Source organism: Mesoplodon densirostris, chromosome 2 (genome assembly GCF_025265405.1).
Source record: "Mesoplodon densirostris isolate mMesDen1 chromosome 2, mMesDen1 primary haplotype, whole genome shotgun sequence".
NCBI lineage: Eukaryota > Metazoa > Chordata > Mammalia > Artiodactyla > Ziphiidae > Mesoplodon > Mesoplodon densirostris.
In genome coordinates, this window is record NC_082662.1 from 66,711,282 (window position 1) to 66,783,370 (window position 72,089).

Genomic DNA, 72,089 nt, shown 5'->3' on the forward strand with positions numbered 1-72,089 from the left:
TAGCTTATTCTATAGATGAGGCAAATGTGAAAACAGATTAAACTGACTTTTACAGAATAATTATTCCTTTACCTTTTTGAATGGGAAGGAATCTTCCATTTTGAAATGTATATAAAATGCTAATCTCTAGATTCATAACATTTTTTAACAATTTTTTCAAACATGTTATTTTTCACTCTACAAGACTCTAACCTGTAAAAGAAATAATAAATAAACTTGGAAAATGCTAACAGTAAAAACACTTCAGCCATGGCACGTAGAGCCAGAAGCCAACGACAGCCCTCAATTATAGAAGTTAGCAGTGCTTTCTGTTCACTATGAAAGCAGGATTCCACATTCAAACAAGAAATTGTCATTCAACAGAACAAATCAGGTCAAGAGAATCAACCATATAATATAATAACAGATAGGAGGCTGTGATCACATGAAGAAAAACAAGAACAAAAAAAACAATCAAACCTCATTTCTTGGGACATAATATTGATGGCAAGATTTCTAGGTAATCATTCCTTAATTTAGTTTAGATAAAAACTTCCAACACAGAACACTGTTAGGAAGTAACAGTGATGTAAAAGTGATGTAAGGTGATGTAAGGCAAGTATTATACGTAAGACAAACTAGAAAAACAGTTTTTAATTTCCTCTATAATTTACTGTAGTTACCATGTCATAATGACAAAAGCAGATCATTCTTTTCATTGGTAATCAATCATTAACCTAGTGAATGTCATAATATATTGGGAAAACTAACAAATTTCTCTGGACATCATTTATCTTGCCCTTCTGAGAGACTTGTAGATCTAGATGAGATTAGTTTGGAAAAGGTGTCTTGTTTAGTCCAGAAAATCTTCAGAGTCCAATATAGTTCTGGGCTAATCAGAGACTAAAGAACCTTTATAAGGTTCTTTTTTTTTTTTTTTTTTAAGAGTTTTGGATGTGGACCATTTTTAAAGTTTTTACTGAATTTGTTACAATATTGTTTCTGTTTTATGTTTTGGTTTTTTTGGCCCCAAGGCATGTGGGATCCTAGCTTCCCAACCAGGGAACAAACCCACACCACCGGCACTGGTAGGCGAAGTCTCAACCACTGGACCACCAGGGAAGTCCCTATAAGGTTCTTATAAAGAAGTAGGCTTGGAAATCAAACAGTCTTACTTTGAATTAGCATGTTTTAGTCAAAGGTATGGAATCAATGCTCAAGTATCAGTTAGGAACTTCTGTAATGCCCTCCAATGCCAAGTGACCACTAATATTCTATTTCCTACTATGATGAACCCTTGATGAGAGGCAGAAGGCATAAAGAATATTGCCAGCTATAAAATAAATTGCACTCCAATGTCTATGATCGCTAAAGATATATCTTTTTTTAATATAAGAAACTCACTGAATCAAATGAATGCTAATTAAAGCAAATGTAGTGTACCTAAAACTGAGGTAAGAAACCTTTAATTACACAGGAAATCTGTGGAAGGATTAATCATTTTAAGAGAAGAATCATTTTTCCAGTAACCCCACTGCTATGAATGATATCTTCATGAGCCTGGGCCACCTTCTCCAATGGATATTGGGGACCTATTACTGGTCTCAACCAACCAATTTCCATTCCAGCTTGAAGGGCTGCTGCAAACTGCTGAAATTCCTCCTGAGGAAAAGAAAAAGTTTTTTCAGTAGAGGAACACATGACTTAATTTTCAGAAGCATTAAAATTTTTCAGAATCTAAGAGAACATTAAGAATTTCTCACAAATATGTAGCTTTTGTCAGCTTGTCCAGAACTACAAAAAAAGTAGTTCTCTATAGGTTAACCATTAGTGAAATTTGTCTGTGACGGTCTCAGTTTACAAAATATCTATCGTCCTGAAGTAATTAGTAATTGCGAATAGTATCTCCTTTCTCTTTCATAAGTGCCTTGGCTTGGAAAATAAAATTATATTGTCACCCTATCTTCTAGGGATTATCTTCTAGGGATGTGATCTTCTAGGGATTCATCCTTAACCCACTTAGATAACTAACTTTAACATCTACTTAAATTTTCAGTCTGCCTGACTAGACAAAGTATATCAATGTTTAAGGTACCAAAATCAGAGACACTTCTTTTCCTACCTTGGTGGATGAATAGAGAGCAACTCCTATTATGCTAGATTCCTTTGCCATGGTGTCCCGTGGGTTTATTTCAATAGGACCCCTGCTGCCAACAACCTAGTATGAAAAACAGCATGTCTATAGTTAAAGATGACTGCAAAATAGAGTTAAATTATGATAAAACTACAAAGTGGTAAAAAAAAAATGAAATACTTACTATTACTCGTCCTCCATGTGACAAAAGATTCAAATCGTTGCTAAGATTTACATTAGCTAGCATTTCAATAATCACATCAACTCCTTTTTCACCAACAGATTTCTATATAATATAAAAGAATGCAGAGTAGATTAGGAAAAATAACTGTTATCATAGTCCCATATATTACAGAGCTGTGTTTCAAATGACATAAGATGCTATATTTTAAAGACTAATAATGCAAATTTTAAGATAACGTAATTATATAGTGATGCTGTAATACCAAGGTACTAGCCACAACATCTAAAATGATAAAGGTCTGTATTAAATAAATTGCTATAATGAAATAAAATTTGTCCAGAATTTTCAGGCGCTTAGACTCAACTTGACTATAAAGTACTTTTTCCTTAGCTGAAAATCTTCTATCTTCAAAATGTACTTCAATAGAGAAAGAAGGAACAAATCAAAAATCCAAAACTGGACATTGGTTTTCCCATTTTTATTAAAAAACAGAAAACAAAATAAAAAAATCACTGGCTGTTTGCTGTTGCAGGATTTTGTGTGTGTGTGTGTGCATTCAGTTTTGTTCTAAGTGGTCTACAATCAGCTTGGCAGACTATTTCTTCTCCTTTGGGCTCTCAGATGTCGGTTCCTAACATCTAAAACTGGCTCTTAAATAAGCTATACATATCTACCTTATATTCATTTATTTTAACAAAAAAATGAATACCTGTGTCAGGCACTGTGAGAGGTACGAGAAATGCCAAGATGGACATAAAGAGCTCAAAACAAAGTGAGGAAGATGGAAAACACTACAATCTTCGCTGTGATGTGATGGACTAAGTACTATATTAGCAGAAATAAACCACAGGTTATGGAGGGAATAAAAGTTACAACTCTGATCACCTGTAAAGGTCAGAGAAAATTCCACAGAGATGATGACCTGGGCCCTGAGGGATGAGTCAGAGTTCCTTTAGTAAAACGGAAGGAAGAGGGCACAAGAGGAAGTTAGACATGAGGCAGTCAGTCTGGACAAAAGAAACAGAAAAGCAAAGATGTAGGGACTAAGAGTACAAGTTGGAACTGGAAAGTGGCCCAGCAGAGCTGGAGTATGTATTTGGGAAAGAGATGGGGGTGCCGGAAGAGGTGGGAGACAAGAAATTGCAAATTGGTTCAGACTGTGAAAACACATCAAATGCATGTTAAAAGAATTGGACTTTTGGGGGCAGGTGTTCATTAATTAATTCTTGTGCCAGACACTGTTTTAGGCACTGGAGGTACAGCAGGGAACAAGAAAGACAAAAATTCCTATTCTCATGGAGCTCTCATTTCAGTTATTTCTGAAGACTTTTTTCTTTCTTTCTTCCTTTTTTTAAACAGAGAACCAAATAATGCTGGAGACAACAGAGAAGACAGAGGGGAGATTAGCTCAGCTGGGAATAATAGTCAAGGCTGAAGAAGAAGACGACTAAACTAAGTCACAATGATGAATGGAAAAGAGAAACAGAGACATATATGAAAGGCATGTCAGAGATGACACTGATAGATGAGGTGACCAATTTGATGGGTAGGAAGGAGAATGGTGATTAAACAACAGGGACAGGAAATGAAATGTGGGTTTCTGTCCTGAGGAGCCAGATGAGTGTCAATATCTAGTAGGCTGATGGCATGAAGGAATGAAACAGGCCAGAGGTAGTGTTGGAAACCAGCAGTATAAGGGTGTGTATGAGATGAACCAGGATGGAGGTGCAGCACCAGAGAAGATTAGAGAGCAAGGGGAAAGACCTAAGGAATACCAACATTTAAGTAAAATGAAGAGAAGGGAGACTGAAAATGAAGTCAGAGAAGTAAGAAGAGAGCCAGCTTCTAGGAGGCGTGGTCAGGGTCAAACAGGATGAGGACTGAGCCAAGAGCAGCTGACTGGTAACTAGGCGCTTACCAGCACCCCTGACAAGCCGTGTAAGTAGCTGGGGTGGAAGCAAAACTGCAGTGGGAGGTAAGGAAGTAGGAGCAGTAAGTACCCCTGACTTTTTCAAGAATGCTGTGGTAAAGGAGGGGGAAGGGGAGATAAAAGGTTAAGAGAATGTTTTTGGAGAATGAGAGAGACTTAAGCAGAAAGAACCAGTAGAAGAGACGGAATTAGACTGCAAAACAAAAACATATTCTTAAAATAACTGACAATTTTTCATCTCTGATACTGGTATCATGAGTGCATACTCAATCAATTTTAGGTTCCCTCAACATATAACAAAGGAGTGCCTTTACTCAGTTTTTTGGCAAGATGATTTAGGGGTAACAAACTCTCGGTCATATTTTTCCTCAGTTTGTAATGACATTATTTACACAGTAATCAGTACCTGGAATATACCAATTCTTTCTCAACATGAGCAAGTAGTTTGGGGATCAGCAAAGTAATAGGTGTTTAGTAAACTGCTACTATAGCACAAATGGAGAACTTCAGAATCTGTTTGAATTCCATTGCAGCAGTGGAATGGATGCAATAATAACTAAATTCTATCTCGCGCTTTGGATGAGGTAGTGCTCACTCCTCCAAAGTATCCAGTAAACAAGTAAACTTTACTCCCTAGGCTAAACAGATCCAGTTTTTAATCTGTGGATAACTTCTCTTCTATGGAAAATATACACCAATAGAAATTATATTAAGACTACCTTTTTGTGGCCAGAGGTGGGGTGGGGGTGGGGGATGGGTGACAGGGGTAAACGTGGGATCAGAAGGTACAAACTTCCAGTTGTAAAATAAGTAAGTCATGGGGGTGTAATGCATAGCATGGTGCCTACAGTTAATGACACTCTATTATATATTTGAAAGTTGCTAAGAGAATAGATCTTAAAAGTTCTCATCACAAGAAAAAAGAATTTTATAACCGTGTATGGGGACAGATGTTAACTAGACTTGTGGTAATCATTTCACAATATTCACAATATATATTAAAAAAAGAAAAAAACTGCCTCACAGCTGCAAATACAAAGCTGTGGCTTTACTTAAAATGTGATTTGCATTAAAGAGTACCAGTTTTTATAGCTCTAAGCCTCTAGAGAGGCTATATTTTACTTAGTAAAAATAAACAAGACAGAAATGATAGTGAAGGTTTGAAAACTAGACATCTCTGTTAAATTAATTAAATCTTTAAAACACACATAAGCAAAAAATTAATTATCAAGCTAAAATGAGAGTAGTTGAAAAGAGAGTAGTTGAAAAGAGAACTTACAAAAAAAATGTTGTCTCCCATGAAACAAAATTTTACTTTTATAAAATTATAGAACAATTTTACCTTAATTTTATCAATGTAATTAGCTTCTTTGTGATTAAACACTTCGTGGGCTCCATTTTGCAAAACAATCTTTTGTCCTTCCTCGGTACCAGCTGTGCCCAAAACCTTTAAGCCATAAGCTCTAGCAATTTGGCATGCTGCTATTCCAACCTGAAAAACAAAATATGGCCCAACATTTTAGATTCTTTGCATCCCTGTAAACATTTATTAAATACATATAATGAACTTTAGGTTCTTCTAGGTTCTAGCTATTGTTAAGAAGTTTAAGAGCCTAAACAAAGAAATAAGAACAACAGCTAACGATTACTGAGCATTTATAATATGCCACGTATTACACTCAATACTTCCTATGTATTGCTTCATTTCATCCTCACAAGAAGCCTATGAAGTAGATATTGTTATTGTCCCTGGTCCACAGATGAGAAAATTGAAGCTTATATATATGGAAACAGGAGCTGGCCCAAATCAGATTGCAGAGCTTGAGTTTGTAACCACTGCACAGAATGTTCATTTAGCATCTGCTTTGTGCAAAAGATACAGGGTTTAAAGATGATGAAAATGTGCTCACTGACTTCATACTTTAATTGTACATATAAAATATTACATAACAAAGGTAAGGTCTCTACCACTTAAGTGGAGGAGACAGGTACATACATGAGCAAATTAACTTATTCATTAATATGATGAATGTTTATTATTTATTATGTGCAAGACATGATTCTTCATGCAAGAAACTTATGTTCTAAGGTAGGGGGAAGATAATAAACACATAAACAAACAAATGAATAAAGTAAATTCAGAAAATGAAAAGTACTTGAAAAAAATAAAATAGCCTATTGGGTTATAAGGAGATAGGGAAAGTGGCCAGTTAGGTCATCAGGAAAGGCTGCTCTGAAGAGGTGGGACCTGAATGAAGTGAGGGGCAAGCACGTGACGGTCTGGGAAGCCTGCTGGAGATGTTGTAGGCAGAATGGCCATGGCTGAATCAGGAATGAGCTTGGGGTCTTCAAAGGTCATAAAGAGGGTCAACGTGGGACTTCCCTGGTGGCTCAGTGGTTGGGAATCCACCTGCCGGTGCAGGGGACATGGGTTTGATCCCTCGCCGGGGAAGATCCCACATGCCCCGGAGCAGCTAGGCCCATGTGCCACAACTGCTGAGCCTGCGCTCTGGAGCCCGCTGGCCACAACTACTGAGGCCCGCATGCCTGGAGCCTGTGCTCTGCAATGGGAGAGGCCAACGTGGTGAGAGGCCCACATGCCGCAACGAGGAGTGGCCCCGGATCGCTGCAACTAGGGAAAGCCCATGTGCAGTGGCAAAGACCCAATGCAGACCAAAATAATAAACAAATAAATAAATTTATTTTTTTAAAAAATGAAAGAGGGTCAATGTGGCTTGAGGGCGGGACATGTGGGACAGCAGAAGATGAGGCCAGAGGGGCACAGAGAGGCCAAGGCACACAGGGCCTTGGAGGTAAAGGCTTTATATTACATTTAAGAGCCATGCAGAACTACTGGAGAGTTTAAGCAGGAGAGGGATATGATCCACATTAGGCTTTTAAAAGAAATTCCAATTATATGAGAGGCAAAAAGAAGGTAGGGGGAAATGGGATTAGGAAGACCAGGCCTTCCTTATAGATTGAAGGTGGAAGGTGAGGAAAAGAGAAAAATTAAAGATGTCGCCCAGGTCTTTGGCCAGATTAACTGGGTAGATTGACTGGGATAAGGAAGATTAGAGAGGATCAAGTTAGTGAGAGCATCAAGAATTCACTTTGAACATGCTGAGCTGTATATTGTTGTATATTGATGTAAAGTCATCAGCTGAACATGGGTATGGGCTAAAAAGAATTCAGAATTGGAAACGTAAATTTGAGATTCATCAGTTTACAGATGGTATTTAAAGCCACGGGACTTGATGAAATCACTAGAGCACTAGATAAATGTGCTTAGTATAAAGGAGAAATAAAATTATTTTAGAAATTTAGATAAAAGCAATTAATTTAATTGCAATACTAGGAAATACGTTTGATCACATGACAAATGAATGGCACAGATAAGGGTCCCATACATTTAGAGCAAGCTTTCTCAAACTTGGCACTATTGGGTCGGGTAATTCTTTGCAGTGGGGACTATCCTGTGCAGTGAAGGATGTTTAGCAGCATGCCTAGCTTCTATCCACTGGATGCCAGACCCCTTTACCCAGTTGTAACAACCAAAAATGTCCCCAGACACTGCCAAATGTCCCCAAGGGGGAGAAGAGATGATATAAAATCACCTCTTATTGATAACCACTGATTTAAAGGAAGGTAAAATAATTATAGATTGGGCATGATAGAAAAAGAATTAAAAGTGAAAAATGATGATAGAAACTAATTAAAATTGTAACAGAATCACAGACTCCCAGGCCTGAAATAGACCTTAAAGATTGTATGGCATATGGGAGTGATGAGCCTGAACCCACTTGGGTTATGGTGAGGATCTGTTTGATTTAACCAAAACAAACACTGGGAACTCACTGTCTACTGAGTGCAACAGACATTCAATTCCATGAAATAACAATACACTATGTGGTTAGCATGACTGATTTTTGCTACTTTAATTTTCAATTAAAAAAACAGGGGGCTTCTAATAAAACCACATTTTAACCTAAGAGTTAATGTAAATATACCTCCTTATGCTCTAACTACTTCAAAGGGGCACTCAGTAGCTATTTTAAAGGCCCTGTTTATTCTATTCTTGTCAACAATTATACTAACAATATTCCTTCAATAGATTATACATCATTATGTGTCAACTATTTTTTCTCCTATTTATTTTGCTGACACTAAAATAGGGCACTCCTCACCAACATATCTGAATAATAGCCGTGTTCATACATTCTACACCATTTTAAATACACAACATAATCCCAAAGGAATTTGATTTAAATGAGGACAGAAAGTACAAACAGAAGCAAGACAAAACCCAGCACTGTTTCCCTCTGATAGGGCAGGGAGGATCAGAAGTGCTTCACACACCAGGTCGCCAGCCTATCCCTGCCAGCCAAGGATTTAACAAACTCAGCCAGCACAGAGAACAGTGCAGATTTTGCCTTTTAAAAAAAATCATGGTGAAGCAACCTGGCTTTTTACAAGAGAGTAAAGGGAATAAAAAGAGATTTTCTTTAAACTCTTCTCTCCCCTTCCTACTGAAATCTCTCCCTTTGATACAGAGCACAAGCTTAGCTCTCTGAAAGCCAAAGCAATTTAAATACATGAATGTTTGACAGATTCTTTAGTTATTTAGGGTTAAATTTAATTTAACCCCAAAATAGCCTCTTCGCTGAAGCTAAACAATGGGCGTTTTTTGACAAGGTATATCTGTCATATTTTCTCAAGCCCCAGAAAGACAATCTTGGTGTTTTTAGAAAATAGTCTGATCTGTGAAATCCTTCAGAATTAATCTATTGAAGGTACACAGGAAGCTGGGTGTGAAACCTGGTGATACATTCACATTAAGTAACAGATATGCAGAGGTCTGAATTTTCTGTTTGTGTTATCTGGCCACTTTTAGAGGTAAATTCACATTTTCAGGATGCCTCTCATTATTCTGGGAACAATGTGCCATTAATAGGTTACTTCTGGGCTTCCCTGGTGGCGCAGTGGTTGGGAGTCCGCCTGCCGATGCAGGGGACGCGAGCGGCTGGGCCCATGAGCCATGGCCGCGGGGCCTGAGCGTCCGGAGCCTGTGCTCCGCAGCGGGAGAGGCCACGGCAGTGAGAGGCGCGCGTACCGCAAAGGAAGAAAAAAAAGAAAAACAAAAAAAATAGGTTACTTCTTTCCATCTACTCTCTGGAATACACAGTGCCCTGAAAGGGTTAAGCAGCTTCCTCAAGGTGAGCCATCCAGCCCCAGGCCCTGTATTTTAAAAATTCGAAATCCTGTCTCCAAAATTTCTAAAGCCTTTACCTGCAGGATAGAGGTCATGTGGATTTCTTGTTAAATTCCAACCTCAGAGCTCTAACTTTTCCTCTAAGCTCCTCAGAGGCAGATTGACAGCCAGTTTCTTGAAGAGGCTTCTGACAGCCTTGCATTGCGTGATTTCACTGCAGGGCTGATTTTATAAGTTCTGAGTTCCCCTCCACCCCAGCCCCATTAGCATTTTAAGCCATGGGTTGTGGTGTGAAGGACACAGCTGTATACTGTGTACCCCACGAATGTCATCAGAGCGCAGCTGGCGAGGAGGAAGGGAGCTAGAAAGGACAAAGACTCGCAGTGTGGCTTTGCAGTGCTGTCTGGGGCAACAGCAGTAAAGCTTTAATGAGCCTTAGTTTCCTTATCTAAGGGAATGTGGAATTTACATTAACCTTAAAGAACTGTTTAAAATTCTAAATAACTATTCTTATAACATTCACTACTTGAAGAGAAAAACAAAGCCAGTGTATCTTGGTCCATACCCAACACAGGTGGAAAACCTAATGCATACGTTTTTGACCTGGTAATCTATTGAATTTATTAACCAAGAAATGCTAAACTAAGGACAGGGAATCACCTTCAGAAGACGGAATTTAAAGGAGCCTCGCTACAGAAAGAAAAAAAGCACCCTTGACTATATTTACAAATTTGGCTTTTAAAAACAACTTAAAGAAATACAACGTGAAACGCACAAACGTAAGCTCTTTTAAAAATAAACTTAAAGAACAAATACTTACCCCTCCACTAGCCCCATGAACCAGAACACTTTCTCCAGCTTTCACACGGGCACTGAAAAAGAAAGCATAGCTTCATCACCTTACTCTGGAGCTAATTAAGCTCAATGCTTGTCATAATTCTTAAGAGAACTCTACCCTCAGTTCAACTAACACTTACCCAGAGGAAACTCATCGTGATATATAACCCAAGATATTCTCCAAGCTCCACAGGATCAAACAATGGTTCTTCAGAGCCACAGATAAAAGTAAACCTTCAATTCACTTATTCATTCAACAAATGTTTACTGGGAGTCTATCACGTGCCAGGCACCGTTGGGATGCCGGGATCACGTTATTGGGCTACCTTCTCAGAGGGCTTGTTGGTGTGTTAAGTGAAATTGCTTCACCTAGAGGAACTGGAGTCTGCCATTCATTCCCACAGAAAGTGTCGCAAAACAGGGTCATTACAGCTCAGTCTTTATTCCACGGTAAACACAGAGTAATACCCAAGTAAACATAGCAGCTACTGCCTTCCTTCTCCATGTCTTTGAACATCTGGCTGCACAGCCTCTAAGCCCTCGTTTCAGGAAGCAATGCTGAGTCAGCGATGGTAAGAGAGTATGAAACACAATAAATCCTGTCACACAGGTTCCCCTGTCAGCCCCTAAAATGTCCAGACCCTCTGGTGAAATGACATATTCTTTTTACTTCTGGTTCATACCACTGTTTTTCTATTACACTGAAAACACGGAACGTGGAACGTGCAGCAAGACAGAGAGGGATGCCTTATCATTTCAGATGGACAAGTGCTGATGTCACAAGCCAGCAACCAACGTGTGATCCAGATCTGACGGCCAGCAAGGATCCTTTACTTACCAGGACAGTAGGGCGTGGCCACCCTGTACAGACATTATGTTCAATCTGGGAGTGAGAACACAGTAACCTGGAGTCCTGCTCAAGCCCCCGTGCCAACAGCTGACAAATGACAATTGTGAGTCAGTAAATGAAGTTTCTCCAACATGCTTGCTTGGAGATGGGGGGTTGAGGGCAGTGAGTTAAACTGAGGGTTTGCAATGATAAACTGAGATAGGTATTACCAAAACACTTGACATTTAAAAAAGTAAAATACAAATGTAAGGGAATAGGATTACTAATGTTATGCTATGGGTCATGAAATACTTCCCAATGATTTTTTTTAAATCTTATAAACAGGGCTTCCCGGGTGGCGCAGTGGTTGAGAGTCCGCCTGCCGATGCAGGGGACACGGGTTCGTGCCCCGATCCCGGAGGATCCCATGTGCCGCGGAGCGGCTGGGCCCGCGAGCCATGGCCGCGGAGCCTGTGTGTCCGGAGCCTGTGCTCCGCAACGGGAGAGGCCACAGCAGTGAGAGGCCCGCGTACAGCAAAAAAAAAAAAAAAAAAAAAAAAAAATCTTATAAACAACTCCTCACACACTAAGCACATTCTCCTAAACCTCTAGGCCTGCATTGAGTGGAGAAAAAGCTGGCTGACCTTCTCCTGGATCCCCATGGCTACGATCCTTCTATCCTTGTGTAGGGTCACTGTGATGGTTAATTTTATGTGTCAGCTTGGCTGGGCCATGGTGCCAGATATGAGTCAAACATTCTGGATGTTTCTGTGAAGGTGCTTTTTTGGATGAGATTAACATTTAAGTCAGTAGTCTTTGAATAAAGCAGATTATCTTCCATAATGTGGATGGGCCTCACCCAATCAGTTGAAGGCCTTAATAGAACAAAGACAGACTTCTCCCAGAGCAAGAAGGGATTCTGTCAGCAGACTGCCTTTGGATTTGAACTGCTACTCTTATCGGGCTCCAGAGCTTGCCAGTCTCCCCATCAGGTTTTAGACTCACCAAGCCTCCACAAATCAATCTATCAATATACACATTCTGTTGGTTCTGCTTCTCTGGAGAACCTTAACTAATAGTCCTCTGTCCCTGGGGCCCACAGCAGGCCTGGAGCATGTGGCCTGGCCTTCTGTGCTGCTGTAGTACCCCATTGTAGTTACTGAAGACTAGGACCTGGCACATAGGCTTCCTCCTCCACCCCAAATCCAGCCCCAATCTGGGAGATTTCAATATTCACGGGAGGAAAACTACAAATCACAATTCCTGAATTCTCCTCTGCTTTTACCACTCTCTCCCTACACCTGGTAGCCACCCCTAACCATTCTACCTGAGGAATATCAGACACTAATAAGCAATATTAACCTCCTATCCTGATTCTGTAAGCCCATACTCTCTCAAAACTTTTTCTTCAGCTTCACAGATCGCTGTCTCTCAATTGCTCCTTTTCGGCCCTCTTGCTGCTCCTGGCCTCACTTCCCTCCCTAGTCAGCCTGGACCCCATGGTACAGTGCCCCAACTTCTCTCTGTCTTTCTCCTTCAACGTCCCACCCCCCTGCCCACACACAAACTTTCCATAATTACACTACCTCTTCCAGGCTTTACAGATGAGTGCTCCTTTCGATCTGAAGCCAATCTCTCTATCTCTGTCCTAAGTCCTCTCCTTCTTGCCTTGCTCAGGGTCTTGTTCCATCTGCCACTCCGCCCTCTCTTCCAAGCCTTCCATCTCTCCCTCTCTGACAGATCCTTTCTCAGCTACAAACATGTCCAAGTCCTGTCCATCCTTAAAAAAAACCTTTTGTTCCCACACTCTCCTCAAGTACTCTTCTACCCCTTCCTGCCCGTCTCCCCCACTTTTTAAGAGTAGTCTCCCCTCAAGAATCGATTTCTTTTTTCCTTCCTCAACCCACTCAAACAAGCTTCTGTCCACCACTCTACTGAAAATGAACTGACGAAAGCCACCAATGACCTCCTAATTGCTAAGCCCAGCTGGTATTTTTTCCCAAACAGCCCTCACTGCTGCATTTGACAACTAGCTTACCTCCTTGTTAGCAACATCAACTACTACCCCTAACACTACCCACACTGACTGCACTACTCGCATACTAAGAGCCTTACATGCATTAATTACCTCATTTAATTCTCAGCACACCCCATGAGGTACGTGCTATTATTATCATCCATGTTTTTCAAGTCAGTAAACTACAGTTGAGACAGGAAAGCAACTTGACCAGTGGTAGGTGGAGACAATACTATAACCTAGGTCTTCCTGTCTTCAACACCTACGAGCTTAACAGATGTTTAACAGACATGGTGACTCTGGACCCTCTTGCCCTTGGGATACACTCCCTTTGGTTCCCTTAGGACTCTGTTCCCTACGTTTGCCCACACTCTTCAATGTTAATGCTCACTAAGGTTCTAGTCTCACTCCGCTGTTCTTCTCACTCCCTGAGGGATTTCAATGACTTTCATTTTGTCAGCTCTCACCACATGCTGACAGCCCCAAATTTATACCTCCAAGCTTCAAGCTTCAGACTCTTTCATCCGACAGACCACTGGACTTCTCCATGACAATGTCTGTCTTAGTTTCACATCCAAACCTGAACTCAGTTTCCCTTTGAAACTTTTTCCTCCTTCTCTTTGTCAAGGTAAACAGTACCCAAGTTTAAAGCTGTAAGTATTCTTAAGCTCTTTCTCTCCCTCATTCTCTACATGCAGTCACCAAATATTTCTGATTTTACCCCCTAAACAGTTGTCCTTTCCTCTCCATCTCTACCACGACCCTTGCTCTAGCCCTTAAGTATTGTTCCTAGAGGGTACTTCTATAAGACCCTCCCATCTCCTTCTCCATTCCTGTCATCAAATCCATCCTTTGCATAGCAAATAGGTGATCTTAATGAAACACAAATATGACAATATCACTCTCCTGAAAAAAACACTGTATGACCCCCCCAATCCCTTACAGAACAATGTGTGAGCGCTATAATCTAGCTTTTTATTATCTGAATCCCGCCTATTTGATAATGGCAGCTAACATTTATTGACAGATTACTATGTTCCAAACTTATTCTTCAGCACTCTTTGCCTTGAAATCTTCTAACGAAAGCAAACTGCTCTAGCTCTTGCTCCCCAGATACCATGATGTTTGCCCCCCACACCAACTATTCCCATTGTCTAGGATGCCCTCCCCACTCCCAGCTACCCTTCCCCAGGATAAGTCCCTCTGATCCTTTTCAAATATCTAGGGAATTTAATTACAAGATAGATTCTCAGGTATCATCCATGGAAACTGACCAGTGGGTCTAGGGTAGAGCCCTTTTAAGTTGCAGCAATTAGGTTCTGGAGCTGGATAACAAGATTTTTGAACCATGGCTTTAAAATAATCCAAGTCTTACATCTTGCCAGGAAGCCCTACCTCATCACCACAGGCACATCCTTTGTGATCCCATAAATCCCTATGCACATCTCCACCACTGTCCTTTCCAAATTATACATCAATGTTATTACTCTTACTCCCTTACTCCGTCCCTTACTAGACTGTGAGCATGTTGAAGACAAAGACAGTGTTTTGCTCTTCTTTTTTTTCTTCAGTGATTAGAATAATCTCCCAAATTAGCAGTTTCCGCTCCATAAATCTTAATGGGAACCAAAAATGACCGACGGTGGACGGGTGGTAGGAAGCATAAATTATATATTATCCTCCTCCAGTTAATGCTGCCCTCCTCTAGTGCTGATTATAAAGCTGACAGAGTGTGTTATTACCTGTGAAGCAGAGCTCGATAAGCAGTAAAATACGGGATCCCGATGGCAGCTCCTTGTTTAAAGTCCAGTTTTTCTGGCAGTGTGTAAACAGTGTCATCGGCTGCCAGAGCATACTCTGCGTAGCCCCCAGAGATTGTGCTGGTAGTGAAAACTCTGTCACCTTTCTGGGGAAAGCAGTAAATTAATAAATGCTTTAGGGATTAAAAATCATGTCAAAATGGGTACGCTCCTTTATAATGCAACCTTTATAACAAGAAATAAATGAGTATTTATATATTGTTTTCTACATCCTAAGGTCTCATAAAAATAACTTCAAAATACCGAACATTTTAAAATGTTCTATTAATGGGAACTAGTAAGAAGTAAAATCAAGGGAAATAGGAAAAATAAAAGAATGTCCAGCATGGTCTAATAATAATGATAACTAACCTTTATTGAGAGCTTGCTGTGCTAGACACTGCATTAAGTGTCTAATGAGTATTATCTAATTTGATCTTCATGACGGCCTATGAGGAAAGTACTTTCATTATCTCCCTTTAGATAATCCCACTACACAGATGAGGAAATTGAGGCACATACAAGTTCAGTAATTAGCTCAGATCAAGTAGTTAGTAAATGGCAGTTAATATAAACCTTTTTTTTTCTTTTTTTGGTCCAAAATACTAGGGAGAACAAATAAAATGTAAGGTTTCTTCCACACACCAAACACCTGTTCTAAATCTTTTCCAGAGATTTGTTTCTGTATTTCCCTCATTTTTCATGCATACACCAGAAAGCAGGCAACTCTGCCTGGATCCTGACAGCAAAGATGAGCCAGGACAGATGTCTTCACCTGTCACAGAACCAGAAACATAAAAACTCTCAATAAACGTCTGCTGGGTCCTTTCTACTGGAAAGCAGATGCATGACTGAGGGTAAGGTAAGGCACCACACAAGCACTACAGGCCTGCCCAAAGTAACCTGTGCACTAGGGAAATTAGACTGCCCAGTACAAGCACCTCTCCTAACTCCTATTTCTTTTTTTTCTCCATAATACATGGAAATCTTATAAGATTTCTTTTTAATTGAGCATGCAATAGGCAACAGATTTGTTGCCACCTATGTAGGATTACAGATTCAAGAATAAATATATATGATAGTGTACACACACATACACAATAGTTTACAAAGATACAGGAAAATAAAAAACACCTGTAGAAAATATTTTTCATGTTACTTGTTATGCAGGTCAGCCTAAAACCAAACTTAGTGGTCAAGTTTGAGAAAGAACGGTCTTCGGGCTTCCCTGGTGGCGCAGTGGTTGAGAGTCTGCCTGCCAATGCCGGGGACACAGGTTCGTGCCCCGGTCTGGGAAGATCCCACATGCCGCGGAGCGGCTAGGCCCGTGAGCCATGGCCGCTGAGCCTGCGCGTCCGGAGCCTGTGCTCTGCAACGGGAGAGGCCACAACAGTGAGAGGCCCGAGTAACATTAAAAAAAAAAAAAAAAAAAAAAGAACAGTCTTCCATTCCTTTTGGTAATATAAGAGTATACTGTACAATGATGAAAATCATTATCATTTTTTGCCTCTTCTCATTATTGCCCCCCTGCAACACACACACCCAAGATAAGGTAAGAGAATACAGTTTTTCATAATCTATTTCACAGGTTTATTAAAGAACTAGCCTCAACAATCTCAATGTAGTAGAGAGAATATGAACATTAGAGTCTGACATACCTACATTCAAATCCCGGCTCAGTCATTTATTAGCTGAATTCTATGTCAGCTATGAATTACAATAAAAGCTAACTCCTATTTCTTGAAGAGAATAAAAAAGGAAATATTCCTTGGAATAAGCAAAACAGTAAGGCAATAATTCTCAATATACTTAAATTTGCCCTATAATAAAGCACTATGTGGTGAGGTAGAGATAAAAAAGGTTCAAAAGGTCAAAGACAAGCATCACTGCTTAACAGTGTTGCCTGCAAATGGTCAAGTATGACTAATTTAAGATTAATTCTGTTTTTACAGCTTAAAAACACATTGCATTGATTTCAATATAATTCAAACCTGCTCTGAGAATCCACTATGGAAAGTAGTACTTCAAGTTCTGTGATGGATATTAATAGCAAGACACTCTCCTTAATCTCAAGCTTCTTAAATGCTAGGAAGAGAGAAAAAAAGGACAGAAATAATTACAAAGCAAGGCAAATATGATGGGCCATCAAAGATAGGCACAAGAAAAAGGAAGGAATTATTTCTAAGTTGAAGGACTCAAGAACAGCTTCACTGAGAAACTAGTATTTGAGGTAGGCTTTGAAGGACAGAACACGATCTTGAATTGAAAACCAGACCTGGGAAAAGTCATTATGGATGAAGGAAACAAAGTACGTCAAGGAACAGTGGCAGGAATAGGTGCTGAGAAATCAGCAGCATTCATTCCCAACGCATAAGTAGTTTAATGTGTGGAATGTAATAGTTTCGGGAGATAAAATGAAAAGAAATGAAAGCTGGAGGGTAAAAGCCCTTGAACCCATGTTTATAAGTTTCAGTTTAGTTCTGCCACGCAGAAGAGCCAATATGAACAAAGACACAGAGATGAAAGAGCATGGGATATGCAGGGAAGAACAAACAGTTATTACTAAAGAATAAACTACAGGGTGAGAAGGAATGGGAGGTAAGAATGGAAAAAGATAGGTGGGGGAGAGAGCACGAAACAGTCTTCTTTCATAACATAAGCAGTTCCAGCAGTACCTTGAAATCTACAGAGAATTAATGCAAGAATTAAAACACAGATGTATAACAATCATAAGTACATTTTAGAAAATTACTCCTTATAGAGCAAGGATAGATTCTCAGGGGAAGAAGGGAGGGTGGTAAGTTGTATCTATTATAGAAATCCAGGTAAAGGACCATGTAAGATAACCGGAACTACACTACAGGTAGTGGGGAGGAAAAGAGGAGAGAGGAAACAGTTCCAGTAAGGGAGAGCTGAGTGAGGGAGAGTGAGTGGAGAGGTAAGCCTCAAACCCCAGATGTCACCAAGACAGTCACACGAGAGAGCAGCAGATCTTCTGTGAGAAAAGATGAGCTCCCTTTTAGACACAATGAGTAAGAGGTTCCTGGAGGTTGCCGATGTGGGTCCTGTGCCCTGAAACACAACCTTCTGTGATGATGTAAATGCTCTGCATCTGCACTGCCCAATAGGGTAGCCACTAGACACCTGGGTCTATTAAGCATTTGAGTAAATGAACTTTTAATTTTAATTGAATTTGAATTTTAAATAGTCATGTGTGGCCAGTGGCTACTGTATTTGGATAGCACAGGTCCAGAGCTTATTGGAAGATTCTAAGCTAAGGATATCACATGTGATAATGGAAACCAAGGGCATGTATGAGACCATCATGAGGGAGAAAATATAAAAAGAAGAGTCTAAGTAGGGACGGCGAGCGCTGGGCAACACACCAAGATGTGAGGGGCATGCAGAGAAAAGGGAGCTTGAAAAAGGATGCCCAGAGAGGAAGGGCGAGAGAGGATGTCACAGGAGCTGAAGAAAAAGTTTTTTTTAAGAAAAGTAAGTGGCTGAGAGTGTCAAATGTCACAGAGAAGTCAAGAGAGATAATGACATAAAAGGGCCCATTAGCTCCAGCAATATAGAGGCCATTAGTGACATGAGCAAGCATCGTTTCAGTGGAGCGGTGGGGGCAGAAGCCAGAGTGCCACAGGTGGAGGAGTGGAAAACTGTAGGAATTTGCCTGGCTTCCTGGGCCCGGGCCACGTTAATCTTCGCTGTCTCAGTTCAATTTTGGTAAATGTGCTGCCATAGTTGAGCAGGTCAAGGAATCATGAGGAAAGATGAAAGAACATGAATATACTATGTTTTTTATGTCTTTTGGCACATAAATAAAGAAAGCCCTGATCATAACATTTTCATTGACTCGGTCACCTTGGTCTGAGTCACAGCTCTAAAAATGTAGAGCTGACCTTGCATTTTTTTCATCTTTTACTTTTTTTTTTTTTTTTTTTGCGGTACACGGGCCTCTCACTGTTGTGGCCTTTCCCGTTGCAGAGCACAGGCTCCAGACACGCAGGCTCAGTGGCCATGGCTCATGGGCCCAGCCACTCCGCAGCATGTGGGATCTTCCCAGACCGGGGCACGAACCGGTGTCCCCTGCATCGGCAGGCGGACTCTCAACCACTGCACCACCAGGGAAGCCCCATCTTTTACTTATTATTCAAAAGAATTAGCCTTCCCTGTATTCTGTGAAACTAATTTTATAGAAGGAATAAAAAACTATGCTGGCTGTGTATTACCAAGAGTTAGGAAATAGTATAATTTCCTTGCTTCTTTTCTTTCCTTACATATTTCTGTCAAATCAAAGGATCATAGTTCAATTCTGCAGGGATATGGAAACACAGAAATGACCTAGCATTTATTCCCAACAATCAGACAAGCAAGGTCTCTGGATAAAAGGTAATTTCTTTTTTGACTAGAGGAGTCCCCCAAGTGGCAGAAATTGTGTAATGGGGCCTTTTAAAGACTTAAACACAGACACATTTTAAAGCTATGTTAAAATGTTAAACAAATACATACATATTAAGCTAAAATAGAAATAATTAAAAATGTAATACCTTGAAAGCAGATACACTCTCTCCAACAGCTTCTATTATTCCAGCCACATCTAAGCCAGGAGTATAGGGTAGAAGTGGTTTTCTACTGTAAGTACCAGAGCGAATATATGTGTCCACTGGGTTTACACCACATGCTTGGACTTTAATTAGAACCTGCAATAACAATGTACTTTAGTTCAAACAGAGCATTTAGGCATTCATTCAGCATTACGCTAGGACTGTAGTGATTATGGGAGCTATAAAAATGGTGAGGAAAACCCTGCCTTCAATGAGCTCACGTTACAGTTTTACAAACCAACATGTACACACACTATAATATATAAAATAACTAATAAGAACCTGCTGTCTAGCACAAGGAACTCTACTCAGTACTCTGTAATGGCCTATATGGGAAAAGAATCTAAAAAAAAAGAGAGTGGATATATATATATATACGTATAACTGATTCTCTTTGCTGTATACCTGAAACTAACACTACATTGTAAATCAACTATACTCCAATAAAAATTTAAAAAATAAGGCTTCCCTGGTGGCGCAGTGGTTGAGAGTCCACCTGCCGATGCAGGGGACATGGGTTCGTGCCCCGGTCCGGGAGGATCCCACATGCCGCGGAGCGGCTGTGCCTGGGAGCCATGGCCGCTGAGCCTGCGCGTCCAGAGCCTGTGCTCCACAACGGGAGAGGCCACAGCAGTGAGAGGCTCGCGTAACGCAAAAAAAAAAATTAAAAAATAAAATAAAATCTGAGTGCACTCATAAAAAGAAAAAATAAGATAAGACAGAATGGTTTATGTGCTATATTATAACATTTGGGGAAAACAGTGGTGGAAATATGAGCAGATGTGTGGCAGAGACCACTATGTGCTCATCAAATCTATTTCCTCCTCCTCCTAGGCAGGTAGGAAGAATATTCCTTCCTGGCTCCTTCACAGTCATGAGTAGCCAAATGGAATGTGAACAAAAGTGACGAGAGCTACTTTCAGGCTTGGCCCACAAAGACCTTCCTAGGCAATTCACATAGTGTCTCCACCCTTTCATAGCAACCTCAGAAGAAAGGTGTTGAAGGTGGCAGAGCCACATGATGGAAGAAATCCAGGTCCCTAAATCACTTTGGAGAACTCTATCCACCAACATTTTAGAATTGTGGAATTTAGTGAATGAGACATCATTTTCTATTGTTGAACCCTTGACGTTTTGAGGCTACATCAACAATAGAAGCTAATTTTACCTTAACTGATACAGAACGATTACTTCTGCTATAAAAGTAAGGAAAGGTCTTACAAAGGAAGTGTATTTGAGCTAGGTCTTAAAGAATGAGTAGAAATTCTTTCAGAATGGGAGAAAAAGGCTATTTCAGGTTAAAGGAATAGTATGTGCAAAGACAGAAGGAATGACAGGACCTCTCGGGGAAACCAGATAAAGCTTGAGTTGTTACAGCAGTCTGTTGAGAAGGAATGATAAGAAATAAATCTTTGCCAAATTATGGCCACACTGTAAAAACTCTCATAAAGCTTGCTAAGGAAATTAGACTTGAGAGCCATGGAAGGTGCAATAATAAAAATATACAATTTTTATTGAAAAAGTATATTGTTGAAGTCACCAGAAATGATTAAACTCTGCATTTAAATTTTCTTATATGCAAAAAAGCATGTATGCAGAAGAAAATTATTTTCCCCACGCAAAAAACAAAGATCATGACTGAAAGTCTGTAATAGAATAACTTGTTCAAACTTACTTATGACTCCATTCAGAAAAATCCAATTATACAGATGATTCTCAACTTTAAAACTTTTCTTACAAGATGTTATTCCTTTTCATACATTTACTTCACTAATTAGAATTATGTTAGCCTTGTCAGAGTTTATAGATGCAAACAGTGTAAACTCTGTCCTAATTCAATGTCTTTATAAAGCATTGTGAGTTTGCTTCTTTCGAACATTAGCTTGATGTGCTAGAGACACACACTCAGTGTAATTATTGCCTGTTTTTAAGTAATGATTTCCACCTGATGGTCTTTCGGAATTGGTATGGCAACATTCGACTGGAGTTTCAGCACTTCTGGTCCACCAAATTCAAAAACTCTAATAGCTCTCATCAACTTCTGTCCAGTCGCCATGGTGACCTATTTACTAAGGAAAAAAATTAACATATTGTCATATTGTATCTAGGATATCACTATGTTTCTTTCCCTGGAGGGAGAAGATCAAACAATTTTTCAAACAACAGTTTAAATCATGAGCTTACCACTGATCTCATTTCATGTTTGAGGACCTTTCATCTTACAAATCCTTCAGCTACGAAGCAAAGTACTTCATATTATTTCCTGTAGGGATTCAGTGCCTTCAACAAGGGAATCAAACATACAAACAAAAACATCTGGAGAGGTGAAGCATGATACAATATCTTAGGTTTCCTTTGGTGTAAGCTTGGGCTGCAACATCTTGGAATTCTAGGAGCTAATTTAAGTTTTCCTAACATTAGATAAATATATCTTCTTTTGTTAGATTATGTAATATTTCAAATATAGAAAGAAATATAAAGAATATAATAAACATTTACCTGCCACCCAGCTTTAACAAGTCTTAACATTGTAAAAACCTAAAACACGTAGATGTAACCAAAGCCTCCTGTACCCATCCCCAATCCCATTTCTGTCCCCCAGTTTTAAGAGATGACTATTCCCATAAACTCAGTGCTCATCCTTCTCAGGCATGATGTAATACCACTGCCACATGTATTTGCATTGGTAAACAATATGTGCTATTGTTATTGTTTTGCATGTTTTCAAAGTTTATTTAGATTGGATCATATTGTACTGAATTCTGAAACTTGCTTTTTCTTCTCAGCATTAAGTTTTTGAGATTTATCAATGTTGAAACACTTAGTTTTATGAAGCTCATTCATCTTAGCAAAGAAGAATAAACATTATAAACTAAAAACACTGCTTTGTATGTAATCTTTTTTAATCACGAGGGTAATTTATAGTTAACCTTTCTCTGCTACCACTGTTAATATTGAAATGAAAACTCAAGAGTTAAAATAAGTTTAGAAAAGGTAAAGAATATTTATATATAGAATTGGATAACTTTGAAAATCTTATACCTATAGAGATGCAATGAAAGGGCTTTGACTGATCTCCATAATTTTATTTGTGTGTTATGACAATTTCTTGAAATTAACCATATCAAATATCGTTAGACTCTGCCACCACCGAGAACATCTTTGCTAACTTCTGGAATAATCATATTCACCAACCACGAGCCACTGAAACATCAAAAAGAGTTGCAGAAACTAGGGCTTGAGATGAAAGATCTTTACTGTACTGCAGTTCAACACAGGACTCCTCAGAACGGAGCCCATGATAACTATAAAGTAGCCTTCCATGTGTGAAGGGAATCAAAGCACTTTGATGGTATTAATGGGAAGTTCTTGATATAATTAATCAAAAGTTGTGTCATTTTAAGACCCTTTATTTAAAATGATTTAATATAGTACCTAGTACAGAGGAGAAAGTAAACTCTCCATTGCTAAAAGGCTGTTTAGCAATGACATATCCTGAAGAGCAGCCCTCTTATAAAAAAAGGGGGGGGGGCAGGAGCAGGCATAAGCCTCACTGCACTGTAGAGCATCAAGCAGTCCTAGGGTGAGAAGTCCTGTGCAGGGAGCTAGGACCAGGAAAAGGCAGCTCATGCCATACCTACCCAGCAGTCTCACTACTGCATTTCTATTTGGGTCTTCGCTCAAGCTGAGTATTTCTTACAGAAGAAAGTGAAATATATACATAAAGAAAATAAAACAGAAAAAGAAAAGGTTGCACAGATCAGACTTTTCCACTCTGAAAATAAGAAGATAGCTTTTTTGTTTTTTCCCTTTTGTCTTCAGCATGGTGTTGTGGAAAGAGAGTGGGCTGTGGAATCTGACAGCTCTCAGTACGAATCCCAGATCTATCACGTACTAGCTGTGTGGTCTTGGGCAAGGCAGTCACTTGTTTTGAGCTTCTTCATCTGAAAACTGAGTTCCACTCAGGGTTACTATGCGAGAGACGGCAAGTATCAAGCACAGAACCTGACAAATGTTTACTCCTATATATAGTGATATCACGGTTCCTTTCCCATCTCTTTTCTCCTTTCCAATTTCCTATTCGTTAAAATATCTTTGGTTCTATAATTCTATAGTCATCTTTGATTTAATGTGACAATATTTACAGCACTCTTTTTGTAAAATCAAGTCCTTAGCCTCAAAGAGTTCACAGTCCAGAGAATCATTTAAACAAAACACTAATACCAAACACGGGTTGTTATTCATTCAACATGTATTTTTTGAACGTTAACTGTAAACGAGGCAGGCACTGTACCAAACTCGGAGAACACAGAGGGCAAAGAGAACAAGCCCCACCCCTCCCCAGCTCCTGCCCACTCCGCCCTCATCTCCCCCAATGCACATACACACCACGTTAAGAGGAGTAGCTCTTTTTCCATTTTCAATATCTACTTACTTCCTACCTATTTATTTCTTTCAAGTTCTCGCATCTATCTTTTCACCAACAGACATCACTGGTGCCCTCAAAAAGCTGTAGCAATAATAAAAGCAAAATTACCCTGAAATAGGATCTGTCAAAAATATCTAGCACATACATTTTTCCCCTCACTTTTGGACATTTGTTAAGTGGGAAGAAAAGAACAAAGGAAGGAGGAGACTCATCCTTAATCCTGGATTTAGAAGACCCCCCTGCTTTGTCCAGTACTACACCTTATCCTATAGAGCTCATAAAGAAACAGGGCATGGGCCTCCCTGGTGGCGCAGTGGTTGAGAGTCCGCCTGCCGATGCAGGGGATACGGGTTCGTGCCCTGGTCTGGGAGGATCCCATATGCCGCGGAGCGGCTGGGCCCGTGAGCCATGGCCGCTGAGCCTGCGCTCCGCAACGGGAGAGGCCACAACAGTGAGAGGCCCGCGTACCGCAAAAAAAAAAAAAAAAAAAGAAAAGAAACAGGGCATGACCTTGACAGCTCTGACTTCTACTTTGTTTCTGGCGATCTTACTTCCCACTGAGCCTTTGCCACCATGATTGATCAGGCTCCAATCTGCACTCATTGCCTTTGACCCCCCTCAACTACCCACAGGATCCTCATCTGCTTCATAATATAGGTACTATGCTAAAAAAATAATTAAAAGAATAAAATAACACAACCCACTAATAGTAATTACAATTCTTAAACCCTTGCGATACCTGATTTCTTCTAAAAAGCACATCTTTCACACCCATTGATATAATTTTCACAATAGGTAGAAAAGCAACAGTTATTAAAACCACCATTTAATTGTATGCAGAAGTGGAAATAAAATCACCATCCATGTTATGGATTAGAAAACATTCAAGGGGTTAAGAGACTCATCAGGGTCACACTGAAGCACAGCTGGAACCCAACACCTTAAATGTTGTTAGGTGTTTTTTTCCCCTTACTGTAAAATCCTTTTCATCTCACCTTTTGAAATGCTGGCATATAGGACCTTTAATTTCTTAGAGATTGCAGGTAGCATTACATATTTTATGATTAAGGTATCTGCTCTGAGTTTGAAAATTTTCAAATGCCCATAAGTGAAGGGTTCTACTAGAGATACACAGGATGTGATTCTATTAGGAAAACTACTAATTTCCCTACCTGTAAAATGGGGCCAATACTCCCTAGCATAGGGTCCTTGTCAAGATGAACTGCAACAGCACATGGTTAGTGCTTCAGAGCACGCCTGACATGCTGTAAGCTCTATTATTCAGAGTAAATCATTTGCAGTCAGCAGCAGGCTTGTCACACTGCTTGTGTTTTTTAATTAAGCCTATACTTCAAATAGGTTTTTCTATATATCAAATATAAACTTTAAAGAACTACAGCACCTTGGTTTAATGTTGGTTTTACTTTTTACCTCTGAAAGGTTGCCAACCATACTTTGCAAATGGAGGAAATACATAATTTAAAATTCTTCCTCAAACAGTGATCTTTTCCAAGCTACACTTGAATCCATTTGGTTTAAATGAAAATTAAAGAGATAGGGAAAATGTGGGAAATATATTTTCACACAAAATGAACAGATCAATTCACAAAGCCAAAGCAAAGGCATATCATAAAAGCAAACAGAAAATTCTTAAATAATTCTTAAGTAAGCATTTCTAGCAAGAAAAAAAACTTGGAGAATCAAACATTACAAAATGTATAGCTAGTGGGAAGCAGCCGCATAGCACAGGGAGATCAGCTCGGTGCTTTGTGACCGACTGGAGGGGTGGGATAGGGAGGGTGGGAGGGAGGCAGATGCAAGAGGGAAGGCATATGGGAACAGATGTATATGTATAACTGATTCACTTTGTTATAAAGCAGAAACTAATACACCAATGTGAAGCAACTATACTCCAATAAAGTTGTAAAAGAAACATTACAAAATGTGCTGCTTTTGATCAAGAATGACTCATGTCAGCATATTATTTATTATTCTTAATCCAGAAAAAATTTTAACAATTAAAACTAGTCACAGAAAAGTCTCTTCCTGGCCATGTGACCTTGTCGGGTTACTTCACTGGCCTGGATCTCAGTACCCACTTCTGATAAGAAGGGGTGGAGGAGGAGTTGAATAGATAATTATTCTAAACCTCTCCAGGTATTCTGAGGAAAAGACTGGATGGAGCAGAGCTCAGTGGGATTTACTACTGCTGACCAGACACTCATGGAGCATCCCAGTGGTTTCAGTGGGAATGACACCGCCATTTCTACTAGTTGCGGACTAACAGTCCAAACCTTAGCCTTTCAGTGGTTCAATCATTAACACACTTTTCTTGGTCACTGAGATAAGTTTCCTCTAGGAACTGCGTAAATATCCCACGATGTGTTCACAGGGTGTTTTGTTAATTTTCTTTCTTTGGAAGATTCTTCTAGGTGGGAGCCATGGCGGGGGGCGGGGAATGAAAAAAATCTACACATTTCTCTCCAAAAGTAAGACGGCAACTCTGATGGCAAAGCAGGAGGAAAGGCCAGACAGAAAGAGCCCTGGGAAACAGGAGCCTGAAAGGAGAAATTGGTTCCTCTGGCTGCCTGTGGAGGGGGTCACAGCAAACGCGCGCGGCCGCAGGAATCCAGATCCCAGGCCGGGCCGAGGGGAAATCTAGAGGGAGGACAGGCAGGGGGAGCGGGATGGGGGGAGGACCAACGGGCGCTCCGCCGTGGGACCCGAAACGCTCACCCTGCCAGAAAGCAAAGCCGGGATCTCAGGACCAGCAAGTAAAACTGCCCTGGTGATTTACGGATGACCAACTTGTAGCCCCTGGTGGGGAATAACTTCGGCCACGAACACCTTATTCACTGGTTCTAGGGGAGGACGGAACGCAGGACAGGAGCGCAGCCAAAATCCGCCTCGGTTCCTTTTGGACGAGCGCGGGGGAGGTCCGCAGCCTAAACTAAGGGGGCTTTTTAAACCACTTACCCGGTTCTAGAGTGGGAAATCAAAATCTGTGAGTGTTCCCTCAGGCTCCACGGTAAAAAGGCACGGGCCGGGTAACCCGCGGCGCTTTCAGTCTCCGCCTCGCCCCGCCCCCAGGGGCGGGCCCGAGGAAGGAGTTTGGACCTTTCCGGCCACCACTGGCTTCAATATGGCTGCCCCCAGGAAAAGGCGAGGCTAACGTTTAAGTACAGATCCTGACTCCCTCGTCGCATGGATCGTAGCTCAGAGTTCAGAAGATGGAAGGCGCAGTGTCTGAGCAAAGCGGACCTCAGCCGGAAAGGCAGTGTGGACGAGGATGTGGTAGAGCTTGTGCAGCTCCTAAATGGGCGAGAACAGTTTTTCACCACCAGTTCCTGCGCTGGCCGCATCATCCTCCTAGACCGGGTGAGCAGGACCCTTTGCGCCCTTCCAGCGCCTGCCCTGTAGTGTGCAACACCAGGAGCCTTGTGCTCACCCAATGTGACACCCTGTCTGTGTTTGTTCTTCTGACCGGTGGTCTCGGTTTCTTTATCAAGGAAACTGAGAGGGTGGCTTAAACCAATGCTTCTAAAATTTTAATGTGTCTGTTAATCACTTGGAGATATTTTAAAATACAGATTCTGATTCTGTAGGTCTAGAGTAGGGTCTGATCTGTATTTCTAACAAGCCCCCAAGTGATGCTGAAACTACTGGCCTGGGAATTATCTTGAGTTGCAAGGGTTAGAGAATTTTATTTTTTTTTAATACTAAGGAATTTTAAAGACTTCCCAGCCTGGCGAGGCGGCTGTCTTCTCGTTAACCGCTCTACCAAATCGTTGTTAACCACTTGATTGAAGATCGCTATGGTTAAGAAGTTCACTGCCTCCTAGTGGCTCACTCCGTTATTACAACTCCGTTAATTTTTACATTACATGAGAAAGTGCATTAGTATGTAGTCTGTGATAGTGGTCAGTCCCTCAGGCTTTGGAGTGATACTGCTTAGATTCTAAACCAGTTTTGGGTATTATTGGCTATGTGACTTTAGGGAAGTTATCTAAACTTAGCCCCTTCTTGTTCCATGAAATAAGGATAATAAAGAGTATCCACTTCATAGGGATTCTATGTAGAGGAAATGGGATAATTTATTTGAAACCTTTAGCACCGTGCCTGGCATATTAAGTGCACTGTAAAAGTTAGCTGTGTGTTCATTTTAACATTAGGACTGAATTCAGAGCATGAAAGACAGCACACTCATAGATTCACTCTTTAGCTCCTCACTGACAGACCATTTGCTGGTCTCCCAGGTTAGCAGGGCTTGCTTATTCTTATATTGCTTCCATTGCCCCCTGAGCACTGGCACTCTTTCTTGTCTTGATCTCTCTCTCTTCCTCCATTTCTCCTGCCCTGTCTTACCTGGATTTCTGCAGTGGTTTCCTAACAGGTCACTGAACTCTACCTGTTCACTGAACTCTACCAGTCTTTCTACCCCAAACCATGTTACACACTGTTAACAGATTCCTCTTTCTAAATCACAACTCTGTGCATGTCACTCATCTATGCTGAAATACTCTAGTATACCTTTCAGCTCTATTTTCCACTATTACTCTTCATCTTAATCTGTTTACTGAAACAACTATTCTCTTTTCCCTCTTATATTTATCTGCCTTTGCCTTTGCTCATGTTTATTTTTCCTAAAATGTCTTCCCCCATTTCTGCATATCTGAGACGTACCTCCCCAAACTCCCCTTTTCTACCTGAATACAAACACACACATCCATTCGGAAGCCATGACTATTTCTTCTGAACTGCCTTAGGACTTTTTCTGAACCTCTTTTCATTTTATGTATCATCTTATACCTTGTATTTATTTTCACTTTGCCTTATTTCTGGAAGAATTTGGATCAACTTACAAATAGGCAATATAAAAAGAAAAATAAAAAGTGAGAAAATCTGCATAAAGGGAGTATAGATAAGATGAAGCAGAGATGGCATTAGTTCTCAAAATATACCACTAGACTCTGTTAATTTTCTAGAGGTGGGCCACATATTTGGCTGTAAGATTTAGAGCAGCCAGCATAAGATCAGAAACATAAGTCACTGAGGTCATTCAGTGAAAACAAATCAGTTATTTAGGACAAGCACAGCTCTTCTCCTTTCCAAAGCCAGACAGCAAAGTCTCCTGTGTACCCACTGGATAAAAGTTATGTTGTAAAAAAAAAGAAAGAGAAAATGCATAACTTTAAGAAAAAAAAAAGAAGTTACCTTGTAGAAGTTTAGTGATTTAAAAGTGCATGTGTTTCCTGCATCCTCTTTCCAGTGTCCTTGAGGGTAGGATCTGTTTATATCTAAAGTACCTAATAGAACTTAGCAAATAAACATTTTTCCAGGTAATAAGTAAAAAGTTACATTAAAATATTTGCCCTCTTGAAATTGTGATCTTTCAATCCTAGCTCTGCCCTTTGGGACTACACATAAGGTCTAATCCAGAGGTCACAAATTTACGCCTATAGCGACTAGGGACATAGGAAGGTATGAACAGATCAGGTGTCAGTAAAAAGTGGTAGGTCCTGTGTGGGACTGGAACAGTGCTTTCTTACAAAAGGAATTCAAAAATATTTTTTTTAATTTTGTGCTAATCATGTAAAACAGCTAGAGTACAATTTAGGGGCTATTCATGTACAGCCCCTTGTGATAATCCCTTTGCTCCTGAAAAAATTATGACCGTATTTCAGAGAATATTTATTAAGTTCTTTTACCTTAATAAACAAATTACTTTCTTTCTATCTCAAATAATTTGGTTTCATTTTTGTTAACATTTGTGTTAACTTTACCCAAAAGCCTGTTGAATTGTTCTCAGTAATACTTAAAATCACGTGGGATTATTAAGAAAGCCTAAAATATGCTATACATTATACTTATTATTTTGTAAATATTATATGACAAATTAAATTATGTTATTTTTTCATTTTAGGATATAAATGGTTCTGAGGTTCAGAAACAAAACTATTGCTGGTTACTGGTTACACACAAACCCTGTGTGAAAGATGATGTGGTAAGTTTTTATATATAAATTTAGAAATAAAATTTAATTCACAGTCACTTTAAATACATATGAAAAGAATAGAAAATTCAAGGTGGTTTATGTATAGAATCATAATGACTGTAGATTATAAAGCCTAAAGAGAATTCATTACAATGGCTTTTTTTTTAGTTTTGGGAGGTTATTATCTGCTCAGGATTATTTAGTTTCCTAAATTAAAATGTTTAGATGAATTTATATAAGTTTGCATTAGTCAGGCATTTTACGTTACTGGCTCAGGTGCTTAAATGTTGTCTTCAAAGCTCACTCAGTCTTCATCTCCTTTGGGTACTGGTTCTTTCTGTATGTTTGCCCTTCTCCTCTTCTGTGGCAGATAATCTTTGTGGCAGGAAAGATAGCTGCCAGCAACCCCAGCAGAAAAAGATTTACTTTTTAAGATCCATGTATCATTTCCAAAGGACACTGAGTCATCCTTCCTGGTTAGGTGTTCTCCCCGCTGAGATCAGCTATTTTTGCCAGTAGAATGGAATGCTATCCTTGATCACACCTAGGCACTTGTTGTCTCTGATATTATGATAGTGGGAGTGATGAGTGACAGGGTCACGCTTGACAGTGCCACCAGAATCAAATGATGTGAAGGAGGGAGGATGGTGCAGGGAGACTAAGCAGACAGAAGTAACAACTGTCTTATATAGCTTCTAGCTGAGACATAATAGTATATGTGTCTCAAATCTCAATCTAACAGCAAACCATTTAGACAGACCTTCTAGTACCTTCTAGACCTTCTAGTCTTTATGTACCATATTCCTTAATGAAAAATCTGCTATGGAATTAAATAGAGTAGTAGTTGACTTTTTTGAGGTATGGTTGGAAAGAATGACACAGAAGGTTTATGGGAGAATTAGAAATCAGGTCTCTTAAAAGAATAAGCGGATCAATAAGTTTTGGAGAACGAGGACCAAGAAAACAGAGTGAAAAGTTGCTGTGGAAGGATGCAGAATGAGTCTGAAAGTTCCTTGGAAGAATTGAAGTTACGTAGGATAAAGGGTCACCAAAGAACAGGATCATGTATTCGTGTCTGATCCTAACATTTTCCGTTTATTTAGATTGTAGCCCTAAAGAAAGCGAATGGCGATGCCATTTTGAAATTTGAACCACTTGTTCTTCATGTGCAGTGTCGACAGTTGCAGGATGCACAGATTCTGGTAAAATTTTATGATTATACTTGAATTTATAGGTATGTGAGTAGATTTAATTTTAAACTTTAAATTTTCTACCAAAATTAATACAATGCTAGTTTAATCAACTAGTGTTTTATTTAATTATAGATTTGGGGTTATAAATGTTTCTGCAGTTTGTAGGGCTAAAGTGTTTATTTGATTAGCCAGATGGTCCAAATTTAACAAATTTATTTTCTTACAGCATTCAGTGGCAATAGATTCTGGTTTCAGGAACTCCGGCATAACAGTGGGAAAGAGAGGAAAGACTATGTTGGTATGATACCTTTTGGCAAAAAGCAATTTTTTGATCATGAAGTAATCCAGATTATTGAATAACCTTCTACTCAAATTTTCTTGTCATTCCCTTGCTCAGAAACCTTCAGTGACTGACTTTTCTGTACAGGGTCCAGAGTCATTAGATTTACATTTGAGGTCTTATTTTACAGTATTCCCCTCCACTTATTTTTAACTTGATTCTCTCCGTCTTCCTCATCCTAAATAGTCAAGGCCCAATTTAATCAGCACCATGATGTAGTGGAAAGAATCACAGGCAGGGGGTCTAAAGTCTTCTGCCTGGATCCATCAGGGACTGAACTTTCTCAGCTATATGAGGGATCTATCGAACTACTGCCCTAGGGCCACATTCAGCCCCCAGGCGGGCAGTTCCAGTACACCCATTTGATTAATTACTGTCTAAGGTTGCTTTTGTGCTACGATGGCAAAATTGAGTAGTTGTGACAGATATTATATGACCTGCAAAGTTGAAAATATTTATTATCTATCCTTTCACAGAAAAGGTTTGCCGACCCCTGGACTAGAAGATCTTTAAGGTTCCTTCTAAATCCCACAGCCTCTCTGAGTCCTTTCCTGGCCAAGCCAACCCCTAGTGATTTTGCCCTATTCTCTCTGATCGCACGTGGTAGCTACTGTTTGTGTTTACTGTTTGGCATGGTGTACATTGTTTGCTTTTGAACTACTTCAGATCGGCTTCCATTCTAGCTCCCTAGACTTTACTTTTTTCTATCTATGTTTAACAAATAGCCTCTTTTCCAAAAAGAGGTGGCTTAAAAAGAAGACATCTGTAAAGCATGACTAAATAGAAAATGAAAGCTCATGGTACTGCTTTGCATCCCCATCTCAGTCCCCACTGCGTGTGGTGGCCCAGGCAAGAACAGAGCCACTCCTTCACCTTCTCTCCTTTGTCTTCTATATTCAATTAGCGACAAGTCCTGTCCCATCTACGTCTGATTTCTCACTCCTGACTCCACCTCTCCAAGCGCTCTGCCACTGTGCCTGCTTGAGCCATCATCATCCCTCGCCTCTATCTTTATAGTGGTCTCCTGACTGGTCTTCCTCCTACCCATCTTCTCCTTCCGTCCCTCTAGCCAATACTGTCAGAATCCCCCTTTTAAAGAAGTCAAGGTCTCCTGGTGTTTTCTCAGGCCTTATATAAACTGTTTTTCATCTACCTTATTTATGCTCATGTTCTGCCAGCATACTTCCACCCCAGCCAGATAGAATACTATTGGTTGTTTCCCAAGTGTATTACGCTTTTCATTCCCATGACTATAGAAAAGTTAATCCTCTGGCTGGAATGCTCCCCTTCTCCCATTTTTACATCTGGTGAAATTACACTTACCCTTTAAAATTCCAATTCAGATGCCACATTTCCCATAAAACCACGACCTGGGCTTCCCTGGTGGCGCAGTGGTTGGGAGTCCGCCTGCCGATGCAGGGGATACAGGTTCGTGCCCCAGTCCGGGAGGATCCCACATGCCGCAGAGCGGCCGGGCCTGTGAGCCATGGCCGCTGAGGCTGCGCGTCCGGAGCCTGTGTTCCGCAACGGGAGAGGCCACAGCAGTGAGAGGCCCGCGTACCACAAAAAAAAAAATAAAGAAAGAAAGAAAAACACGACCTGTCTCAGTTAGTTGCTCCTCTTCTACATTTCCTTAGCATTTTGTGTGCACATGTACGTGCATGCATGTACATGTACACATATGTGTTTCTTCTGTCATAGCACCATGATGTATTGTGATTCTCTGTTCACTTGTTTGTTTCCTGTTCAGAAGTGTTAGCTCTTTTAAGGGCAGGGGCCATGTTATATTCATCCTGTACCTTCATATCTTACATGGGGCCTAGAACATTGCAGATGCTTAGTAAAGGCTTGTTGAATGAATTTTTATGCCTCATAATAGTTTTTGTTGTTTCTTAACCTATATCCAGTGTTTGGATTTACTTGGAATATGTTGACTGTTTCATCAACAGGGTTAGTAACATTGGCAACCCTAAAGCATTGAGAAAGCAGCCACTTTGTGAGATAGAAAAGGCATGGTTTATCTTGTAACAACCCTGCTCAAGCAGTGCTAAGAGGCCCTTTAGCATCCAGTCCATTTTGGTTTTCCCTTGAAGCTTCTGTTGAGGTTTCATTTATTTCTTTTCTTTAAATAGTGTATTAAAGCTTCCTTAGCTTTAGTGACAGTGATACTGTTAAGTTCATTGGATTCTTTGATAATATGTGCTTCTCTGAAAGGCAATGTATAGAATGACTTGCTTTACAAATGATTTTATACAATGGGAAAATATATTTGAATCTCCTTTGATTCAACTGTATTTAACTAAATTATATCAAAGCACAAACTTAAATGTTGTAATGGAGCTAAACTATATATAAACACAGCCCTGACTGGGACTTTTCTTTAGTTATATTCAGTTTCTCTAGTACATAAGTCATCATATCTAAATTGATCCTTGCAGGCTGTCCGGAGCACACATGGCTTAGAAGTTCCATTAACCCATAAAGGAAAACTGATGGTGACAGAGGAATATATCAACTTCCTGATAAAGATAGCAAATCAAAAAATGGAGGAAAACAAGAAGAGAATTGAAAGGTATAGTCTTACATGCCTAGGTCTTCTTTGAAAATATTAATATACACCATCTTCAGTTTATACTCCCAACTGCTTTTATATTTGTAGCCTTATCACAAATAATTAAGATGATGCAAGTAATTGATGAGAGTAGGCCAGACTGCAATGGGTACTAAATGGAGCATAAAGGGGAAGAAGCTCCATGGAGGATAGTGGGACACGTGACTACCAGCAACAGGCATAAAGGAGAAACAGTTACTCAGGTAAGAGAGCCCAGCAGCCCCAGGGACCATAACTGATCCAGTTGAAGGCAGCCAGGGAGGAGGTATGCTCTGCCTCCTGGGTGTGACCTACTGAAGACTACCTAGAATCTCCTTTTGAGGAGAACAGCCTGGTTAATTTTAGTCTGATAAATATTTTATACCTCTGGCTAGCTCAGAACCCAGCTCCTGTCATGCATTAGATTTGAATTGGCATAATTGTACCAGTCAGAAGGATTATGGCTATCAAATCATATCTTTATATTTCTCTTGTTCTTAAACTTCACCTCCTGGTAGATTAATTTTACATGACTTTCTTTTTCAACTTTTTCCTAAGAATAGAATCTTTGATGTAAAGAAGTGACTATTATGCTGCCTTTTATATATGAAGATAAATGCCACTGACCTACCATCAGTAAGATGTAAATTTCTGAGTTATTTAAGGACTGATGGTCATCTTGTTGTCATTTATAATTTTCTTTTTGCTTTCTCCCCCACCTCTTTGGTCACCTCACAACTAGCCAATCAGGGCCTAAATAACTCCTGAGTCATTCTTCTCTCCCCACCCTTCCTGCCATGTTCTTTATTCAGGACCATTGCAGTAACCTTATTAGCTCGTCTCATAGTAGAATGCTTCCAGTATGTCTCTCTGCTAAGCCATTCTCCGTATCACCATCAGAATCCTGTCTGAAATGAAAAGGAATACTATTGCTTAATTTGCCTGCTTAAAATTCTTTAATACCTAGAACTTTTAATGAAGCAGCTAAGGCCAGAAGTGCCAATGGCAGCAGTGTGGCATGGTGGAAAGGGGTAGAAATGGGCTTCAGAGGCAGAACTGAGTTCAAATCCTGCTTCCCCCACAACTTACTCAACTCTCTTGGCTTCATTTTTCTTGTACCTACTTATCATAAAGAACAATTTTAGTATACACTAGACGGCATATGTATAATGACAGGCCCTGTCCGTGTTATGTCATGGATTCTTAGGATAGGATAGCCTTTCTCCTTCTTCACCGACTCATACAGAGAATAAACCTATAATCACATCATTACCACCATCCAGGCTTTCTTAACCAGGGCTCCTTTTCTGAACCACAGAATTAACAAAATTATTCGAGTGACTATTTCTCAGTTCTCCCAACAGTGGTATATAACTTGTACTAATCTAGATACATTGGAGAGAAGTAATTCATGACATACAATGGATGTCCTCAGGCATTAGGGCTGAATTTTTTAGCGGAAGCCTGGCTGAAAAAAGCTGAGAGGTTACCTGGCCACAAGGTTCTTTGAGCAAACATTCTAAATAAAGTGATGATTTCAAGTAAGCAACTGAAGGTACCCAGCCACTCCACCAGACTACAGAGTTTGAACTGTATGTAGGTACTTACTGGTACCATTCCAAAAGTTGACTACGGTTGTTAGATAGTATTCTAGTGAGACTGTTTGCAAAAATGTACGAGGTAGCAAATCAGTTTCTCTGTTTCCTTACATGAATTTCAATAAGATTATAAATATAGCCCAAGATCAACTAACTATACACCTGGTGTAGTTAATTGAGTCACGTTCACCAACTATAAAATCAAATTATGCTTTAAATCCATTGACTCAAAAATGTTTTGAGATTATGGTGTGCATGCTGCTATCAAGAGAGTCATGCTCATCATATAAAATCAGTGAAAAATTAAAGAAGGGTAAAAAGTTTCTTAAGATACTGATTAGAAGATTACATGTGAATTCAGAAAGGGTGAACAAATTAGGGAGCTCCTTTGGGAACAGCTGTATATTCAACCAAATGCAGAGAAAGAGTTACTCTTCTGCTGTGGAAAAGAGAAAAAATAAACACGGGAGATGATGAGTTCTGCAATCAGACGTTGAGTACTAAAATTGGTTTCTCACAGGACCAAAGTTTCATAATTCAAACAACTATAATAAGAGAATTTTTAAAAGTTAAAATCCTAATGTGTAACATTCCAGCAATAAGAAATATTCTTGAGATACGAAAATCAAAAGGTAAAATAATTTTAATAGAAAAAAAACTTCTTTTGTAAAAAAACAATTCCTAAGCCCACTTCTTAGTGGGAAGAGTAAGATAATTTCATACATAATGATTTCCAGGTAAAAAAATATGAAGTTTGGAGATCTATTTACCCATTACAAGAGGAGGGCTATCTTTGTAGCTGTTAATAAGAGATCAGGACTGACTCGGGTTGGATGGAATTATCCATGTTCTTCTTCTCACCACTGTGTAATGAGACAATAAATGTTAAATAAAATGTGGAATAAACAGAAATAGAGTTATAGATGTAGAAAACAATCTTATGGTTACCAGGGCGGAAGGGGGTGGTGGGAGGGATAAATTGGGAGGTAAGGATTGACATATACACACTACTATATATAAAATAGGTAACTAATAAGGACCCACTGTATAGCACAGGGAACCCTACTCAATACTATGTAATGACCTATATAAGAGAAGAGTCTAAAACAAGTGTCGATATATGTTTACGTATAACTCATTCACTTCGCTGTACACCTGTAACTAACACTACATTGTAAGTCAACTATACTCTAATTTTAAAAAAATCGCATCTTAAAAAAAATTTTTTTTAAATATAGAGTAAAAGGGCCAAATATATTGGCATATAATATTGATAAAAATAAAGCAAATTAGACTGAAAAAGTAAATTAATATTTCCAGTGGCTGGTTTTTTTGTGGTAAAATATACATAACTAAAATTTATAATTTTTTTTTTTTAAGCGAATTCTCAGATCCTACCCCAGCTCCACTGACTTAGGAATTCTGGGGTGGGACTTGGCACTATGTGTTTTTGTTTTTTTTTTTTTTAATCTATTTTGGGCTGTGTTAGGTCTTCGTTTCTGTGCGAGGGCTTTCTCTAGTGGCAAGTGAGGGCCACTCTTCATCGCGGTGCATGGGCCTCTCACTATCGCGGCCTCTCTTGTTGCAGAGCACAGGCTCCAGACGTGCAGGCTCAGTGGTTGTGGCTCACGGGCCTAGTTGCTCCGCGGCATGTGGGATCTTCCCAGACCAGGGCTCGAACCCGTGTCCCCTGCATTAGCAGGTGGATTCTCAACCACTGCACCACCAGGGAAGCCCTAAAATTTATAATTTTAACCATTATACAGTTCATTGGCATTAGGTACATTCACATTGCTATGCAACCACCACTATCACTGCTATTTATCTCCAGACCCTCTTCATTATCCCAAATTGAAACTCCATGCCCATTAAACAATAATTCTCCACTCCCCAAACTCCCAGCCCCTGGTAACCACTCTTCTGTTTTCTGTCTCTTATTATTTTGACTATTCCAGGTACCTCATACAAGTGGAATCATACAATATTTGTCCTTTTGTGTTTGGCTTATTTCACTTAGCATAATGCTGTCAAGGTTTATCCATGTTGTAGTATGATCAGAAGTTTACTTTTTTTTTTTTTCTTTTTTGTGGGCTTTTTTCTTTTTTTAAATTTTTATTTTATATTGGACTATAGTTGATTTACAGTGTTGTGTTAGTTTTAGGTGTACAGCAAAGTGATTCAGTTATGCATATACATATATCTATTCTTTTTCAAATTCTTTTCCCATTTAGGTTATTACAGAATATTGAGCAGAGTTCCCTGTGCTATACAGTAGGTCCTTGTTGGTTATCTGTTTTAAATATAGTAGTGTGTATATGTCAATCCCAGACTCCCAATTTATCCCTCCCCCCACCTTTCCCCTTTGGTAACCATAAGTTTGTTTTCTAAGTCTGTGAATCTGTTTCTGTTTTGTAAATAAGTTCACTTGTATCATATTTTTTAGATTCCACACATAAGTGATATCATATGATATTTGTCTTTCTCTGTCTGACTTACTTCACTTAGTATAATAATCTCCAGGTCCATCCATTATTTCATTCTTTTTAATGGCTGAGTAATATTCCATTGTATATATGTACCACATCTTCTTTATCCATTCATTTGCAGTGGACATTTAGGTTGCTTCTATGTCTTGGCTATTGTAAACAGTGCTGCAATGAACACTGGGGTGCATATATCCTTTTCAACCATGGTTTTCTCCAGGTAGATGCCCAGGGATTGCTAGATCATATGGTAGCTCTATTTTTAGTTTTTTAAGGAACCTCCATACTGTTTTCCACAGTGGCTGCACCAATTTACATTACCACGAGTAGTGTAGGAGGGTTCCCTTTCTCCACACCCTCTCCAGCATTTATTGTCTGTAGACTTTTTGATGATGGCCATTCTCACTGGTGTGAGGTGATAACCTCATTGTAGTTTTGATTTGCATTTCTCTAATAATTAGTGATGTTGAACATCTTTTCATGTGCCTCTTGGCCATCTGTATGTCTTCTTTAGAGAAATGTCTGTTTAGGTCTTCTGCCCATTTTTTGATTGGGTTGTTTGTTTTATTGATATTGAGCCACGTGAGCTGTTTGTAAATTTTGGAGATTAATCCCTTGTTGGGCGCATTGTTTGCAAATATTTTCTCCCATTCAGAGGATTGTCTTTTCGTTTTGTTTATGGTTTCCTTTGCTGTGCAAAAGCTTTGGAGTTTAGTTAGGTCCCATTTGTTTACTTTTGTTTTTATTTCCATTGCTCTAGTAGACAGATCGAAAAAGATATTGCTGCGATTTATGTCAGTGTTCTGCTTGCGTTTTCCTCTAAGGGTTTTATAGTGTCTGGTCTTACATTTAGGTCTTTCATCCATTTTGAGTTTATTTTTGTGTATGCTGTTAGAGAATGTTCTAATTTCATTCTTTTACACATAGCTGTCCAGTTTTCCCAGCACCATTTATTGAAGAGACTATCTTTTCTCTATTGTATAGTCTTGCCTCCTTTGCAGAAGTTTACTTCTTTTTAAGGCTGAATAATATTCCATTGTATTTAACATATATTGTTTATCCATTCATTCATCAATGGATGTTTGAGTTTTTTCTACCTTTTAGCTATTGTGAATAATGATGCTGTGAACATGGGTATACAAATATCTGTTTGAGTGTGTGCTTTCAGTTATTTTTGATATTTACCCAGAAGTGGAATTGCTAGATGATATGGTAATTTTATATTTAATTTTTTGAAGAACCTCTGTTCTCTTTTCCACAGGAACTGCACCATTTTACATTCCCACCAACAGTATACAAGGGTTTCCTTTTCTCAACATCCTTGCCAACACTTGTTGTCTTTTGTTTCTTTGATAATTGCCGTTCTGACAGGTGTGAAGTGATATCTCATTGTGGTTTTGATTTGCATTTCCCTGATGATTAGTGACATTGAACATTATTTCATGTACCTGTCGGTAAGAATTTCTGTTACATCACTTTGCTGCTTTCCTTCCTGTTTGTGGTGCTTTTTCTTAGCTTCCTTCTGGATTTCTCTTGTTATTCTATCTGTTGGTTAAATGCTATCGTTCTCCAGGATTCCTTTCCTGGCCCATTGCTTCAGCTACTTCCCCAGATACTGGTAGATCTTCCAAATCTCTCCTGAGTCCTGGGCCCATATGTCTAATAACCTATTGAATATATCTAACCAAAATATCCCATCAGCCTTTCCTTAATATCTTTCTTACCTTAATCTCAACCTCATTTACCCATTTCCTTGGTTCAAATTCTCATTATCATTTACCAGCATTATTACAGTTTATGCCTCAGTGAAAACAGAAATGTGAACTATATTAAATTACAGTTGTTTAATTGCATATATATCTTTTTTTTCCCCAGTACAACTTGGTCACATTGTGTATAGGACTGACTTTCCCCTCCCACCAACTAAACACATACCCATACATACACACACTTCAAATATCTCTCATCCTAAAACCTTATAGAGTGTCTGGCTCACAGCAAAAACCCAATAAATGTTTATTGAGTTTATCCTAAACAATAAAGGAACTTAAAAGTTAACAAATTATGTTGAGTTCACCAAAGGCAAAGACAGTTTCTTATTATTTTCTGAGTGTCTGACAGGAGCATAGTGGTCAATAAATATTTGCTCAATTTAGCTGACAGACTCTTTCTAACAGTAGTACTACTTTTATGGCTTCAAAGCCTTACGGTGATTATTCTGGAAGATGTAAAATGGCTTACTCATGGGGCAAGCAGGAGTAGGCTCTTGCGACACAGTCCAGGCAAGAAGAAACAGGACCCTGAGTAACAAAATGAATGGGAGAGATACTGCAGAACATAACCCAAATGTGGCAGCAGGTAGAAACAGGGGGAGAAGAGAAGGAGTCAAGTCTTATTTTTTTAAATGGAACTAAAGCTGGTAAATAAATAACTCACACATTTCCCTATATACTTAAGATCAGAGAAGTAGATAATGAAGATCAGAGAAGTAAATAGTGAAAACACGTATTTTCTGATAGTTCCTCCTTGGATGTCCCCTCCCTTCAATTTTTCCTCTCATAATTCCTCTCCCTTTACCTAGCCAGCTTCCACTCATCCTTGCAATTCAGCCCGGGCATTGTTTTTTTTTCCAAGGAACATTTCATGATCTTACTTGGAGCAAAGTGCCCCCAGTGGCCCCAGTGTGCTCCTGCTTTATCTTAGCTTTTTCATGGCACATTGAGTGTATCTTTACGGCTCTGCAGCCCCCATTAAACCCTGAGCTCCCTGAGGGCACAGACCACATTTCTTACCTGTTTCTAGCACTGGCACAGGCCCTGTCACATACATGTTTTTTAATAAAAAATTCTAGAGCTTAAAATCAGTTAAAAATCCAAATACATGATATATGAGAATAGGCTTCTTTTGTTATTTGTTAATAATGGAAGCCTTAAAAGGGTATGAAATTGTGCCTAGATTTCATTAATTTTATGTTCCTATTTCGGAAGTCAACGAAATACCAGCTTTTTATCGCACATGGTCCTCTAACAGATCCGAGAAACAAGAATTTATTTTCCCAGGACTGTTCTGAAACGTTCTCTCATGAAGAGAAGTATATACAGGTTGCCCTATGTCAATATAATCTTGACTGTGGGGGTAGAAAAACTGAAGACAATTTGATTTTCTTTTGAGGGGGGGAAAAAAACAGTTACCTGAGCATACATTTCTTTTTATACTCCAAACTCTTTGTTGCCTTTGAGAGCTGAGAAAATTACACTTTGAGAATTGGGCTTTAGAATGCTGTGTAAAGGATCATATCATAAGAAGAGAACATGTAATTGGAAAACAAATTTCTGACTTACTGAGTAAGATAGCTTCCCAAAGGACATTTTAAAAGTGCCCTTAACCAAGGAAGACAAAAAAGTAGTTGAAGTTTTATTCTTGGCTTTCAACATGGAAAGGTCTTTGTTCCATTTTACCAGTTGTTTTTTTGGTACCCCAAGGATATAGCTTTGAATTCTTAGGTTGTTTGATAGAAGATTAAAGTAAGGCACCTGTTCCTCTTTCATTACCTTTTTAATGTAATTGACAAGGTATTTTACACAGCTGTTAATTCTCTGTGATCATAAAAGAAGAATTTAGTCTTATCTTTAATTTTCTAGGAATGCAGTAGAATCCGGAGAAAAGACTTGGTTACCTAAGTTTAAAGAGCAGGGTTGGGTAGAGAGTGATAGAAGATAAAGTTGCACATCATGAATAACCTCTTATTATCAGATAAGGGTGAGTTATGCTACTGGGTCATTTTTTAAGACCATTCTAAATAGACATTGTGGAAGATGAGAAGAAAACCAGTCATTGAAGTCACCCAGACTGATGGCAAGACCTGGAGACAAAGATAAAGCCAAGTGTAGAAGTTTCCATGAATGTAAAGGACTGAACAGAATATTGTTAGATAACCAGATGGGCACATGAAGGAGTTTAGTCTGGCAAACTGTTGGTGAGGCAGGTGAATTCTGACCTTATCGCTCAACTCTGAGGCAGGATATGGAAATAATAAGCAGTCTCCACTTAAGAGGAATGCAGGGCAGTGGTGTCTTTGTGGAAAACCAGGTTTCAGTTAAGTAAGGATATAAGGAATGCATTAAATGAAAAGGTTGTTACCATGTTATGGGGTCTAAAAAATTAAACATCAGTTAATTTTTTCAAAGCCTTTTGCTATAACTCTTAAAATACTGTTTTCCTTTTTACTGTACCTCTCTCTTTGAGACTGATTTATTCATTTTAGAAATATCAATTAGCCCTTATTATCTGCCAGGCATGGTGCTAGATATCAAGGTGTACAGTGATGAGTATATAAGTTCTTGAAATATGGATAGGATATTAGTAATCATGTTAGGTATATATGAGCATTGTGTGGAGTATTTGGGAAGAGGTGATTATCTTGGGTTTTTTAGGGCAGTTTTAGAGCTTTTGCAAGCAGAACTTAGCCTGTTCATTGAATTCAAGAAAGAAGAAAATTGGTCCAAATAGCAATCTCTTCTGCAGATGTCAGAAATTTCCTGTCATAGCCTCCCGTTATAATAGGATATTAAAGCATGATGAGATCCCTACAGTGGCAAAGGAGTTCTCAACTTTTAGATCATTTTATTTGGGACCTAAGGTAATACATCCATATTTACCTTTTTTGTTCAGTAGCTATTTATTCACTTATTTGGCATATTTTTACCCAAGTGTGGCTGTACTGTACTCCATGCTAAGAATATCACAGAAGACAAGATAGATGGAGTCCTTGGTCTTATGGAGTTTATATTCCATAAAAATAGTAATTTTTGAGAACTTACTCAGTGCCAGGCACTGTGCTAGGTACTTACATATATATCCCTCCGATAGCCCTGCTAGGTACAGGATAATAGCTAGTTTTATAAATGAGGAAATCGAGACTCAGTGAGGTTGGAATTAGCCAACCTCATCTTTCCCAGGGGACCACTCATGTGAAGCACACACAACATACCAAGCCATCCTGCTGCTTTCCAACGTATGCTGAAAACTAACACAAAAACTCCAGCAGGAAAATGAGTAAAGGAAAAGAATAATTTACATTAAAAAATTAAAATAGCTAATAAAAATGTTCAATTTCACTTTCAAACAAAGAAACGAAAATATAAATAATGAGAGACCGTAATCACCTATAAGTAAAGCGTGTTTTTTGATGTAATATTCACTGTATGAGTGAAGTGGTCTCTCAAGTTCTGCCCTTAGAAGCATATTTTTTGAAGACCCATTCTGGAAAACAGGTAGTACTTATCAAGAGCCTTAAATATTTATAACCTTTAACCATGCAGTTACATTTCTAGGTATCTATCCTAAATAGCTAGAAACTCAGATCACATTATTTCCAAAATATTTATCACATTGTTGTTTGTATTGGGAAAATATGAAAGTAAATTAAGGCCAATCTAAGTGGCATAATGTTATACTACCATTAAGTTCATTTAGTGATATGGAAAGTGTTTTCAATAAATATTAAATTTGAAAAAACAATGTAAAACTTTATATGTAATATCACAATTGTATAAAAGACAGTAGGTATATGTATACATGTACAGATGTATTAATTCAGAATATACTAATAAACTGGAAAGAATAAAAATATGAGAGTCATTATTTTTAGGTCGTTATGTAAAGGTGATCTGTATTTGTAACTTCACATATTTTTCAGATTCTCCAAAATGAGCCTCTATTACATCTGTGATTCTTTTGAAAGAATATTTTTTTTTCTTTTTTTTAATCTTTGTTTGATTCCTATATCTGGAATAGAAATTAAGGTAGGATAGAGGTTGTCAAGAGGTGATTCCAAACCAGTTTTCAGGACTGTTCTTAAAGAACTGAAACATTTCTTTTCCTAAGTAAAAAAATCATAAAAGCAAGAAGCACGTTATTTCTGTGATTTATTCTATATCTTGAGGTTAATATGAGACATCAGGTTTATGTAATTTATAAATTCTAGGTGTATTTCCTTTTGTTTCAGAACACACAGATATAACAATAATACTTTATTTCTTTACAGGTTTTACAACTGCCTACAACATGCTTTGGAAAAAGAAACTATTTCTATGACCTCATATCCCAAAGAGAAAATCAAAGAGAAAAATAACTCATCATATACTCACAAGAAAAAAAGAAACCCAGAAAAAGCATGTGGCAAATATATTACTGAAGAAAATAATAAAGAACTTGACAATGATGATCATGATGATCCAGGAATCAGTGTTACTATCTTCCCTGAAGATTACTGAGATTTGGTTCTGAAGTGTCTTGGTAAAATAATGTTTCTAATAGATATTATAAAGCTGCTCTTTATAGGAGTATTTTAGTTTGTTGAGTGTATCAGCCTTTTAGAAAGACAAGATTTAATTTTTCTCTATATTTTAGGGAAACCCTTAGCTTTTAAAAAATAGCTGTGTAAAATATCAATATTTGCTCTTAAATACCATCGTTTTTAGTTACACAGTCATTGCAAAAATAAAATTATGATTTTTAATGCTCTCCTTAAGTTTCAGTTTCTACTTCTATAAAACAGGAGAACTATAATACCCTTTCAAGAGAGCCTTAACATTAGGAATATTAGAGTAAAAATCATAACAACATTTTACTTATTTTTAACTTTGAAATCTCCAGCCTTCAAGGGGGTCACTTTGCTGCTTGTTGCCATGGAGTCCAAGGACAAGTTTTTTCCTCTCTTTAGCCATTGTGGATAAAACAACAGATACCCTTTTTGTTCAAGACAAAATATTATACTTGAACCCTCTTTCCCCATTATTTCTCACAAACCAGAGCTTGCCACTGGCACATCCTCCATGAAGCAGGTGGGCATAGTTTTTCACTACGCCTGGTCAGAAGTGATAACTTATGACACAGGAATCTCAATAGAACAAATGTGCTATGAAAAATTGCAAAGAATCAGAAGCCTCGGGTTTGAGTTCTGACTGCTACAGAGAAGTTGGTGGTCCTTAGCGAATCGCTTAATTTCAAAGGGCTTCTATTTCCTCTTCTGCATAATAGTAATTCTGATCCCTCCCATATTTACACCAGAGGAGTGTTGACAGGATCAAGTTAAATAAAAATGTGAAAGCACTTAATAGACCATTTTGCATATATGTTATTATTTACTTTGCTATTTGTTTTCATTATAAATTGAAGATTTTTCACAATGTATTTTCAGAATATCAAATCATAGAAAGTATACATTTAAAGAGAAATTTCTAGTTAGTCATAGAACTAATAAACTGAAAGATAAAAACACCAGAACATCAAGTAAGAAAAATTATATGAGGTAGTCAACATTGAGTTGTGATTTTGGCATTTCCTAATATTTTTATAATTTGCTTAAGTATTTATATAAATTATTTTTAGATTTGTATCCCAGATGCTTATCTTCTGACAGACACCACTTCATACTCTCATTTTTTTTTTTTTTTTTGCTGTACACGGGCCTCTCACTGCTGTGGCCTCTCCCGTTGCGGAGCACAGGCTCCGGACGCGCAGGATCAGTGGCCATGGCTCACGGGCCCAGCCACTCCACGGCATGTGGGATCCTCCCGGACTGGGGCACGAACCCGTGTGCCCTGCATCAGCAGGCAGACTCTCAACCACTGCGCCACCAGGGAAGCCCATACTCTCATTTTTTAAAGTCAATTGACTTTATAGCTATCTGTTGTCCTCTAAGCAAATTTATCAGGGATGGGGTCCAGGAAGCTCCAAAATTACTGTGAGATTTTTCTTTACTTCTTTTTTCTTTCTTTTTTTAAGCTATTATTATTTTTTAAAATTTTATTGAAGTATAATTGATTTACAATGTTGTGTTAATTTCTGCCATACAGCAAAGTGATTCAGTTATACATTTGTATATATTCTTTTTCATATTCTTTTTTCATTATGATTTTATCACAGGATATTGAATATAGTTCCCCATGCTATACAGTAGGACCTTGTTTATCCATTTTATATATAATAGTTTGCCTGTGCTAATCCCAAACTCCCAATCCTTCCCTCTGCTCCCCTCCCCCTTGACAACCACAAGTCTGTTCTCTATGTGAGTCTATTTCTGTTCATTTGTGTCATATTTTAGATTCCACATATAAGTGATGATAGCATATGTTATTTGTCTTTCTGACTTCACTTAGTATGATAATCTCTAGGTCCATCCATGTTGCTGCAAATGGCATTATTTCATCCTTTTTATGGCTGAGTAATATTCCATCGTGTATATGTACCACACCTTCTTTATCCATTCATCTGTTGATGGACATTTAGGTTGTTTCCATGTCTTGGCTACTATAAATAGTGCTGTTATGAACATACGGGTGCATGTATGTTTTTGAATTATAGTTTTGTCTGGATATATGCCCAGGTTTACTCCTTTTTTCTATCATGGCTCTGAACTCTCTCTCTTTGGCCTTTAAAGTAAGATACTAATATTTCCCTTAGTCATTTTGAGTCCTCCATCTTCTTGCCATCCTGCAACATTTGGCCCCGTTAACATTCTTACACCCCTGAATCTGCCCTTTCATCGGCATCCTGAATGCTTTCTTCTCAATCATTTCCCTGTTTATAGTGAATCATCAGTTATTTTTCTCTCCAACACTTTAATATTTTTCAACATTTACTGCACCTTAGAATCATCTTTAGAACCTTGAAAAAATGCAGAAAAGACCTGAGAATCTCCAGGGATAAGAACATGTATTTTTTTTCTTTTAAAGCTCCCAAGTCATTCTCTAATTGGAAACCAAAGGGTAATAACGCTGAAGGCATTCCCAAGTGTCTGTCTTTGGCCTTCATCTTGCATTCCTGTCTGCACCCCAGCTAACTCATCCATCCCAGTAGACTTCACCTCTGAGACAATGACTCCTGCCTCTCCTGTCCTGGTCTGTCTCCTATGCTCTGACTAACTGCTGGGCCTCTCCAGTAGAGCCCAGCTCTCTCTACTTAGTGCTGTGCCCCATCTCCCAGTTTGTATGCTTGGCTGTTCTTGCTTTAGGCTGCTGGAGCCTCTTCATTCTAAAATAGAGGAGAAAAAGCCTGGGAGTCTGTTTCCTGCCCTCTACCCACCCCCACCACACACACACTCACTGTCTCACAGCCAATAATGACAAGTGCAGGGTTTCAAAACAGTTCTGTTGCCCAGAAATGGGATAAACTTGGATGTGCAATTGCCATTTAAGCTCCCAGCAGCATCAGGCTAACGCTGTGATGTCACCTTAATCCTATCATGTTTTTCCCACTCCCTTCCCCATTTCTTCTGGGAGCTCCTGCTTAATAAATCACTTGCACTAGAATGGTGTCTCCTTTTACAAGAATCTGACCTAAAGTACCGAGATTATTTTGGCAATATTTGAGAAAGTGATGGCATACGTTTATTATAAAGAGCTGATGTTTTAATGTGCTACAAATTATATCAGTGATTTAAACTTATGAGGCATATAAATTTTTATATTAAGTACAGAGTTTTAAAAATTCTTTTGGGGAAAGTAACTAAACAATATTTGAGGATCACTTCTACAGTACATACTGTTATAAGAACTTGGCAGGAATAATTGATTCTAGGCAAGGGAGTACTACCATCACAGTTCAAGGGGATACCATGTCATTTAGGTTTTAAAGGCCAAGAAACAAGTTCACTTGACAGAAAAATCCAAGCAAAACTCTTGTGGACAGAGGAATGTGTAATATGAGGCACCAAAGAACATGATGTATTCAGTGATGGTGAATATTCTATTAAAGCTGAAATACAACATGTGGTATGAAATGAGTCAAGCTGGTTGAAGCACAACTGTGAAGGGCCTTGTGGTCCAGCATGGAGGTAGACCAGTGTTTCCTAAACAAGGCAATTCCCTGGTGGGAATGGGACTGGGCATACCAGGCTGCTTTCTAAAACACTGAATCCCAGGCCCTACTCTAGACCTCTCAAGCCAGAATCGTCAATCTAGAGTCTTGGAATCTCTTTTTATTTTTTCCTTTCTCTCTGGGAATCTTTATTTTTTAAACAACTCATCCAAATGGTTCTGATAAAATCAACCCAGCCCTTTTAGAAGCCACTGGTAACAGACGTAATCCTGAAGGCACTGGAGAGGAATTAAAGATTTTTTAACGAAAAAGGAAAAAGCAACGATTATAGTTGCAATGTATCTATATAACAGAGTTTGTGTATTCATGTTATATTCATGTCATAGCTCCTCCTATAATATAGGAGGAGCTTCCAATATTTTAATTAGTTAAGTCACTGTCCTTATCATTAGGTCTCAGGCAGCTGCCAGGAAGAACGGCCACATGCATAGCTATGTGTTGGACTCTGTACAGCTCCAGGAGAAGGAGACATTCCCCACAGATGACGATGTGCATGGCACTCTTTGAAGTCGTGCAGTGCACATTCTTATATACAGTACTGCTAGGAGGGAATTTGGGGAGGAAAAAATCTTAATCTCAGAATATCTGGAACATTTCTTCTAATTTAATGAGTAGAATATGGAAATACTTGCCAGGCAGGTAGACGGTAAAAGAAGGGAAATAACTTTAGAAAATAAGCTCTAAATACATAAGAATTGTAGGAAAAGCATGTGTGTGTAGAGGACAACATCCTGTGATGGAATGACTACACATTCTGTTGTTTAAAAATCTCTCTAAAGGCCTTGTAATCCACTGACTTTCTTTCACTCATCCAAACTGACCTCCAAGGGAACTATGTTTCAAAGATTCAATAAACAACAAGGTTCTACTGTAGAAAAACAATAAGGTCCTACGGTGTAGTGCAGGGATAAACCATACTGGAAAAGAATATTAAAAAGGATGTACATATGTGTATAACTGAGTCACTTTGCTGAACAGCAGAAATTAACACAACATTGTAAATCAACTATACTTAAATAAAAAAGAATTCTATAAAGTATCTGCATGAGACTCTGGAAGAGAGGGGCTGCCCCTTAATCCCTTTGCCTGAGGTAACAGAACCACCCTGGACCTTTTAGGTTAGAGAAGAGCGGCCAGGTGTTGCCAAGAGCCCAAGAAGACACTGAATCCCACTCACTCCTTAGCGCCCCTTAACATGTTATTTTACTTATATATTCAATCCACATGCCTGATCAACAATATTAACTGCGGCAGGGATATTTAGTAATAAAATACAAGATAACCTATTGAGAATTGCCTTGTCGTTTGTTTTTATTGTCATTGATCCATCCATAATGAAAGGAAATTTTTTCCCTTCCCCCAGGACGGAGGCAAGCACCTATTGCTAAGTCCGGATTCTCCATTGTTTAATTTTGTTAACTACCTTTGTGTACTAAAAGAGAGGGAAAAGTTTATTGAGTCAAGTTTATTGAGAAACAGAGGGAAATTAAAAAACATGGTTTTGTTTTTGAAATCTTAGGCCAGACATCATAAACTAGTGGCTGAGTTACAGCCAAGCACATGTGTTTTGTTTGGCCCACACAGAGGATATTTTTCCTAATTGAAACAATATTTTAAAATATGATGACTTTTTTTAAAGTACATAGTTTTTCTTGAAAAATTGGAGGATCTGGCTACACTGAGCCAGCTCTTCTAGCAGAGCCGAGGACTGGCTCCCCCTTTTGGACATGCTTATTTTCCTTCTCACTACAGCTGCAGCACCCCCTATTGGTTCCCTGTCTCACCTGCTGCAATCATTCACACTTCAACGCTTGGTTCCTGTGGGCACCAGGGTTGGCAACACTTGCTTAGAAATTCAGGGGAGTTAAACTATGATGTTAGTGTACTATATAATAAATAAAAGATTAGAGCAGGACAGGCTATTTAATTTCAGAGGACACTGCAGAATGGAAACGTGGGGCCCCTCGTTAAAAATGTTTAAGATAAACAAGGATTTACTGTATAGCACAAGGAACTATATTCAATGTCTTCTATTAACCTATACCGGAAAAGAATCTTAAATTATATATGTATAAATGAATCACTTTGCTGAACATCTGAAACTAACACAATATTGTCAATCAACTATACTTCCATTGGAAAAAAAAATTCCTTATCCATATACACACACTGAAACAGAATTTTCATGTAAATCCCAAAGAAAAGTTAATGGACTTACAAAAACATCTAATGCTTTCTTAAATAAACCTTCTCATCTCACTGTTTAAAAAAGAAAAGAAAAGGGCTTCCCTGGTGGCGCAGTGGTTGAGAGTCCGCCTGTCAGTGCAGGGGACATGGGTTCGTGCCCCGGTCCGGGAGGATCCCATGTGCCGTGGAGCGGCTGGGCCCGTGAGCCATGGCCGTTGGGCCTGCGCGTCCGGAGTCTGTGCTCCGCAGCCGGAGAGGCCACAACAGTGAGAGGCCCACATACCACAAAAAAAAAAAAAAAAAAATTAAAAAAGAAAAGAAAAGAATAAACCTCCATTGTTTTCAGCTAAAAAAATAATGTTTAAGAATTACAGGGACTTCCCTGGTGGTGCAGGGGTTAAGAGTCAGCCTGCCAATGCAGGGGAACATGGGTTTGATCCCTGGACCAGGAAGATCCCACATGCCGCGGAGCAACTAAGCCTGTGCGCCACAACTACTGAGCCTGTGCTCTAGAGCCCGCGTGCCACAGCTATTGAAGTCCGCACACCTAGAGCCCATGCTCCGCAACAAGAGAAGCCACCGCAGTGAGAAGCCCACGCACCGCAGAGAAGAGTAGCCCCGCTTGTCACAACTAGAGAAAGCCTGTGTGCAGCAACGAAGACCCAACACAGCCAAAAAAATAAATTAAAAATAAAATTTAAAAAAGAAAAAGAATTACAAAATGGGGTCTCCCTGGTGGTGCAGTGGTTAAGAATCCGCCTGCCAATGCAGGGGACATGGGTTTTAGCCCTGGTCCGGGAAGATCCCACATGCCGCGGAGCAACTAAGCCTGTGTGCCACAACTACTGAGCCTGTGCTCTAGAGCCTGCATGCCACAAGTACTGAGCCCACGTGCCACAACTACTGAAGCTCACACAAGAGCCCACAACAAGAGAAGCCACCACAATGAGAACCCCGTGCACTGCAATGAAGAGTAGTCCCCGCTCACCACAACTAGAGAAAGCCCACACACAGCAACAAAGACCCAACGCAACCAAAAATAAAATTAAATTAAAAAAAAAGAATTACAAAATGGTAACAACAGAGCATTAAGGTAAGTTCAGGGCTCTTCTAAGCAGGGGGACCTGTGCAACCACACATGTTCTTATACCCATAAATCAGTCCTGGATTGCGGGCTTGGTGCTTCAAGAGCTGAAGACAGGAATGGCTGCCAGGGTGTTTAACCCTCCTCCCTCACTAGGAAAGGAGCAGAGTGCTGCAGGTTCTGTGATGTGCCTGAACTTGGAGCACCCTTGAGGTGGTGGGACCATGGGTGGCTGTTTGGGAGCCTGCAAGGCCTGAGCACTCAACACTGATGTTCTGGAAGCTAAGGCAAAGGTCTCGAGGGCTAAACTTAACCCCAAAGAAATAAAGCCTCCTTCAGAGCCACCTGATTTCAAATGAGAGCAAAAACAGTGATGAGCACCATGTTTTGAAAACAAGGGCTTCCCCCATTTTTGACAGGAGTTGTGTATGTTCCTGGGCTAAGTGTTGAAGAATCTTGAAAAATGGCTGCTGTCACCCTTCTGTGGGTGGCCCTTGAACAGGCTTTAATTTGGTTGTTGGTGAGGGGGGAGTAAATCTAGCCCTACCTTAGAAGTTTTATAATAAGGAATATCTTTTGGTTAGGACTTTTGGCCTTTAAAAATGAGCTTTGACCCTCAAGCCGCTCCTTTTCCTGCTCTACCATGCTGCTCTCAACATGCAGACTTCTTTTACTACAAAAGAATTTTAATACCCATAAATGCTTATGTTCAATGTCCTGGATTTTTAATGCATTTGTTTTTTGCTAGTCATTTATTTCTCAGCCCTTTTTCTTTTTGCCCCTAAAATGGTTCAATTTAAACTTCAATTTTAACACATTGCATATGTTACTATTTATTTATTTAAATTGATTTTATTTTTTAGAGCAGTTTTAGGTTAACAGAAAAATTGAGAAAAAAGTACAGAAAGTTCTCATACATCTCTCCACTTCCCCCTTCCCTAGCACAGTTTCCCACTTAAATTAGTGTGGTGCTTTTGTTACAGTTGAGGAGCCAATATTTAAACAGTATTATTAACTAGAGTCTATAGCTCACAACTCTCCTCATCTTTATTCTCTCCTTCTGAAACTGCTATTAGTCATATATTGGACCTAGTTTATCTATTCTCTATCTCTCTTAACATTTTCATCCACCCCCAACCCCAGCCCCCATCTCTTTACCTTATGTGCTTCAATCTGTGTCGTTTATTCAGGTTATCTTTCAGTAAATGCATTCCCTCTTCAGCTGTATCTAATCTATTGTCTAGGTGGCCCACTGAGTTTTACATTTCACAGACTATACTTTATTATTTTATTATTTCTGGACATTCTCTTTGGTTCATTTTCAAATCAGCGGCAGATTATTTAAATGCTCTAGGACTTTCTTTCCCTTTCTATATACCTTTTTCCAGATATTTCTGTCAATTTTATTAACACAAACTTTTCACACATCTGAATATCACAGAAATGACCTACTTTCTTTAGCTATTCCAAGGATAACTGAAAAGAAAGTCCTTCCTCCAAATATACACCATGAAAGAGGAAAAGTGAAATATTTCCCAATGACCAAATTGTTTACCTGCCAGTAAACAACTGTTTACTGCACAGTAGGTCCTTATTAGTTATCTATTTTATATACAGTAGTGTATATATGTCAGTCCCAATCTCCCAATTTGTCCCTCCCCGTCTGTCCCTTACCCCCTGGTAACCACAAGTTTGTTTTCTACATCTGTAACTCTATTTCTGTTTTGTAGATAAGTTCATTTGTATCCTTTTTTTAGATTCCACATATAAGCAATATCATATGAATTTTGTCTTTCTCTGTCTGACTTACTTCACTCAGTATGACAATCTCTAGGTCCATCCATGTTGCTGCAAATGGCATTATTTCATTCTTTTTTATGGCTGAGAAATATTCCATTGTATATTGTACCGCACCTTCTTAAAAACAATAAAAAAGGGCAGTTTGACATGTATTAATTGCACATATAAATATCCACCACCACCACCGTATTGAACTTTGACTACTTGAAGGAGAAAGCTATATTTCCATCATTTTTTTATCTCTAATGCCTCGCACATTGTTGGTTTCTAACAAATATTTTTCCAATTATTTTAATTTATAGTTTGTTTCCTTTAATTGAGGTATAATTGACATATAATATTACATTAATTTCAAGTGTACAACATAACAATTCTATATTTGTATACATTGTGAAATGATCACCACAATAAGTCTAGTCAACAGTACATCACCATACATAGTTACAAAATATTTTTTTTCTTGTGATGAGAACTTTTAAGATTTTTCTGTCTCAGCAATTTTCAAATATGCACTACAGTACTATTAACCATAGTCACCATGCTGTATACTACATCCCCATGACTTATTTATTTTATAACTGGGAGTTTGTATCTTCTGATCCCCTTCACCCATTTCCTCCACACCTCCCCCATCTCCCACCTCTGGAACAACCCATCTGTTCTCTGTATCTATGAGCTTGATTTGGGGGGGTTTGATTTTGTTTTTAGATTCCACATATAAGTGAGATCATACAATATTTGTCTTTCTCTGACTTATTTCACTTAGTATAATGTCCTCAAGGTCCATCCACATTGTCACAAATGGCAAGATTTCTTTCTTCTTTATGGCTGAATAATATTCCCGTGTGTGTGTGTGTGTGTGTGTGTGTGTGTATCACATTCTCAGTCAAAGAGATCTGATTCCCTGGCATTTAGAAACTACATTCTCAACTCTATGTGTGACATGACAGCAAGTGGCTTTTTTTTTAATAATTATGGAATGATTAATCAGTGCATAATAATCAGTTACTAAGTGATCGTCATTCAAAGGTTGGATCCAGGAGTTTACACCATCCATGAGATGTGTTGACAGAAATGACATCTAAAACTGTCTACTAAGTTCATTCCTCTGTGATGTAGCAGCAGGAATGTTCATATTAATATGTGGAAATGCTGTTTCATTATATTCATTTAATGAATTCCTTTGTCTTTAGCTTTTCATGACTTAATATCTATCCCTACCTAGTTTACAGAATATGGTAAAACTTAAATAAGCTGTTCCTCACTCTTTGGAGGAAAGCACTATGCAGAGATGAAGAAATTCTAGCTAATTTCATTTTACTTAACAATTGCCAATAACTTATTCGAACCTCCTGTTAATCTTGCAGCTAATTTGTACTGATGCTTTGAAATGAGGCGAGAGAAAATTAGTAAGTCACATGAACTAGCCAGTGTTTCCCATAGCAACAGGCATATTGCCCAACTGAAGTTTAATTCCTCAGTTCTGTAAAGGAGAGGGTAAAGGAAAAAGGAGAAACAGAATGTCCACACTGTCTAGATCTTTCACAAGTAGCCACCAGGTGGCAGAGCACCACACACAGTGGACCTAGCAGAGCAGTTAGAGCATCATTTAAAACTGAGACAGTGTGGGTTTTGCTTTGTTTTATTTTCTTTACAACACCAATACAGAATATTTTGGTGTTTTTATTTATAAGAAAAAATATTACTAAGAAAATTAACTCTGCCACTTACTCTTCTAAAAAGTAAGATCACATAACATCAAATGATATTTTCATCATTTGGTATTTTAATAACAGAAGCTAAATATCCAGAAGTTTTCACCTTTGTTGTTCCAGTATGCTATTAAAATTACATTATGTCTAAGGCACAAAATGAAAGAAATACTGGGAACAAGCTATACTTCAAATTTTTAGTCTTCTTGAGTCTAAAATCTACATAGAATTATAAGATCATCTTCATATCTTTAAATATTTTTCATACACATAAGTCATGTGTATGTGTAAAGAATTCATAATAAACATTTTTATAAGTTCAAAGGATAAATCTATATATCTATATGTGCATAGGCTCCGAAGGAAATTGCTGTCTCTCTCTGTACAGTATATCTGTATTCCACCTACAGGTGTCCTAGAAAAAGGGTGGGTAATTATAGTGAAATTTATCTGGATTATAGATTTCCATGTCAAACTTTTTCTTTAGTGTTTTTAATGTTACTATGCCTCATGCAGTCCTGTTTATTCTTTATGTTAAATATAATGTTCAATACTTAGACAAGTAGTTACAAAATTTAAATATCTATATTCAATCGCCAAGTCTATAAATAATCCATTGCTGTTGATTTAAAACAATCACTCTAAGATTGATGTTCCTTGATTCCTGATGACAACGTATTCTAGATTTTGTACAGGTGCTGACAGAGGTTTTTGATCTCTGGATTTTGAGGGACTTCTGTGACCCTGAACTTTTTTCCTGATTGTATAGGTAAAATGTAAAAGGTACACTTTCAATTTAGAGTATAGTGCTGAGGATTTCAAAATACAGCACAGCTGGGTACTTAGGACTACAATTGTAGTTTGGTGTGGATGTGAAGCCTGGTATGAAAGAGTGTCCTTAAAGATAAAATTCATCAAATGCTGACAAATCTTCAGCTATTTGTTTCCTTCTTACTGCTGTTGTGTGTTAGATGTAGTCACAACACCTGGTTTGTCCTTGTAATCTCTAAGTTACACTTTGCATTTGAAAAATGAAGGGGCATTTTTCTTCAATATTACATTCGTATTTTCACTTACAAACTTCTGGAGGGACTTGGCATGTTTCCTCCATGAACTTGGGTTTTTGCTTTCTTGCCTGGATCTCCTTTTTGGATCCTAAACTTAACTGTTTCCCCAGACTTCCCTATACTGCACTCTAAGCAAATCAACGCTCTAAATGGGAAAATACTATTTGTGGGGACATTCTTTCACTCAAGGAATGAAGAACAGTTCCTTAAAAGAGTTACTTTTCATCAGCCATTTCTACAGTGACTACTTATTTCTGTTTTTCCATATTTTTTTAAATTGGAAAGCTATGTAGGATGCCTTAACTCCTGGTTCACCAGTCAGTGGACTGCCGCAGCGTTGACGCTGAGCAGTCTAAATATAGAAATGAGCATATAGCTTGCATCAGTTCCAGTATCATGCCTTGTTTCTATGGAAAATACACGATTCAATTTAATTACATAATCTGCTATTCTCTAAGACAGGGCTTCCAACAGGGCCAAACAATTCTGAAGCAGATTCCTCTCTTTTTTTAAGACGGCTAATCAGAAGGGATTTGTGATATTGAAATCACTAAGAGGTAATTATGAATGATTTTGTGCAATTCAGAAATGAAAAATTCCTCCCCAAAGCCCCAGATCTTCGAATCTATTTTGTTTTAAAATAAAGGAAGTTTGTTGCTTCACTTACCTTTCACGTTAGTGTTGTGCGTGGATTTCTCAAATGCCGAAAATGAAACTATATTCCTATAAAGAAAAATGAATAAAGATGAATGGATTCAAAGTGACATTAAGAAATGACACATAATATACTTCTGGAAGCAAAAATTTCTACAATGATGAAAGACAAGAGAATTTATTCCATGAAAAAATATTAATAATGGGTTTCGACAGTGAGATTTTTTTCATTGTTTCTTTACAGTCAGAGAAGAAAAATATTTTCCAGAAAACTTTCCATAGTCCGTTGACACGAACATCAATTTGTGCTATTAAAGTAGAAACTAGTAATTACATTTTTTAAAATGACACTCTGGTAATTATATATTTTAAATATGAATCCCAATGTTTAATTAGGTCATATGACTGTAATATCAGCTTGCATTAACAGCAGATTATCAAATCCTAGCAATTCATCCCTTAGAGAAATACAAGAAAAGGCTGCTATAATTGTGAGATTTAAATAGAATAAACCATAGTGCAGTACAATATTCTTTAAATATTTTAATGTTTACTGATGTTATTGAGTAATGAAGTTTATCATCATGGCTTATTCTTCTTAGATAATTACTCTGGCAGCAATAAGCACATAGGAAGAAGCATGGTGTTTTCCTCTTTCAGGAAATCTTTCAAATTAAACTAAGAACAAAATTCAAAACATATATTTGAAAGTGGTTTTGTGTATTTTTAACATGCAAAATGTATGTAATATTAACTTATTCTGAAATTAATTACATTGTGCTTGATGTTAGGTAAGTAATTTTGATTTTTTAACCTATATCATAAATCTGTATTTTATTAGCTCTTACTTTTACATTTTTTCTAATATTCATAGATAAATTATGCAGTGCAAACAAAATCTCTTATTTTAACATAAGTAGCTATCATTTACAATCAATACCTTCTAAAAAGCTTAAACATATGCCTATATTTTGTATTTTAATGTTTCATTTTGCGTTTACTCATTTATCACAAGTGCAGGGTTTTTTTGTTAATTTTTGTTTTCATTCCTCTTTGCTTCTTAAACCACACTTGACTTTACTAGTTTTATTTATTTTCCACACACATAAAAAGTCATAATTGTGTTTAATTATTCATTATTGAATCTTAATGCAACCTTCCTTCGGTACTGTTTTTCTTGGTAAGGAGATCCCTTTACAATGCGTGTGTTGCACTTCTTTGTTACCTTGTGGGAACTTTATTCCTTAATATTATATTTTCCTTCCAAAATTTTCTCTTTAAGATATAAAACTTAACTGTTAAATGGCTACTACAAAATTCTTGTGTGTAGGTTTAATGATACAAGTGCTTTTAAATACTTACAAATTGTAGAGTTTCGTTATAATGTGTCTAATGATTTACACAGCTAAAACAGCTTGAATACTTTCCCATTTAGTCCATAAAAGCTAGGATTTCTTATACAGAGGTGACTGTACTACTACTCAAGAAGCCTGCCATGAAATTGTTCCACACACTGTCCTTGACAATGCTACCAGAATTTTTATTAAAAAACCCTGCCTTTTTTTCTCTTCGTAGTTACATCTGCTATAACTCATAGCTATAAGCATATGTTTCGCAATGAGAAAAAAGTCCTTTCTGGAGGACAAAAATCTAAAATTGCTTGAGCGGATCTGAGGATTAGATATTCTTTTATTTAATGGGCAAGAGAAAAGAGATTGCCTATCATATGCTTTATGTCTTTGTGTATGCTAAAGCAGATTATTGTATTACATACAGTGACAAAATGTGTGTGCTAACATTACTATATTTATAAATGATATTGGTGCTTATGATTTACCCTAAGGAATCTATTTCCTAACACTAGGGGTCATTTTTGCTTGTGGAAATATTCTAAGATATTTAGTTTTAATAAAATAGAAGGTTAGGAGTACGACATTTCCTAGAAAAGTACTGTCCTTGAGAAACATTTTCCTGGGCTCAGATCCCTAATTTTTCTCTTAGTTGGACTGTGAATGGATTTTGTTACTTTGTCTAATTTTAAAACTGTAAAACAAAAGTATGTTTTGAGTTTCTTATCTAAAGTTCATTTTTGTTAATTCTACCAAAATGCTTAGGCTACTTCTGAGGGCATGATGCTTCATCTCATGTTTTTGCTTGTGGTCACTACTTTATATTTTGTCAGCTTTCAGGTTTACTTGGTCTTTTTCTTCAAGGCTTTACATTCTGACGCTCCTGAGCCACAGTGAAAGTCTTATTGATTTTTTGCTAATTTTCAAACTGCTGTGAAGTACAGCAAATGTATCCATTAGAACAAAGCTCTTTCCCTTCCAAAACAAAATGAATACCTCCCATTACAATATCTCAGATTTCCTACTCTTAAAAGTTTTAAAATTTCAAGCTCCTTTCTAAAGTACTTTGTTGTCCCACTCTGGGACTTAATAATATCAGTCCCTTATTTCTTTTTTAAAAATTCATTTTAAGGCCATGGTGAGGGATGTGAGAGATGATATAAGAAAAAAATTTTTTCCAGAGTAGCATTATGTATTTTAGAATGTGCTACAGATTATGTAATATGAATTATGATCCTGTTTATATTGAATGGAGTGGGTAATTGCAAGCTATAAATCATTTTTGGGTATCCGAAAAATTTAGCCTCCTTACTCCAGTTACACACATAAATAAAGATAGTTATATTTGTTTTTCTAAATCCAATTTTTTAGATCTGCTTAAAATCTGTTGTTCTTCAAAAAGCATAGTATATTATGTTTAACATTTTCACTTTAAAATCAAAGTATTTCCTTTGATTCAAAAATTCAAAAAATTAGGTATATTTTCTATACCTAGTATTTGCTAGACATATGGAAAATGCCAAAAGGAAGTTATTTTTTTCTACTAAAAATGAATAAATAATTTTAAAATGCTCATTACGTTTACATTCATTCAAACGATAGGGAGTTGCACTTTTTCTAACTTAGAATCAGAATTATGGCCTGATTTCCCAGACATGTCAATTGCCTTTTTTACAGCTGCAGAGGCCTGTAGTCTGCCCACAGAATTCTTCTGCTGGTTCTCTACCTGAAAAGAGAAATGAAAGAAAAATACTATGTTTTGGTTCTGCTACTAATTGTCTATTCTGTTTTGGGTAACTGGTCTTAATTTGGGAAATAAAAGAGAAAGAAGTATATATTCAATTGATGATATTTTAATCATCTTATACATAAGGACAAAAGGGTTCTAAACTACAGCGAAATTTTACTACAAGGATAATGGAAAGTGGCGAATCATGCAGAAATAATATTATTGCTCACATGATAGGCGTGAAGCTGCATGTTGATGTTAAGCATATCCTATTACAAAACTCACCAGTGTCTGCACTATATGAGGCTAACATGGCATATTACTAAAAACACATAATTTAAAGCCACTTCGAAGAATGGTATTGAAAGAATAAGATACAATGCAAAAGGTGTGGTGGTGGGACTAAGGATATCCAAGTCTTCATTTAATCTCTGTCACTTACTAGCCTGTGACCTTCAGGAAGTTAGTGCCTTTTCCCAGCCTTTGTTTCCTCATTTGCATAATAATTAAGAGGCTGAATAGTGTGAACTCCACTATCTTTTCTGCCATTGTGATTATATATATCCCTCTGTCCTGTACTCTTATCATCATCTAATTTTCTTTCTCAGAAAGCAGCATGGTCCAAATCTGTTTCTTACATTACGTGAAATATGTATGCTCAGCTGCTTTGTGAAGAAAATGTTACATACACGTGTGTGTGTGTGTGTGTGTGTGTGTGTGTGTGTGTGTGTCTCGCTCAGTAGAATATAATTAATCTCCAAAATAGTACCAATGTAAAAGGTATCTCACGTTTATGAATGTAAAAGGTTAATGAAATGATTGCCACATATATATCCATTCTAACGTACAAATTCAAAAGTAAAAGTGTAGAAGATGACTATATATCACTATATTTCTATTAGCAGAAACTTTACCTGAGCCAAATCCATCAACACTGCAACACAATGAAAAACCCTGTGGAGCATTTAACTGTATTATTTTTTTATGAAGTCAAATTCTTCAAAAGGTCAAAATCCTTTCCAAAACAGAGATACTCAAGGACATTCACTCAGACTTATTTGAGAATATTGTAGGTAAATGTGTACAAAAGAATTGACAGCTCCTCTTCCTGCTTTTTTCTTTGGAGACCCATAACTTGGACTGTATTGAAACACATGACATGGCATAAGATATCACCATTAAAAAAATATTTCCTATGTATATTAGTTGCTATTCTAGCATGGTGACAATGGGACTTGATGTCATGTAAATGGTAGCCCACAAGAGAAACATGTTACAAAAGCACCTCCTTTCCACCCTCCTCCCCTCCCCCTGAAATAATAAAAATTTGCTAAATTGTTGGGAAGTTGTTATAATTCCTTTTCCAAATTATTACTCGCCCTTTAGATTAGAAATGAGGCCAGGGTTAGCAATCAGCTATAAATGGTAGGATTTTTCAAGTAAGAAGCACTTGTCTGATTGTGAAGTGGAGGCCATTACTGCCTTGATTGGGCCTTTTTTTTTTTTTTTCTCAGCTTGCTTGATTTGTGGTTGAGAGCGCGTATTCACTCCTGTACTGTGAGCAATCAGAGCCTCCCCTCTCTCTCATTTTTGATCAGTGATTTAGGGTCCACTACTTTGGCACAGCTGTCACCTTTTAGCCTCCATCATGCAGAATATATCCTTTAAAAAAAAAGGGGTGGGGTGGGGGATGGGAGCAGGTAACTAATGTACATTTGGTTTCTTAATGTGCCTATTTTACATTTTCAGAGAGAACTTTTCAGTCAAAATAACAATCATGTTGGAACTTGGATTTCTACACTTAATAAATAAGTTTGGACAGAGACTTGTAACTTGTTAGAACATATTTTCCATTTCTTTAATTATCCCACTGGTGGGGGGAGGGGAGACAGGTATGGGGTACAAAGCTGATACTAAGGCATCTGAAGGCACATGTAGCTTTTGTACTACCATAGTCATTGTTCTCTGGGAAATGACATAGAAACAAGGTCCTTTTTCTTTGCTTTTGGCAGGGGGAGCATTTTATAAGTTTTTCACCAGATTTAAGGTCTATAGGAAGAAGGTATTAACAGCTCTTAAAATTGAAGCCCTGTTGTCAGATTTAAAAATTATTTAATACCTCTTCTGATTTAAGACAATCTATTCTTGTTGTCAACAATAAAGGATTATTTTTGTTAGGAGTTAAGTTCAGCACATCTTACTCCTTGGAACTCATTAGAGAACCCCTGGAAGAAACTGGAGTTTCAAAGTTGGATTAGCTGATTATCTTGGGCAACCTCCTGGATCCTGTCAATCACAATCAAATAACAATGCACATATAAGAGTATATGAACATCCCAATTCTGCTCCTCTTCCTCCAAATCAAAATGCTCAGAAAACTTCCATTAAATAAATACCAAACTTGCATTTTTCTGAATACATTAAGTCTGGAACATAATAAACCTGTATAATAAAGTGAGGCTCACCAAAATTAAGAATACCATCTGGTAAGTAGTAGTTTCCCTCAAGATCTGAGTCAGAACTCATAAGAAAACTTTTTTTTCCATCACTTTTATTGAGATATAATTTATCAACCATAAAATTCACATGTTTCAATGTTCAATTCATGCATTTTAGTGTATTTATAGTTGTACACCTGTCACTACCATCTAATTTTAGAATATTTCCATAATGCTGAGAGAAATGTACCTATTTACAACAACTCTCATTCCCACTCCCAGCCCTATGCAACCAGTTATCTACTTTCTGTCTCTATATGTTTGCCTTTTTTGAACATTTCATTTAAATGGAATAATATGTGCTCTTTTATGTTAGGCTTTTTCACTGAGATGTTTCTGAGATTTGGAGGTTCACCCATGCTGTAGCATGTTGTCCCTTTTTATTGATGAATAGTGTTCTATTGTATAGATGCACTATATTGGTCTATCCTCTCATGCAATGATTGCTCAGACTTTTTAGATATTTTTATTGATGCTGCTTACAAACATTTGTATACAAGTCTGTGTATGGATATATGTTTTCAAATTTTGTGGGTAGTTATGTAGAAGTAGAATTGCTGAGTCATATGGTAAATCTATGATTAACTTAAGAAACTGTTTTGCAAAATGGCTGCATTATTTTCCATTTTCCATTAGCAATGTATGACTTCCAGCTTCACCACATTCTTGCCAACACCTGCTACTTACCGTCTTTTTTTACTATAGCAGTTCTAGTGGGTGAAAAATGGATCTCATTGTAGTTTTGACTTGTATTTCCCCAATGACAATGATAATGATGATGACAATCTTTTCGTGTGCATATCAGCTATTTGTATATTTCTTTGGAGAAATGTCTATTCAAATCCTTTGCCCATTTTTAAAAATTGAGTTGTTCTCTAGTTATTGACTTGTATGGCTTCTTAATATATTCTGGATACAAGTCCCTTATTGGATATATGATATACAAATATTTTCTCCCAGTCTGTGGGTTGACTTTTCACTTTCCTGATAGTGTCTTTTTTTTTTTTAAATTATTTATTTATTTTTATTTTTGGCTGCATTGGGTCTTTGTTGCTGCGTGGGCTTTTCTCTAGTTGCAGCGAGCGGGGGTTACTCTTTGTTGCAGTGCATGGGCTTCTCATTGGGTGGCTTCTCTTGTTGCAGGGCATGGGCTCTAGGCACGTGGGCTTTAGTAGTTGTGGCACTAGGCCTCAGTAGTTGTGGCTCGTGGTCTCTAGAGCACAGGCTCAGTAGTTGTGGCGCACAGGTTTAGGTGCCCCGTGGCATGTGGGATCTTCCCGGACCAGGGCTTGAACCCTTGTCCCCTGCAATAGCAGGCGATTCTTAACCACTGCACCACCAGGGAAGCCCCTGATAGTGTCTTTGAAGCATAAAAGTTTTTAATTTTAAGCAAATCTCTTTTGAACTCTTAATAGAGCACAACATTCCATCAGCTCTCAATATAATTGTTTAAAGATCAAAGAGAAAGAGAAGTAAAAGGTTAACAATAAAATCAATAATTATACTTGGGTCAGTGGAAGAAAAGGAAGAAATAGTTTTGTTAATCTATTTCCTTTAAAATCATATAAAAGCTTTCACTAGGAGAACAAGTATTTTTTTTGTTTTTTTTAAACTCTATTGTTAACTTCATGTGGGTCATTTGAATCTTTTCTTAACTAGGGTAGCAAAAATTCAAAATTCAGCCTTGCCCAGGTCAGAAGTGGTTTTGAATAATGTTCATATACAGATGAACCTGATGCCACAAACTCCACTCTTTGTGCTTCTACCTCTGAGTAACAATAAATGGCTTAAGAAAAATCAAGATACAAGAAATTATTCTTAGACAGGAGACACTGAGCTTTGCCCTCCCAGGCCCACTGTATTACCTTATTTTCAAAATGCCTTCTTCTCAGGTATATCAACATAAGTGATTAGTAGCAGCGGCAACTTTACAACCACTGTTGAACGCCAAGTTGTTCAGGCAAATTTGGTAGAGATGTGGATAAACTGTTAGCATTCAATGCATCTCTTTAGAAACTCCTTGTGGGAGGAAAAAAAGGAAAGAAAGAAACCTACTTGTGAGGCAGACCTAGAACTTGTTCATAATACTACACAGCTCAGCTCAGACTAGCAGAGGTGCATGTACCTTGCATTTAGCAGTAAAAGTGGCAAACATCTCAATACTTTCCAGGGCCTACAATTTAAGAGTACCCAACAATGAACCTTTCAGAGATTAACTAATCAACTGTTAATAGGTTTATTTTGCAAGTCCAGATTTTCATCTGGCATTAATAATTAGTATCATTAATATGATATACCCATAACACAGTTTGGTTGCCCTGGATGCCCCTCACTTCTTTCCCACCTTTGTATCATTATGAATTTAGCCACCAGTACACACACAAAAAGCACATACACTTGCACAAAATATTGAGAAGTACTCCTGACTTTATAGTAAACTCCAGAGTGCTTTTTAAACCAAAATTCTGGATATAACTAAGAATTCAGTAATTACCACTGTTACATTTTATCTTATAGATGCAAATGTTGTTGCAAAAATAGTGTCAAAAATGGCAATGTTGTGTGTCCTAAATGTTTCTATCAAATTCTGTTGCACACAAGTAAGAAATCATGATCTTTATTCTTTTTATACTCAACAGAGTAGTATGTATCATCTGGATTACTTTTTTAAAAAGTGAATTTCAGGAGCTTCAAGATGGCAGAGGAGTACGACATAGGGATCACCTTCCTCCCCACATATACATCAGAAATACATCTACATGTGGAACATCTCCTACATTACACCTACTGAATGCTGGCAGCAGACCTCAGACCTCCAAAAAGGCAAGAAACTCCCCACATACCTGGGTAGGGCAAAACAAAAAAGAAAAAACAGAGACAAAAGAATAGGGATGGGACCTGCACCTCTGGGAGGGAGCTGTGAAGGAGGAAAGGTTTCCACACACTAGGAAGCCCCTTCGCGGACGGAGACTGAGGGTGGCGGAGGGGGGAGCTTCGGAGCCACGGAGGAGAGCACAGCAAAAGGGGTGAGGAGGGCAAAGCGCGGAGATTCCCGCACAGAGGATCGGTGCCGACCAGCACTCACCAGCCCGAGAGGCTTGTCTGCTCACCCGCTGGGACGGGCGGGGCTGGGAGCTGAGACTTGGGTCTCAGTCGGATCCCAGGGAGAGGACCGGGGTTGGCTGCGTGAACACAGCCTGAAGGGGGCTAGTGCACAACAACTAGCCGGGAGGGAGTCCGGGGAAAAGTCTGGACGTGCCGAAGAGGCAAGAGACTTTTTCTTCCCTCTTTGTTTCCTGGTGCGCGAGGAGAGGTGACTAAGAGCGCAGCTTAAAGGAGCTCCAGAGACGGGCGTGAGCCGCGGCTATCAGCGCAGACCCCAGAGACGGCCATGAGATGCTAAGGCTGCTGCTGGCACCAACAAAAAGCCTGTGTGCAAGCACAGGTCACTATCCACACGTCCCCTCCTGGGAGCCTGTGCAGCCCGCCACTGCCAGGGTCCCGTGATCCAGGGACAACTTCCCTGGGAGAACGCACGGTGCGCCTCAGGCTGGTGCAACATCATGCTGGCCTCTGCTGCTGCAGGCTTGCCCCGCATCCGTACCCATCCCTCCCCCCAGCCTGAGTGAGCCAGAGCCCCCGAATCAGCGGCTTCTTTAACCCTGTCCTGTCTGAGCGAAGAACAGACGCCCTCAGGCGACCTACTGGCAGAGGAGGGTCCAAATCCAAAGCTGAACCCCAAGAGCTGGGCGAACAAAGAAGAGAAAGGGAAATCTCTCCCAGCAGCCTCAGGAGCAGCGGATTAAATCTTGCCAATCAGCTTGATATACCCTGCATCTGTGGAATAACTGAATACACAAAGAATCATCACAAACTGAGGAGGTGGACTTTGGGAGCAAAGATATATATATCTTTTTTCTTTTTCTCTTTTTGTGAGTGTGTATGTGTATGCTTCTGTGTGTGATTTTGTCTGTATACCTTTGCTTTTACCATTTGTCCTAGGGTTCAGTCCGTCCGTTTTTTTGTTTGTTTGCTTTTTTTAGTATAGTTTTTACTGCTTGTTATCATTGGTGGATTTGTTTTTTGGTTTGCTTTCTCTCTTCTTTCTTTCTTTTTTTTTTATTAGTTAAAAAAATTTTAATTATTTTTTATTTTAATAACTTTATTTTATTTTTCCTTTCTTTCTTTCTTTTTTTCTCCCTTTTATTCTGAGCTGTGTTGATGACAGGGTTTTGCTCCTCCAGCCGGGTGCCAGGTCTGTGCCACTGAGGTGGGAGAGCCAAGTTCAGGACATTGGTCCAACAGAGACCTCCCATCTCCATGTAATATGAAACGGTGAAAATCTCCGAGACATCTCCAACTCAACGCCAAGACCCAGCTCCATTCAACGACCAGCAAGCTACAGTGCTGGACATACTATGCCAAATGACTAGCAAGACAGGAACACAACCCCACCCATTAGCAGAGAGGCTACCTAACATCACAATAAGGTCACAGACACCCAAAACCACACCATTGGACGTGGACCTGCCCACCAGAAAGAAAAGATCCAGCCTCATCCACCAGAACACAGGCACTAGTCCCCTGCACCAGGAAGCCTACACAACACACTGAAACAACCTTAGCCACTGGGGGCAGACACCAAAAACAATGGGAACTACAAACCTGCAGCCTGTGAAAAGGAGACACTAAACACATTAAGTTAAGCAAAATGAGAAGACAGAGAAACATACAGCAGATGAAGGAGCATGGTAAAAACCCACGATACCAAACAAATGAAGAGGAAATAGGCAGTCTACCTGAAAAAGAATTCAGAAAAATGATAGTAAAGATGATCCAAAATCTTGGAAACAGAATGGAGAAATTACAAGAAACATTTAACAAAGGCCTAGAAGAACTAAAGAGAAAGCAAACAATGATGAACAACACAATAACTGAAATTAAAAATTCTCTAGAAGGGATCAAGAGCAGAATAACTGAGGCAGAAGAATGGATAAGTGACCTGGAAGATAAAATAGTGGGAATAACTACTGCAGAGCAGAATAAAGAAAAAAGAATGAAAAGAATTCAGGACAGTCTCAGAGACCTCTGGGACAACATTAAATGCACCAACATTTGAATTATAGGGATCTCAGAATAAGAAGAGAAAAAGAAAGGGACTGAGAAAATATTTGAAGAGATTATAGTAGAACACTTCCCTACTGTGGGAAAGGAAATAGTCAGTCAAGTCCAGGAAGCACAGAGAGTCCCAAACAGGACAAATCCAAGGAAAAACATGCCAAGACACATATTACTCAAACTATCAAAAATTAAATACAAAGATAAAATATTAAAAGCAGCAGTGGAAAAACAACAAATAACATACAAGGGAAACCCCATAAGGTTAACAGCTGATCATTCAGCAGAAACTCTGGAAGCCAGAAGGGAGTGGCAGGACATATTTAAAGTGATGAAAGGGAAAAATCTAAAGCCAGGATTTCTCTACCCAGCAAAGATCTCATTCAGATTCAATGGAGAAATTAAAACCTTTACAGACAAGCAAAAGCTGAGAGAATACAGCACCACCAAACCAGCTTTACAACAAATGCTAAAGGAACTTCTCCAGGCAGGAAACACAAGAGAAGGAAAAGACCTACAATAACAAACCAAAAACAATTAAGAAAATGGTAATAGGAACATACATATCGATAATTGCCTTAAATGTAAATGGATTAAATGCTCCAACAAAAAGACAGAGACTGGCTGAATGGATACAAAAACAAGACCCATATATATGCTGTCTACAGGAGACCCACTTCAGACCTATGTACACATACAGACTGAAAGTGAGGGGATGGAAAAAGATATTCCATGCAAATGGAAATCAGAAGAAAGCTGGAGTAGCAATTCTCATATCAGACAAAATAGACTTTAAAACAAAGACTATAACAAGAGACAAAGAAAGACATTACATAATGATTAAGGGATCAATCCAAGAAGAAGATATAACAATTATAAATTGTAAATAGTTCTGCAACCAACATAGGAGCCCCTCAATACATAAGGCAAAAGCTAACAGCCATAAAAGGTGAAATCGACAGTAACACAATCATAGTAGGGGACTATAACACACCACTTTCACCAACGGACAGATCATCCAAAATGAAAATAAATAAGGAAACACAAGCTTTAAATGATACATTAAACAAGATGGATTTAATTGATACTTATAGTGCATTCCATCCAAAAACAACAGAATACACTCTCTTGTCAAGTACTCATGGAACATTCTCCAGGATAGATCATATCCTGGGTTACAAATCAAACCTTGGTAAATTTAAGAAAATTGAAATCATATCAAGTATCTTTTCCGACCACAATACTATGAGACTAGATATCAGTTACAGGGGAAAATCTGTAAAAAATACAAACAACTAGAGGCAGAACAATACACTACTTAATAACCAAGAGATCACTGAAGAAATCAAAGAGGAAATCAAAAAATACCTAGAAACAAATGACAATAAAAACACAACAATCCAGAACCTACGGGATGCAGCAACAGCAGTTCTAAGGTGGAAGTATATAGCAATAGAGTCCTATCTTAAGAAACAAGAAACATCTCACAAAAACAACCTAACCTTACACCTAAAGCAAATAGAGAAAGAAGAACCAAAAAACACCCAAAGTTAGCAGACGGAAAGAAATCATAAAGACCAGATCTAAAATAAATGAAGAAGAAATGAGGACAACAATAGCAAAGATCAATAAAACTACAAGCTGGCTCTTTGAGAAGATAAACAAAATTGATAAACCATTAACCACACTCATCAAGAAAAAAAGGGAGAAGACTCAAATCAATAGAATTAGAAATGAAAAAGGAGAAGTAACAACAGACACTGTAGAAATACAAAGGATCATGAGAGATTACTACAAGCAACTATATGCCAATAAAATGGACAACCTGGAAGAAATGGACACATTCTTAGAAAAGCACAACCTTCCGAGACTGAACCAGGAAGAAATAGAAAATATGAACAGACCAATCACAACCACTGAAATTGAAACTGTGATGAAAAATCTTCCCACAAACAAAAGCCCAGGAAAGATGGCTTCACAGCAAATTCTATGAAACATTTAGAGAAGAGCTAACACCCATCCTTCTCTTCCAAAATACAGCAGAGGGAGGAACACTCCCAAACTCATTCAACGAGGCCACCATCACTCTGATACCAAAACCAGACAAAGATGTCACAAAGAAAGAAAACTACAGACCAATATCACTGATGAACATAGATGCAAAATTCTTCAACAAAATGCTAGCAAACAGAATCCAACAGCACACTAAAAGGATCATACACCATGATTAAGTGGGGTTTATCCCAGAAATGCAAGGATTCTTCAATATATGCAAATCAATCAATGTGATACACCATATTAACAAATTGAATGAGAAAAACCATATGATCATCTCAATAGATGCACAAAATGCCTACGACAAAATTCAACACCCATTTATGATAAAAACCTTCCAGAAAGCAGGCATATAGAGAACTTACCTCAACATAATATAGGCCATATATGACAAACCCACAGCCAACATCGTTGTCAGTGGTGAAAAACTAAAACCATTTCCACTGAGATTAGGAACAAGACAGGGTTGCCCACTCTCACCAATACTATTCAATATTGTTTTAGAAGTTTTAGCCACAGCAATCAGAGAAGAAATAGAGATTAAAGGAGTCCAAATCGTAAAAGAAGAAGTAAAGCTGTCACTGTTTGCAAATGACATAATATACTATACATAGAGAATCCTAAAGATGCTAACAGAAAACTACTAGAGCTAATCAATGCATTTGGTAAAGTAGCAGGACACAAAATCAATGCACAGAAATTTCTTGCATTCCTATACACTAATGATGAATAATCTGAAAGTGAAATTAAGGAAACACTCCCATTTACCATTGCAACAAAAAGAATAAAATACCTAGGAAAAAACCTATCTAAGGAGACAAAAGACCTGTATACGGAAAACTATGACACTAATGAAAGAAATTAAAGATGATACAAACAGATGGAGAGATATACCATATTCTTGGATTGGAGAAATCCACATTGTGAAAATGACTATACTACCGAAAGCAATCTACAGATTCAATGCAATCCACAGATTCAGTTCAATCCCTATCAAATTACCACTGGCATTTTTCACACAAATGGAACAAAAAAATTCACAACTTGTGTGGAAACACAGAAGACACCGAATAGCCAAAGCAATCTTGAGAAAGAAAAATGGAGCTGGAGCAATCATGTTCCCTGACTTCAGACTATACTACAAAGTTACAGTAATCAACACAGTATGGTACTGGCACAAAAACAGAAATATAGATTAATGGAACAGGATAGAAAGCCCAGAGATAAACCCATGCACATATTGTCACCTTATTTTTGATAAAGGAGGCAAGAATATATAATGGAGAAAAGACAGCCTCTTCAATAAGTGGTGCTGGGAAACTGGACAGCTACATGTAAAAGAATGAAATTAGAACATCCATTAACATCATACACAGGGCCTCCCTGGTGGCGCAGTGGTTGAGAGTCCGCCTGCCGATGCAGGGGATACGGGTTCGTGCCCCGGTCTGGGAGGATCCCATATGCCACGGAGCGGCTGGGCCCGTGAGCCATGGCCGCTGGGCCTGCACATCCGGAGCCTGTGCTCCGCAACGGGAGAGGCCACAACAGTGAGAGGCCCGCATACCGCAAAAAGAAAAAAAAAAAAAAAAAAAACATCATACACAAAGATAAACTCAAAATGGATTAAAGACCTAAATGTAAGGCCACACACTATAAAACTCTTAAAGGAAAACATAGGCAGAACACTCTATGGCATAAATCACAGCAAGATCCTTTTTGACCCACCTCCTAGAGAAATGGAAATAACAAAAATAAACAAGTGGGACCTAATGAAACTTAAAAGCTTTTGCACAGCAAAGGAAGACATAAACAAGACCAAAAGACAACCCTCAGAATGGGAGAAAATATTTACAAATGAAGCAAGTGACAAAGGATTAATCTCCAAAATTTACAAGCAGCTCATGCAGCTCAATACCAAAAAAACAAACAACCCAATCCAAACATGGGCAGAAGACCTAAATATACATTTCTCCAAAGAAGATATACAGATTGCCAACAAACACATGAAAGAATGCTCAACATCATTAACCATTAGAGAAATGCAAATCAAAACTACAATGAGGTATCACTTCACACCAGTCAGAATGACAATCATCAAAAAATCTACAAACAATAAATGCTGGAGAGGGTGTGGAGAAAAGGGAACTCTCTTGCACGTTGGTGGGAATGTAAATTGATACAGCCACTATGGAGAACACTATGGAGGCTCCTTAAAAAACTACAAATAGATCTACCATGAGATGCAGCAATCCCACTACTGGGCATATACCCTGAGAAAACCATAATTCAGAAAGAGTCATGTATCACAATGTTCATTGCAGCTCTATTTACAATAGCCAGGACATGGAAGCAATTAAGTGTCCATTGCTAGATGAATGGATAAAGAAGATGTGGCACATATATACAATGGAATATTACTCAGCCATAAACAAAATGAAATTGAGTTATTTGTAGTGAGGTGGATGGACATAGAGTCTGTCATACAGAGTGAAGTCAGTCAGAAAGAGGAAAACAAATACCGTATGCTAACACATATATATGAAATGTAAAAAAAAAAATTGTCATGAAGAACCTAGGCACAGGACGGGTATAAAGATGCAGACCTATTAGAGAATGGACTTTAGGACACAGGGAGTGGGAAGGGGAAGCTGGGACAAAGCGAGAGAGTGGCATGTATATATATACACTACCAAATGCAAAACCAATAGCTAGTGGGAAGCAGCCGCATAGCACTCGGAGATCAGCTCGGTGCTTTGTGACCACCTAGAGGGGTGGGACATGGAGGGTGGGAGGGAGGG

The 72,089-nt window shown here is 38.4% G+C and overlaps 2 protein-coding genes across 3 annotated transcripts; one reads left to right on the top strand and one right to left on the bottom strand.

Moving 5' to 3' along the window:
- Positions 1 to 1,339: 1,339 nt before the first annotated feature.
- On the bottom strand, positions 1,340 to 27,042 carry CRYZ (crystallin zeta). The gene is made up of 9 exons (XM_060089969.1): positions 26,934 to 27,042; positions 21,474 to 21,597; positions 19,472 to 19,624; positions 14,862 to 15,025; positions 10,257 to 10,308; positions 5,570 to 5,719; positions 2,298 to 2,399; positions 2,102 to 2,197; positions 1,340 to 1,641 (listed from the first exon to the last, which is right to left on the bottom strand). Exons 2-9 carry the CDS (start codon positions 21,582 to 21,584, stop codon positions 1,477 to 1,479), a joined length of 993 nt encoding a protein of 330 aa, XP_059945952.1. The 5' UTR covers positions 21,585 to 21,597; positions 26,934 to 27,042; the 3' UTR covers positions 1,340 to 1,476.
- Positions 27,043 to 27,072: 30 nt separating this feature from the next.
- TYW3 (tRNA-yW synthesizing protein 3 homolog) lies at positions 27,073 to 45,265 on the top strand. Of its 2 annotated transcripts, XM_060089970.1 has the most exons (6): positions 27,073 to 27,335; positions 29,881 to 29,961; positions 31,056 to 31,154; positions 31,372 to 31,443; positions 33,924 to 34,057; positions 44,203 to 45,265. In XM_060089970.1, exons 1-6 carry the CDS (start codon positions 27,162 to 27,164, stop codon positions 44,429 to 44,431), a joined length of 789 nt encoding a protein of 262 aa, XP_059945953.1. In that variant the 5' UTR covers positions 27,073 to 27,161; the 3' UTR covers positions 44,432 to 45,265. The 2 variants fall into 2 exon arrangements, with proteins under 2 accessions (XP_059945953.1, XP_059945954.1); XM_060089971.1 differs by lacking the exon at positions 31,372 to 31,443.
- The last annotated feature ends 26,824 nt before the right edge of the window (positions 45,266 to 72,089 follow it).

Coding starts and splice junctions, on each gene's coding strand:
- CRYZ (XM_060089969.1), bottom strand. CDS start 21,584: ATGGCGACTGGACAGAAGTTGATGAGAGCTATTAGAGTTTTTGAATTT. Junction 19,625..21,473: donor CAATTCCGAAAGACCATCAG/GTGGAAATCATT, acceptor TTGTTATTGCAG/GTTCTAATTAAAGTCCAAGC. Junction 2,198..2,297: donor CACATGGAGGACGAGTAATA/GTAAGTATTTCA, acceptor TTTTCATACTAG/GTTGTTGGCAGCAGGGGTCC.
- TYW3 (XM_060089970.1), top strand. CDS start 27,162: ATGGATCGTAGCTCAGAGTTCAGAAGATGGAAGGCGCAGTGTCTGAGC. Junction 27,336..29,880: donor GCATCATCCTCCTAGACCGG/GTGAGCAGGACC, acceptor TTTTCATTTTAG/GATATAAATGGTTCTGAGGT. Junction 31,444..33,923: donor AGAGAGGAAAGACTATGTTG/GTATGATACCTT, acceptor TGATCCTTGCAG/GCTGTCCGGAGCACACATGG.